This window comes from Mauremys reevesii, linkage group 1 (assembly GCF_016161935.1).
Source record: "Mauremys reevesii isolate NIE-2019 linkage group 1, ASM1616193v1, whole genome shotgun sequence".
Classification (NCBI taxonomy): Eukaryota; Metazoa; Chordata; order Testudines; family Geoemydidae; genus Mauremys; species Mauremys reevesii.
This window is the reverse complement of record NC_052623.1, coordinates 168559827-168631436: the sequence shown is the minus strand read 5'-3', so window position 1 is coordinate 168631436 and position 71610 is coordinate 168559827. Positions and strand designations below refer to the sequence as shown.

General features: G+C 43.9%; 3 protein-coding genes across 8 annotated transcripts in view; all 3 read left to right on the top strand.

Annotated features, from left to right (window-relative positions):
* LOC120395610 (interferon alpha/beta receptor 2-like) overlaps nucleotides 1–7554 on the top strand; it is an 11988-nt gene extending 4434 nt beyond the window's left edge. The window contains exons 5-8 of the mRNA XM_039520146.1: nucleotides 510–670; nucleotides 3688–3853; nucleotides 4196–4313; nucleotides 6943–7554. Of these exons, the coding sequence (XP_039376080.1) occupies nucleotides 510–670; nucleotides 3688–3853; nucleotides 4196–4313; nucleotides 6943–6967 (470 nt within the window). The 3' untranslated portion in view covers nucleotides 6968–7554. The remainder of the gene's footprint in view (nucleotides 1–509; nucleotides 671–3687; nucleotides 3854–4195; nucleotides 4314–6942) is intronic.
* An 11698-nt stretch (nucleotides 7555–19252) lies between these two features.
* Nucleotides 19253–48621, top strand: LOC120379609 (interferon alpha/beta receptor 2-like). 2 transcript variants are annotated; one of them, XM_039497173.1, is made up of 9 exons: nucleotides 19253–19369; nucleotides 25505–25598; nucleotides 32089–32130; nucleotides 32461–32590; nucleotides 34460–34635; nucleotides 37608–37768; nucleotides 40272–40437; nucleotides 40780–40901; nucleotides 47818–48621. In XM_039497173.1, exons 2-9 carry the CDS (start codon nucleotides 25556–25558, stop codon nucleotides 48469–48471), a joined length of 1494 nt encoding a protein of 497 aa, XP_039353107.1. In that variant the 5' UTR covers nucleotides 19253–19369; nucleotides 25505–25555; the 3' UTR covers nucleotides 48472–48621. The 2 variants fall into 2 exon arrangements, with proteins under 2 accessions (XP_039353107.1, XP_039353108.1); XM_039497174.1 differs by lacking the exon at nucleotides 47818–48621 and adding an exon at nucleotides 43164–43792.
* Nucleotides 48622–66291: 17670 nt separating this feature from the next.
* Nucleotides 66292–71610, top strand: part of IL10RB (interleukin 10 receptor subunit beta) — a 23754-nt gene continuing 18435 nt past the window's right edge. For 3 of the 5 annotated variants that reach the window (XM_039495982.1, XM_039495981.1, XM_039495983.1), the window contains exon 1: nucleotides 66292–66767. In XM_039495982.1, coding sequence (XP_039351916.1) covers nucleotides 66307–66767 — 461 coding nt within the window. In that variant the 5' untranslated portion in view covers nucleotides 66292–66306. The remainder of the gene's footprint in view (nucleotides 66768–71610) is intronic. The other 2 variants (XM_039495985.1, XM_039495984.1) reach the window with 1 other exon arrangement.

The following is a 71610-nucleotide window of genomic DNA, read 5'->3' as shown; positions in this document are numbered from 1 at the left end:
CTATGTTCCAAGGGGTATTTGTGTGTGGAGGGGCCACCTGCAGGGATTAATTCGTATGGGTTCTTCAAGTGTTTAACTAGAAGATGCTGCCACGAAAAACAATGTTCACCCCTTCCCCATCAGCCTGTAGTCGCCTCCAAGCCAAACAAACAGAGCCTCAGTTGCACAGAATTCACACAGAAGGGCTTCTGTGGGGCTGGAGAAACAAGGGATGCTGCTGTTTAGTCTCAACTCCCCTCTCTTCCCACCCCCCTCCCCAATCCCCTTTTCTCCCATGGTAGTTTTTGGGTTGTTTTAGGTTTTTCTCTATTTTTATTCCCTCTGCTAAAAAAAAAATTGGAGGAACAATTTTCCCCTGAATCTTTGGTAATTTCAAGCCCTGTTGGACAACTAATTAGTCAATCATCTGGTACATGGGAATTTACTTGATTTTTACAGCTTGTCTAACTGATATTAAATATATAAATGTAGTTATATTTTTGGGGGTTGTTTTCTTTTTCTTTAAACAGCATACCTGGGTCCACCAGCAGTTAATCTTACTGCTTGTCCAACCTGCATAAATGTGACAGTAAAACTTCCAGCCACGTATTTAAAAGGAAGTTCTTTAATTGATATATATCACAAACTTGATTATACGATAACAGTGGAATCATTTGATAGAAAGGAAACGGTGAGTAACTTGTAATGTTAAGATTTAAAGAAAAATGTTCAAAGCATAAAATATAAATTGGCTTGAGCAGTAAGGAAGCTTGCTGAAGATGAGCTCTGTTGTATCTTATCCTAGCTCTTTATATGAATAAGACTATTGTCAGTGGTTTACACTACTTAGGATAAATGTGAGCCTTCTTGAGGCATGAGCTGATGATTTGGGTAGAGGAGGAAATCCTTCTGCCCTTCATTCCACCCCGCAGTGATAAAGTATTCACCAGTAAGTGCAGTGTAGGGGATTCCCTTCATTCCTTTGAAGCATCTGACATTGGCTACTGCTAGAGATAAAATAGCTAATTAGGTAGACCATTGGTTTGTTCTGGTATGTCCGTTCTTATAGTATCACATAGTATTGATAAGAAAAGTAAACTCAGTGCTAGTGAATATCAAAAGTGCCTTTTTTTCCCCGCTCGGAGCTGCCCTATCCCAATTTTAAATTGTAGTGAGCCTTTCCTTCAACTCACTTGAAAAGTAAAGAACACATTTACATTGTCGCTTTCATCCTGAAGGTAATAAGGTAATAATAATAATTGGAGATATACCAATTTCCTAGAACTGGAAGGAATCTTGAAAGGTCATCAAGTCCAGCCCCCTGCCTTAACTAGCAGGACCAATTTTTGCCCCAGATCCCTAAGTGGCTTCCTCAAGGATTGAACTCACAACCCTGGGTTTAGTAGGCCAATGCTCAAACCACTGAGCTATCCCTCCCCCCATTTTAAAGCAAAATTCCCCATTTAATATTGTACAACAGAAGAATAAAACAGAGCAATAAATTCCAGTCACAATTCTTATAAAAAGTTGTCTATTTAGTTTTTCTGTATAAAAACAACCAAGAGAAACCGGACAGGAAATATACAAATCACTTCCTGCATTTTAACACATTTGACAATACATTGTAAGTGATTCTGGTAATGGCCAATAACCTCTTCAGCAGCTGGAAGTGGGAACACATGAAGCATCTTAAAAATTCCAACGATTTTAGACTCGAATGAATTTCCTACCAAACATTCCCCTCTGAAGGATCCCAGAGTGAACTGTATAAGGAGATCACTTCTCCCGCCTCTAAAATGAAGTTGCCTCTAAAATGAATCTTGACAGTTTAAGACATTCTAGGGTATAAGCCAGACCAGTGTGGGGTGGTGTCACCCTTGCCCTGCAATCCTGGGTGCCACACAATGCTTTGCTGCTGTATCTTCCACTTGGGCTGCTCAGAAACAGCCTTGCAGCATGCGGGTAACACCCTGAGTATCTGTGTCTAAGCTGTAGCCTGCCAGTCACATATCAGTCTCACACTCACACCAGCCTTGGTGACCACTTGCAGGGTGACTCCAACACCCTGGATTTTCCCCCAAAACCTGTGTTCTGTACTATATGGCCCTCTCCTGGGCAGTCCAGATATATTAGGTCCATTGCCCCTCTAAGGGAATAAATATACAACAGTCTGCTACCCTAAATGGAGCTACACACACAGTTGATAACAATGGATTACTTTTGACTAAAGAATAAAACAAGTTTATTTAACTACAAGGAAATGGGGCTTAAGTGAGTACAAGTATAAGGCATTAAATTCACAAACGATACAAGAGAAATAAAGATAAAATGCTTCCTAGTACTAAACTTAACAAACTTGATTTGGTTCAAGGTCAAGTCTCTTACCACATGTTTCCAGTAACATTGCTGACCAGGATCTTCTCCAAGAGTCCAAAGGTTGATTCTTTTGTTGTCGTAGGTGAAAGAGAGAGATGGATAGGGAGAGAGAACTTGGAGTGTTTTTGCCCCTCACTTTTATAGTTCAGTCGCCTTCTGAAATGCATTTTCCTGAAAGTTACCCCTCAATAACGTTCATTCTCACTGTGAGGACAGAGACATGGAGTCTGGTGATGAAGAGGGTCCATGCTGTTGTTTGCTAAAATGCAGATTTGTTTGTTCATGCTCCCGCTTCCTTGCCAAAGAATGGCCACTTGGTAGGTGATTGCCCATGAACTTTGATGCCTCCTGGCTAGAGGCATTAGCTTGTCCTTTGTCTTTGAGAAACTGGTTTACCCAGACTTTTCTGGTAAACACATTTCAGATCTAATTTCTACTTATCTTTATAACTTTACATATAATGTTGTTGGTCACATTTCACCTTGATATGATTGACAAGCCAATTATTAATTTCCAAATGATATCTTACAAGGCATATTTTGTACAAAGCTTATTACTATGGTGTGTAGGGTGTGAATACTGGGGTGCATTCGGTCATATGGTTGTTCAATATTACATGACAACAGATTGGGACAGACATTAAATAAGAATTGTCTCCAGATGAAAATGTGGGCTGGGTTCATTACTGATTCATAGAGAAGTGCAAGACTACCTACAGGAAGTATTTCCACAGTGCCGGTCACAGTTGTCTAATCACCAAAATATGAGTGATTCAATTACACTGTTTTCTGCAGCATCTAGGCCCCCTATCTAAGAACTGACCCAGCCCAATTCAGCTAAGCTTGTGAGATCAGATGTAAGGAACAATAATAATCAAAACATTGAAGGGGACTCTTCTAAAAGTCTTTAATAATGCACTGTGAAGACAGATACATTTGAAGAAAGAGAAAAGGAATGTAGATACAAGACAGCTAGCTTTTCTGTTGAACAGCAAAAGTGCCGTTTTATGATGCACCATCTTCTTGCTAATGTAGAACTTGTAAGATTGAGTTATCTGTAATAATATGCTTGTAATAAATTGAATCCAGTGGACAGAAGTGTAGGGTCAGTCCTTGAGCTCTAGTAACTGTTTTCCTTCTCTCAAACTGAAAAAGTGCTATGCTTCCTCCTCACTGTACCCCCACCCCCAACTATACAACTCAGTTGTACTTGCCACTGTACAGCTTCACAGTGGGATATTAAAATAGCTATTATATGCAAGTTTTTTTTAATCAATGTTTAACAACTCCATTTAGACAAACAGGTTTCAATAAGATACTGTTTTCATGGCAGATTCCTATTACGAATGAAACCTCTGAAGAAAGCTTTAGCTATGTTGTTGGAAGCTTGCATTCAAATACAAATTATTGTGTGTCTGTTGCTGTGGCTGCATTATTAAACCATCATTCCATCCCTTCGGCCTTGAAATGTATAATCACCAGGTCCAACACTCAACCAGGTATCACATATTTTAAAGTTTGGTGGGGGAGGGGGTCAGGTTGTCAGTATGGTTGTTTTTTAGTTTTTAATAGTATTTTCAGAAAAGGGTAACTGGTAAATATCCCAGTAAGAGAGAAAGCATCTTTTGATAGACATTTGATTGGACCTATAAATGACATATGAAGTACCTGATATCTTTGGCTAATCCTGCTGGCTGTACAAATAGCTCTTGAATTGTTTTCAGTGATACAGAGTTGTCCTTTTCAATCTTAAATAAGCGTGTAATATAAAATAAGATGAATTGGAAATCTCTCCTGCATCTATCGGGTTTTACTCAGTATGTTTTTTCTTCCATTTGCAGGTTATAGTATAATTCCAATCATAAATGGTGGACTTGTTTCATTGGTAATAGGCATCTTCCTACTAGGATTGTATAAAGGTTTCATTTGCTTAAAAAGTAAACCGTGGCCAAAAGTTTGGTATGTCTTTTTCATATTTAATTTACCTGGTGGGGGAGAGGAAAGGGCTCATAATGTTTATACAGCAAGTAGCAAGATATATTGTTCATTAGATAAAAGTTAAGCAACAAATATTTGCATTGAAGAGTTCCCTTAAAAGTGAATTGCAAATCAACTAGAAATTCCATCCACTTTAGATATAGGCTGCTAAATGCCCTCAAGGTGGTGGGGGGTGGTCTGTAAACGACCTGAACGTTCACTTTTGTACATTTTCATTTTTCCTTTTCTACTCCTATGATTTCTGAAATTGGCTCCCAATTAGATGTCAGCTCTCTGTGCACCATACTGGGGATCCTATGTAGAATAAAATGCTATAAATGTCATGGAACTTCACTGGACCAAAGGAGCAGCTACAGGGAGGGAGAATATATCTGGGGAAATAAAGTATTTTTGTGTTTTCCTAAATATTTTCTATCTTATGGGATTTTTATTTAAAAAAAATAGGTATCTTATCCTTCTGGCCGCCTTATGGTCAAGCTCTGTTCTCTAGAACAGGGGTTCTCCAACTGGGGTTCGGGACCCCTGAGGGGGTCACGAGCTGTCAGCCTCCACCCCAAACCCCGCTTTGCCTCCAGCATTTATAATGGTGTTAAATATATTAAAAGGGTTTTTAATTTATGGGGGGAGGGGTCACACACAGAGGCTTGCTGTGTGAAAGGGGTCACCAGTACAAAAGTTTAAGAACCACTGCTCTAGAAGGTTTTCAAAGGGTGTTGTGGTGTCATCAGCACGGTGAATACCAGAGCATCACAAGAAGCCTGGACATTGTGGAAACTGAAGGGCAGAAAGTGAGAAATTAACTAATGATGTGTCTCCTGCCACTCTCAGCCTGGGAAGTTTAGGACATATTGCTAATGTGGGAAGATATTCATTATTCAATTTGCAGCTTACGTTGGAGTGGGAGGGACAAAATACTTATCTGTAGGTTACTAAATGTTGTAGCTTAAATGCTGTATTTTTATCAACAGTTCTTTGCTAGTTCTGCTACAACGTAGGTGATTTGAAACTAGCATAGTAATTAATGAACTAAAATTAATAAACTAAATTAACAGATTAATAAAAAGGTATGGATTAAAAGTTAAAATCTTCTGCTCATTTCTGACTTTTGTCCTGTTGTAGGGTAAAAGATCACTTATAACTTTATGCTATGATTACTAGATATTCCTGGCACCCTAGCCAACATTGGTTTAATGTCCAAAGCTGCTTGTAAGATATTGCTAAATATATAATTACTGTCATGTTTACCTGTAGACTCAAGGCTTCTCAAATAAATTGTTGATTTACACAGAATTTGGGAATATCTAGAATATGAAAATGACCATATAGGTTCAGGAACATAAGCATGATGTATATGTTTTTGTGTATTATAAAATGATGGTTTCCATAGTACAACTATTGAAGTTATGAATAGCAATGGTTGAAAACTTTCCATGAAAACTGTTTTTGGATAGAAAATTGAGATTTCAACTAAACACTTTTTTTTAAAGCAAATAACTGCTTTCCACTGAAAACTTTTTTTTTCAACAAAAAAACCAATATCCCAAACTAAATATTTGTATATAGCTCTCCTGCCATGGTACCTCGTGGAAGTAATAGTTTGGTTTCCTCATGTCCCCATTCTCTATGCCTTGAGCTGGTCTCCCTGCCCAGATGGTATCTCACTTGATGATCTCACCATGGCCACGGACTCCCATAATGTAACCCCCCCTGGGGGGGATGTAGTCTAACCAGGGAGCCGGCCTGTAGAGAAGAATGTGTATTTCACACCCCCAAACAACATTGCTCATCAGCCACTATGGTAGCAATTCCAAATTAAAATGTTTAGCTTTTTGGACAAAAAGCTCACAAGGAAAAAGCCCATGTTTTAACCAGTGCTAATTAGGAATATTTTTTTAAAAAGGAAAATGTGCACATGTGCTAGACTCTTTCCATCTCTCTTTGCAGCATGCCAGGGTAGCTTCCAATATTTGGGATGTTTTGATCTACCATAGCTTGATGTTGTCCCTGCCTATTTAAGGCTTTAACCATTGTGGTCTGCCTAAGGGCCTGATCCAGCTCCCATTACATTTAGTGAGTCTTTCCATTTACTGCATTGGGAATTGAATCAGGTCCTTAACCTCTGAGGTTTGCTCAGGATTCAAGGGTGCCGCTAAAGTAGATATATAGGCTTTCAGCATGCCAGTAATGGTAAATCAACATATAAGAATGCCGTAGCTTTTTTATTAATTAAAAAAACAAAGAAATGTAAATGATAGCCATTTAATGCTCAAGCTAGACATACCTGTTCTAGGTTTTCCTTCCCCCTATGTAGACTGAGGCAGGTCTAATGCTTTAAAGGAGGCATAGAGAACTTTGGTCCTGTCCATCCTGCAAACTGCCAGATGTTCTACCTCTGCTGGCAGAAGCAGTCCTGGAGGTCCTCTTTCTCTTCCTTATTGATTTTCAGGTTTAACTTGTTCACTTTTACTGTAGTGTAAAACTTCCCTTTCTGATTTCTGTTTTTCTGGGGCATGTTTTGAGAAACTACTGTTCTTTGGGGACCTCTGATGGAAGCATTTCCTGAAAAGCAGGCTCTCTTTCCTCCCCTCAGGCACTCTGTCGTCATACCAGAATAATCCAACATGGCAAAGGCACTCTTCTGTCCTTGAAGCTGTCCTCCAACCAGCTGCTGAAAGAGACCTGTGCCTTCATTGCACCAAGCCCTCTGACTCTTGTAGGAAATGGGGCTCTGAAGTCAGCTGGTGTGGTTCATCTGCCTCTTTATGCTGCAGCCAACCTTTCATTGAGAAAATCTTTGAGACACGCCACCAGGAGCATCACTTAACTCTAGCTCAGAAAATTGCCCCCATTCCACCCATTATTTCTGATTTCCTTCCCCCAGGAAAGGCACAATGAGCAGTACTTTGGGTCACTTTAAGGCTCTACTTCCTTGTGAATCAGAATGCTAACATCCCTTGCCCACTTCTGAAATGGATACTGTGACCTCTCTTGGCTGGGGTTTTCACTTCCTCCACAGAGCATGCTCCTATGGGCTCTCCCCTGAGGTTCTTTCATAGAATCACAGACTATCAGGGTTGGAAGGGACCTTAGGAGGTCATCTAATACAACCCCCTGCTCAAAGCAGGCCCTGTCACAAGGTCTGCACCAGATCTCCACCCTCTCGAGCCTGTACCAGCAGGTTAAATAAAGAGTCCCTTCTTCAGTGCTTCACCATTGTGTCTTTATTTACAGTGCAACAGTGTGTAGTCCCCCTTATTCCCACAACAGCTATCCCCAGTCAGACTCTTCCCAGGGTCTCTTGGCCCTTGAGGCTCCTTGCCTTTGGTGAGGAGACAGAGATGTGAACCTCCTATCTCCTCCCAGGCTAGCCTCCTGACTGAGCTTTCTCCAGAGCTTTTATAGCCCTCCCCTCGCTCAGCCCAGCTGTCTCTACTTAGCTCAAGTCATTGCTGTGAGCTGGCCCTCGTTAGGGCCTGCAGCTGGGCTCTCTGCTGGCTGCCCGGGCCCCTGCACCTGGCTTCCCTGCCAGAAAGCAGGGCTTAGCCAGCATTTTAGCAGGGCATTCTAGGGGTTTACCCTGGCTCTGCCACAAGGACCAATCCCCAAATAAATCATCCCAGCCAGGGCTTTGTCAAGCCTGACCTTGAAAACCTCTAAGGAAGGAGTCAATACACAAGCAGGATATTATGGGAGCTGCCCATGTAAGGAGAGTTTGGCTGCAGTGAGGACAGGTAAGTGCCCTTATTATTCAGTTTTTATTTTTCATTTCCATTGTTTTATTAGTTTTCTAGTGTGAGCTTAACTTCCTAAATGTAAAAATGAATTTGGATGGCTTAGCAGTGTAAATACTTTAAACCTCTAATTTGTAGGGGCTTAGCATTTTATAGGCCAAGCATTTTAAAATTTTATTTTAAAATTGTAGTTTAAAATCTAGTTTGTAAGGGCTTTAGCATTATAAAGGTCGAGCATTATGAAATCTATGGGCATGTCTACACTACAAAATTAAGTCAACTTACGTTAGGTCAACCTACAACCATGACAATAATTAAATTGGCTCTTCATGTCCAGCCCTGGGGTGGCAGGGCTCCGGCTGTCAGCCCCCAGGGTGGCAACAGATGATGTAAGCAACGAGTGCACTGACACTGCATCAACCTAACTACACTGACTTCAGCACAACCCCTCTCACAGAGGTGGAGGTAATAAATCGGTGTAGTGAGCAACTTACATTAGCTTCCTTACGTTGACCTAACTCTGTAATGTAGACCAGGCCTTAGCTTAAAATCTAAAGGTTTACCCCAGGCTGGTCTATGCTAGAAACTTACATTGGCATAGCTATATTCCTCAGGGTTGTGAAAAATCCACACCCCTAAGAGACATAGCTATACCAACTTAACCTGCAATGTAGACAGAAGAATTATTCTGTTGACCTAGCTACCACCTCTCAGGGAGGTAGATTACCTGCACCAATGGAAAAAGCCCTCACATCAACATAGGTAGCATCTACGCTGAAGCACTACAGCAGCACTGTGCCACTGTAATGTGTTAAGTGTAGGCACACACCTCGATCTAAGCCTTAACTTCCAAATGTGGTCAGGGAGGCTGCACTGGTAACTCATCATAGCCCCCTTGGAAGTGCTAGGGCAGGGGTTCTCCAACTGGAGGCTGGGACCCCTGAGGGGGTCGCAAGTTTATTACTTGGGGGGGTCCCAAGCTGTCAGGCTCCATCCCAAACCCCACTTTGCCTCCAGCATTTATAATAGTGTTAAATATATAAATGTTTTTAATTTATAGGGGGGGGGGGGTTTGCACTCAGTAGCTTGCTATGTGAAAGGGGTCACCAGTACAAAAGTTTGAGAACCTCTGTGCTGAGTCAGTCACTCATTAGTGATACTCCTTGATCAGAGGGATAGCCTGTAGAGGCTAGAATCTAAGTAATCAATAGGAGGTGGGAGGGGGTTTGTGGCCTAAGTATAAACCTACAGGCCTCCTGTGAGAGCCCCCTCTCAAACAGAGGGAGCATAGCAACTGAGGCCAAGTCTACACTACAAAATTATATGGACCTAACTTACATCGGCATACAACCACCACAGTCACTAAATTGCTTGTGTGTGTACAAACTTGGTTCCTTGTGTCACATCCTCACCAGGAGCATTTGTATCAATTGTATTGTGGGCATTGTGGGACAGCTCCTGAAAGCCAGTAAGCAATGCAGTGTCTACATTGCCAATGCAGCGTCCTATTTACATTGATGGTGACTCTACACCACTCGCAGAGGTGGTATTAGTAAATCAGCATAAAGAGGCACTTCAGTTGGTGGGAGCCAAATGTAAGTGAAGACACCTCCACAGCTAGGTCAACACCAAGCACTTTACATTGTCCTTACCCTCTAGCATAGACCAGGCCCGAGTGAACCTGCCCAGGTAAGGAGAATCTGGCTGCACTGAGAGTTTGGCTGCGGAGGGAGGAGTCTGAGGGATTATCACAGTTAGAAAAGCACCATGTCCTTCTCCCACAAAAAGTAACTGACAGAATAAAGAAACCTCAATAAACGGAAGACAATTATTGATGTAGGCCTAAGTGGTGCACAGGCTCTGGTGCAAGTATGAATATAGCTGAGCCGCTCGGTAGTAGTGACCATAATGTAATTAAATTAACATCCGTGTAGGGGAAATAATACCAAAAACTCCATCCGGTAGCATTTAACTTGGAAAAGGGAACTACACAAAATTGGGGTGCTTGTTAGCCCTTATAACAGCTCCTTTTAATTTTTCTCTAACTGCTTGCAAACAGCATAGGGACTATTTAAAAACACCATAGTAGAGGCTCAGACTAAATGTATACCCGAAATCAGAAAAGAATACGAGAACCAAAAGAATGTCACCATGGCTAAAGAGCAGAGTAATGAAAGCCATTAAAGACAAAAAGGCATCTTTTAAAATGTGGAAGTCAAAGCCTAGTGAGGATAATAGGAAAGAGCACAAACTCTGGCAGGATAAGTGTAAAAGTATAGTAAAGTAGGTCAAGGAAGTTTTTGCATCTTTAGCAAGTTGCTTCTCAAATTGCAACAGTAAGAATTCTTTAAAGTACATCAGAAGCAGGAAACCTGCCAAACAGGCATTGGAGCTATTACAGGGGTCAGCAACCTTTCAGAAGTGGTGTGCCGAGTCTTCATTTATTCACTCTAATTTAAGGGTTTGCGTGCCGGTAATACATTTTAATGTTTTTAGAAGGTCTCGTTCTATAAGTCTATAATATATAACTAAACTATTGTTGTATGTAAAGTAAATAAGGTTTTTCAAATGTTTAAGAAGCTACATTTAAAATTAAATTAAAATGCAGAGCCCCCCGGACCGGTGGCTAGGACCCAGGCAGCGTGAGTGCCACTGAAATTCAGCTCGCATGCCACCTTTGCACAGGTGCCAAAGGTTACCTACCCCTGGTCTACTAGATGGCCAAGGGGTTAAAGGAGCACTCAAGGAAGAGAAGGCCATTGCAGAAAAGCTAAATGAATTCTTTGCATCAGTCTTCACTGCAGAGGATGTGGGGGAGATAATCACATCTGAGCTAGTCTTTTTTGGTGACAAGTAGGAAGTACTATCCCCAGTGCCAGGTTACAATGGCGCCAGTGGTGCAATGGAGCTGGGCCCATGGTCAGAATGGGCCTCAGCCTGCTCTGCTTGCACTGCGCCCTGAGACCCCCCAGCCTACTGGGTCCTCCTTCTCCCCCCCCCCCTTGCTCCTCTCAGCCTGCCTGCGGGCCGGCCAAGGGCTCCTCTCCACCCTCGGCCCCATCCACCGGCTTCTCTCTGCCCCCTGGCCGGACCTCAATGCACCTCTGGCTCTGGGCAGTCTCTGCTTCCCACCACCTGTGCGGCCCCACCTGTCTCCCTGGAGCTGAGCCACCTGGGACTGGTGCAGAAGCCTGGCCAGTCTCAGCCAGATGGTGGGGGGGAGACAGTCTGGGGGGGCTTGGCTGGGCCCCTCCAGGCAAGTGGGTCCTGAGGGAGCCCGGCCGGGGCAGGCCCTGGCCTGGCTGATCGTGCCACTCCCAAGGGGTCAGAGCAATTCCCGGCCCCGGGACCAGCCCTAGCTGCACTGCTGGCTCCAGGGGCGGCTCTAGGCACCAGCGGGCCAAGCGCCCGCTTGGGGCGGCATCCTGGGGAGGGCAGCATTTGGCTCCGGTGGAGCTCCCGCCGGTATGCCTGCGGCAGGTCCACCGGAGCCCGGGACGAGCGGACCTGCCGCAGGCATGACTGCGGTGGGTCTCGTCTTCCCGCGGCTCCGGTTGAGCTCCCGCAGGCATGACTGCGGCAGGTCCGCTCGTCCGGGGCTCCGGTGGACCTGCCGCAGGCATGCCAGCGGGAGCTCCACCGGAGCCAAATGCCGCCCTCCCCAGGAAGCCGGAGCCGCGGGAAGAGGGGACCCGCCGCGGGACTGGGGAAGGGCGGCGCAGCGCTCCGCGCTGCTTGGGGCAGCCTACTTTGTAGAGCCGCCCCTGGCTGGCTCAGCCTGGCAGATACAGTCGCCTCCCAGCAGGGACAGTGTGGGGAAGTGGATCTCAGGAAGGCCTGAGTGTATGTGTGTGTACTGGGCTGTGACGGGTGTGATGGAGCGATTCTGGCGGGACCCAACTGAGAGTGCCAAATCAGGACCAATTGCTCAAACAGGGCAGTTACAGCCCAAGCTGGGGTTTTTCCACCTCTAAGGCAAACCAAACCAGCCAGACAAAAAGGACTTTGGTCTCACCCCACTGGCTTACCACAAGTCACACAAGCAATTTCCTTAGACACTCCAGTCTCCCAGTATCACCACCAGTGCACTCGTCCTGGGGATAAATGGTTATGAAAACCAACACCCCAATAAAAGAAAAAGGTTCTCTCAATCCCAAAGGACCAAGCCCCAGACCCAGGTCAATATACACATCAGATCTTACCCACAAATCACGCTGTTGCCAATCCTTTAGAATCTAAAATCTAAAGGTTTATTTACAAAGGGAAAAAGGTAGAGAAGAGAGGTAGAATTGGTTAAATGGAATCAATTACATACAGTAATGGCAAAGTTCTTAGTTCAGGCTTGCAGCAGTGCTGGAGTAAACTGCAGGTTTAGATTAAGTCTCTGGAACATCCCCCGCTGGGATGGGTCCTCAGTCCCTGGTGTAGAGCTTCAGTTTGTGGCAAAGTCCCTCCAGAGGTCAGAAGCAGGATTGAAGACAAGATGGAGATGAGGCATTAGGCTTATATAGACTTTTCCAGGTGTAAGAATCCCTTTGTCTTCACTGTGGAATTTTACAGCAAAATGGAGCCTAGAGTCACATGGGCCAGTCCCTGCATACTTTGCTGAGTCACAAGGCGTGTCTGCCTTCTCTCCATGGGTCAATTGTGTAGCCGATGGCCCTTTAATGGGCCATCAATCCAGCTATGCCGGGCTAACATCAGCTTGTCTGGGAGGCTTCCCCCAGAAGCACAGCACAAACTTGAAATACTGACAGCATAGAGCCAACATTCATAACTTCAACTAAAAATGATACAGACATACAGACAGCATAATTATAACCAGCAACCCATAACCTGGTCTTAAACACCTTATATGACCCCCTTTACTTAGGATTTGGTGCCACTACAGGACCTTGGTTGCAACCCATGTTCTATATGGTCCCAATTTATATCAATAACGTCACAACGGGGTTGGGAAAATCTCTGTGTGTTGGGGCACTAGGGAGTGGAGGTTCGGGGGGGGGGGCTGGGCAGGGGTGGTGGTGTGCAGGGCACTGTGCATTTGTGGCATGGTCTGGGGAGGAGGCTGGGCATAGTGGGTCCGGGTGGGGCTCTGGCCTTATGAAATCGGGGGGAGGGGTGTTCTGGTGTTGGGTGGGGGGGTGGCTGTGTGGGGCAGCATTGGCCCACCCCCGAGGGGAAGGAGCATGCTGGTAGCACAGGGCCAGACGGGCCACTGTACGTCTGGCAACTGCCGGCTTGTAAACAGTGCCCTCGCACTGGGCTTGGCGGAGCGGGGCTGCCCCTGCCATGCCCCTGGCCGACTCCCTAGCTCCGGGAGCTGATTCCCTCACGCCATGCTCCATTGCCCCCATGGGGCACCACAAACATGTTTGGGGTGGGGACCACAAAAAGTTAATCCGGTCCTGACTGTCCCACACGGATGTGTTAATAGAAGAGGTTTTAGAACAAATTGATATATTAAAGAGTAATAGGTCACCAGGATCAGAGGTATTCACCTAAGAGTTCTGAAGGCACTCAAATATGAAATTTCAGAACTACTAACTTTGGTATGTAACCTATCGCTGAAATCAGCCTCTGAACCGGATGACCAGAAGGCAGTTTATGTAACGCTGATTTTTGGAAAAGGATCCAGAGGCAATGCTGGCTGTTATAGCCAGGGGCGGCTCTAGGCACCAGCAAACCAAGCTGGTGCCTAGGGCGGCCAAATCTAGGGGGCGGCAGGCTGGGCCGGTGGACCTGCCGCAGTCATGCCTGCGGGAGGTCCACCGGAGCCGCGGACGACCAGACCTGCCGCAGGCATGACTGCGGAGGGGGCGCTCGTCCCGCGGCGCGGCTGGACCTCCCGCAGGCATGACTGCGGCCGCTCAAGCGGAGCCGCCGGACCCGCGACCCGGCCGCAGCCGTGCCCGCGGGAGGTCCGCTGTTCCCGCGGCTCCGGTGGAGCTCCCGCAGTCATGCCTGCGGCAGGTCCGCTCGTCCCGGGGCTCCGGTGGACCTGCCGCGGGAGCTCAACCGGAGCCGCGGGAAGAGGGGACCCACCGCGGGACCGAGGAAGGGCGGCGCAGCACACCGCGCTGCCTGGGGCAGCCTAATTTCTAGAGCCGCCCCTGGTTATAGCCCAGTAAGCCTACCTTCAATACCAGGAAAATTGGTAGAAACTATAGTAAAGAACAGAATGATCAGACGCACAGATGAATGTGATATGTTGGGGAAGAGTCAACACAGCTTTTGTAAAGGGAAGACATGCCTCACCAATCTATTACAACTCTCTGAGTGTCAACAAGCATGTGGATAAGTGTGATCCAATTGATATAATGTACTCAGATTTTCAAAAAAGCCTCTGACAGGATCCTTCAACAATGGCTCTTAAGGAAACTAAGTAGTCATGGGTTAACAGGAGAGGTCTCCTTATGGATCAGTAACTGGTTAAAATATAAAAGACAGGAAATAAAAGACAGGAATAAATGGTCCGTATTCATAAGGGAGAGATGTTGCATCCCTCAAGGAAATGTGCTGGGACCAGTGCTGTGTAACATGTTCATTAAGGATCTGGAAAAGGGAGCAAACAGTGAAGTGGCAAAATCTACAGATGATACAAAATTATTCAAGATAGTTAAGTCCAAAGCAGACTGCAAAGAGTTACAGGCACCCAGTGCTGTATAGGTCAAACTTCAAAAATGAATTTGTATTACAAACAGGTGCATTGAAGGTAGGACTAGGGGCGATCCTTTCTCAATACGTAAATGGAGAAGAACACTGGATAGCATAAATCAGCCAGAAACTCTCACCCCATAAGAAAATATACTCAATGATAGAAAAAGAGTGTTTGGCTGCCAAAAGAGCAATAGAGAGTCTGTGGTACTACCTCTTAGGAAAAAAGTTCATGCTAGTTACTGATCATACACCTGAGCTGTCCAAATGTAATGAAAGAGACAAACCCAAGGGTCAGGAGATGATAGCTGTCACTACAACCATACACCTTTCAGATACTACACCAGACAGGAATTTGCATTGCAAGTTTATCAATTTTCTGTCCAGGGAAGTAGCCTATACCAGTCAAGGCTGGGCCTTGGCCTTGTGGGGAAGGCTACATAAACTCCATAATGAGCATAGACAGAAGAGGTAGGAGAGCTGTTCCTGTTTCTAAGCAAGCAGCTTGACCACAACCCCATGCAGCTGCCAGAGCTGCCAATCATGGAGGCAGGAACCCACAGCTGCAGCCAATAGAGGAAACAAGGCCCACTATAAAGGAGAGAGCACAGAAAAGGAAGAGAAAGCAGAAAGGCCTAGGACAGCAAAGTGGTGATACCCTCAAACCAGAATACCTTGACAAACACTGCCAGCAGACTAAAAGACTCCAAAACATCTGTTAGTCTATAAGGTGCCACAAGACTCTTTGCTGCTTTTACAGATCCAGACTAACATGGCTACCTCTCTCATACTTGATAGCAGACTAAAGCAGACTGCTAGACTTAATTAGAGATAAGGGTCCAACAACTGCCCTGACAGAAGAGAAACAAAGTAGGGCCAGGCAGGAGCAGCAGAGACCCTTCAAAAGACCACCAGGAGCTAGTGACACCAACACAGAACAGGTTTCAGAGTAGCAGCCGTGTTAGTCTGTATCCGCAAAAAGAACAGGAGTACTTGTGGCACCTTAGAGACTAACAAATTTATTTCAGCATAAGCTTTCGTAGGCTACAGCCCACTTCTTCGGATGCATAGAATGGAACACACAGAGAGAAGATATTTATACATACAGACAACATGAAAAGGTGGAAGTAGCCATGCCAACTGTAAGAGGCCAATCAATTGAGATGAGCTATCATCAGCAGGAGAAAAAAAAACCTTTGAAGTGATAATTGAAATGACCCATAAAAGGTGTGAGGAGAATTTAACATGAGGAAATAGATTCAATTAGTGTAATGACCCAACCATTCCCAGTCTCTGTTTAAACCTAAGTTAATTGTATCTAATTTGCATATTAATTCGAGTTCAGCAGTCTCTCTCTGGAGTCTGTTTTTGAAGTTTTTTTGTTGCAAAATTGTCACCCTCAAGTCTGTCACTGAGTGGTTAGTGAGTATGGTGACTCAAAACTAAAACGGTCTTCATTTGAAAGTGCTTTCCTTTGTAAGCATTTGATATGCCTATGTAACCACGAGAGAACTATTCTTGGCCACTTCAAGTAGCCTGAGAACAGATTAAACTGTAACTGGGTGTTGGTTAGGTTCTAGATGGAAAAGCTGCACAAGTTGCCCCAGAGGGTTTCTATATTGATAAACTTTTGGGGCTTTTTTTCCCACTCAAAGTATTTTTCATACTTTATTTCTCCATGTCACTAATGTTGGAGGATATGTCACTTCAAAACACTCTCTCTCTCTCTCTGAGCGATCATACAGCTGGTTGCTAGTAGTAATTATGACTTGTATCTAAGGGTCCTTCCAGTGGTTAATAACCTCATTTGGACTGTAACTATTAGAACCACTATCAGTTCTGTGAGTAGCCTAACTTTAACTTGTTATTTTTCTGAATAATACGATTGTCTTGGGAGCATTCCCACCATATTCTATTCTATATAGGTTCTTATACCATGCTCATCACCATAGAATCTGCACATCTTCCAGTAGTGCATTAAGCAACATGACTACACATCTGTCACATGCTGTTAGTTCTCTCATCCTTTCCAAAAAGGCAGAAGCGTATGCAGTAGACAGAGTATCTTGTTTTGGTAGAGAGAGAGAGTGTGTGTTTCAGTATAAATGTAGCTATTACAATGTGTTTGTTAGAGAAGGCAAAGTAAAAAAAAAAAGTGACTTGGAGTGGAAAACACTGAGTTATGAAATAGTCCTTAGTTCTTGGGGGTGTTTTCTATGGAAAGGTCCCTGTTCTTCCACATCCTCTCCAGCATTTATTACTCCCTTTTTAAATATAGTTTCCTGAGCTTAAATAGAGTGAGTTACCATTGACTAATATACTTTGTAATAATTTTCATTAATGGCTACACAAATAGATGAGATGTTGGCCTTCCTCCAGATACGGTCCTGCTGTTCCGAAGTGGTATCTATTTTAACTAACCTGATGTTAAACATTACTTTGCCTTTAGTGTGGGCGAGGACAGTCATGTTTAAAAATGTTAACTAATCACGGGTAAACTTAGGATCTCCTCCTACACTGATGCCTGATCTAAAGAGCACCTTAGGGTTAACCACAACCAGTTAACATGTTTTTAAATATAGCCTTTTCCCCACTAAGGGAAAAGTAGTATTTACTGTCATGTTAGTTAAAACATGTCAAATTGTGATTAGGACACGGGACTAGGAATCAGAAAATTCTTGAGATTTCCCTTAAATGCTCCATACCTCAGGTTCACCATATGTAAAAAAGGTAGGATATTTTCTTACCTCACAGTGGTACTGTGAGGCTTAATTTATTAATGCTTGTGAGGCACTCAAATATTACAATGACAAACACCAAATTTACTTACTACTAAAAAAACAACTACTGGAATGGGTCCTATGTTAATGACAAAGTTCCCAATTGTGGCTTATGATACTGGTTTCATACAATAATATCTGGAAAGATAAACCAACTGCTTCCTTCCCTACCAAAAAAAAATGAAATTAAAATAAAGAGAGAGAGAGACCACAGACCCTTCCAGCACAATCAAAAGCCCTCAAAACATAGCTCCCTTTACCATAGTATTCCTTCCACCATTAAAAACAACAGAGAATTATGAGTACCTAATATTTTGGCAAAGAGCTCCCATAAAATCCCCCCCCCCTTTCTGGCTTGTCTAAACACAAAAGCTGTACTGTTTTAAATGTACCAGTGTAGTTAAGGTGATACAACCTCCTACTTCCCAGTGTTGACTTAGTTTTATCAGTATAAAGCAGGGGTCAGCAACCTTCCAGAAGTAGTGTGCCGAGTCTTCATTTATTCACTCTAATTTAAGGTTTCGCATGCCAGTAATACATTTTAATGTTTTTAGAAGGTCTCTTTCTATAAGTCTATAATATATAACTAAACTATTGTTGTATGTAAAGTATATAAGGTTTTTAAAATGTTTAAGAAGCTTCATTTAAATTAAAATGCAGAGCTCCCGGGCCGGTGGCCAGGACCCAGGCAGTGAGAGTGCCACTGAAAAGCAGCTTGTGTGCCACCTTTGGCACCCGTGCCATAGGTTACCTACCCTTGGTATAAAGGTACTTATACAAGTACAGCTATACCCCTATGGAAAGGTTCCTTTATATCAATAACTGCACCCAAAGTGGGAATTACATAATTATTTCAGTCAAAATCATGCCCCTAACCAACAGTTTCAGCAGTAAAAAAACTGGGTGTAGACCAGGCCTTAGTCCAAGACAAACCTCCTGTTTTAGGCATGTATGAGTTGAAAAGAGAAGTGAGGGACTAGGGATCAAACAGAACAGTACATTCTCATCATAAAGAAAGAAAGATGCAACGTCAGTATCTTAGCCAAGTTATGTTGCATGCCCTGAGAATTCCTGTTATACTAAATATTTATACCGTGTTTCTGAGAAATACACCAAGTATTGACAGTGCAGCTGAAAGTCTGGCTACATAATGGGGAAGCAGAGTGAAGTGCAGTAGTAGGGGAGATTTGAGGTGGGGCTATGTGTGTGAGGGGGCACTGAGTGTAGTGGGGTGTGTGGTGAAGGGTGTGGTGGGTGTGCTGGGGGTTGGGGGATGCTAATAGCTGAGTGGCAAGGGTTGGGGGGAGTGAGAGGTGTATGGGCCTGTTTGGTGTCATTGGGGGTGTATGGGGATATTGGGCAAGTTGTGGTGTCGGATTAGGGGATTTGTAGGGGCTGCTGGGGGTGGTTTGTGATCAGCAGCTGCAGGGATCTGGCGGGGGGGGGGTTGTGGTGTGCGGTCAGAGGGTCTCCAGGGGAATGTTGGGGGGTAGCGGTGGATTGGCGGGGGGCTGCAAGCATATGCGGTTATGGGGGGAGGGGGCTGTGGCATATGCGGGGCTGGCTCCCCCCGCAGGCTCACGCACCGGTCACGGTTCTCGCTCTTCTCGGGGAAGCGAGTGGCTCCGCAGCAGCATCTGCGGGACCAAGGCAGCGCAGCGCAGCCCGAGAAACTCGCCCCTGGCCCGGGGTGGGGATGTGCAGATACCCGGAGCCCCGCCCCCGTCTCCGCCCCGCAACGCAGATCCCGCCCAGGCGCTTTCGCTTTCGCCCCAGTCCCGGGCCGGCCCGTGTCGCCATGAAACGCTGCCGGGGCGCCCGGCTCCTAGCGGGGCCGCGCTGCTGCCAGGTACGGGGGGCGCTGGGGCCGCAGGCGAGCGGGTTTCCCGGCAGGGAGCAGGGCAGGGGCCGGTCCCGTCTCCCAGGCCCGGCTGCGGGCTCCTCCTCCAGCCCCGGGCGTGTGCTGCGGCCCCCTGCCGCGCTCGGCTGGGGCCCCGGGCCGGAGGCTGCAGCTGGGGCCCCGAGCGCGCCGCTGGCTGCCCCGGGGATGTGGCCGCCCCGGGCGGGGTAGCGCCAGGCTCGGGAACGGGTCGCTGGGGAAAGGCCCCTGATTCCAACCAGAGGCGTGGGAGAGGGGCTGGCCGAGAGGGATTGGTGGGCCTGGCACCGAGCAGAGATTTCCCAAAACCGACCGCCGCCCCCCCTCCGGGTCAACTAGTTACATCGCAGTGTTGCCAATGTGGTCATTGTTTGGACATTTGAATTGGAATTGAAACATTAATACTCACTTTAACAGCCCATGCAGTGTATGATGCAATGCTTGTACCTGAAATCAGGGGCAGCTCTAGGATTTCCGCTGCCCCAAGCAGGGCGGGACCCCGCGGGGGGGGTGGGGGGGGCGGCGCTCTGGTGGTTGCTGATCCCATGGCTCCGGGGGACCTCCTGCAGAGGGTCCGCTGGTCCCGCGGCTCCGGTGGACCTCCCGCAGGCACGCCTGCGGATGCTCCTCCGGAGCCACGGGACTAGCGGACCTTCGCAGGCACCTCTGCGTGAGGTCCACTGGAGCCGCCTGCCGCCCTTCCGCGGGACAGCGCCCTAAGCGTGCGCTTGGCGTGCTGGGGTCTGGAGCCGGCCCTGCCTGAAATAGTATAATGGGTTTGAAAAGTATGAACAAAGACCAGCTTCCTCATACAGCTGTTGATTTTTCTGACAATGTCAGCACATTCGTTTAGGCAATGTTGGCCAACCTTATAATTTCCAGTTATGATTTGAAAGCAAGGTCTGAATGAGCTCTCCCTGACAGCTAGTGATGAGCCAGTGTTGGGTGGAAAGGCTTCAGGACCAGACTGTATTTACATGAACTCACCTACTCTGCCTAGGTATCCAGCAGACAGAGCTCTGTTGCTCAAGTGGTCAATTTTGGCTGGTGATGGGTTACAAATCACTTTAGTATTGAATGTGGGCGTCATGAAATGTTATCCTTATTGTATGAGTAAAGGGCAGCAGAACTAAAAACTTAGCCTGTCCTGATTGAGGGGTTCACCCTCAATGCTTAATTTTGCCAGGGCTGAGCCCCGGCATCTTTAGGCTCGGCAGTTCATAGCCCCAGGACCTCTGTGCTTGCCACATGAGTTATGAAAGTAATGAACTTGCTTGAGCACCTCTTTCATTATAAATTAAGTACTGATCACCCTCAACTGAACTGCACTTGATAAGCAAGGGGTTTGGATGGCAGATCCTGGGCGAGTGGGGCAGGGAGGATATGGGGGGAAAGAGAGAGAGACAGACTGGCAGGGGTTTTGCTTGGTGGTGAGGGCTGTGCCAAAGAGTAACGGGCACTATTTGACTTGCCCCTCTCCCCTCTGTAAAGATAGAACTTATTAGGTGCCAGAGAGAGTCTTTTGTTAAGTGACCACTAGAGCTGAAACACTGGTCTACAATTTTTGAGAAGTCATCTGCTTCAGAGATAAAATGTGCTATTTATTATGTATTTTGATGTGCTGAAGTCAAATATGACAATTAAAACAACTGATTGGCTACTGTTTCTAAGGTATTTAAGTTTTGTAAACCTAGGTCTTCTCATGTGTTTATGGTTGCTTTACATGATAATATTTCACCTGTCCTGTTTATGCAACACTTTAAAAATCAGCAAAAGGGTTATATAACTAAAATTTATTATGAAACAAAAGGCAAAAAACTTATGTACGTAGTTTAATCCTATTCAGTGTCTACTCGGCGCTTCTTTGCTTGTCTCTTGTATTCATTAAATGGAGCATCTCTTGTCACTGTCCAGCAATAGTCTGCAAGCATTGATGGGCTCCATTTGCCCTGATAGCGTTTCTCCATTGTTGCAATGTCCTGGTGAAATCGCTCGCCGTGCTCGTCGCTCACTGCTTCGCAGTTTGGTGGAAAAAAATCTAGATGAGAGTGCAAAAAAATGTATCTTTAGTGACATGTTGCAACCAAGGCTTTTGTATGCCTTGAGGAGGTTTTCTACCAACAACCTGTCTGCGTTATTGTTTCCAAGAAAATTTATTGCCACTAACTGGAAGGCTTTCCATGCCGTCTTTTCCTTGCCACACAGTGCATGGTCAAATGCATCATCTCGAAGAAGTTCACGAATCTGAGGACCAACAAAGACACCTTCCTTTATCTTAGCTTCACTTAACCGTGGAAATTTTCCACGGAGGTACTTGAAAGCTGCTTGTGTTTTGTCAATGGCCTTGACAAAGTTCTTCATCAGACCCAGCTTGATGTGTAAGGGTGGTAACAAAATCTTCCTTGATTCAACAAGTGGTGGATGCTGAACACTTTTCCTCCCAGGCTCCAATGACTGTCGGAGTGGCCAATCTTTCTTGATGTAGTGGGAATCTCTTGCACGACTATCCCATTCGCAGAGAAAAACAACAGTACTTTGTGTATCCAGTCTGCAGACCAAGCAAGAGAGCAACAACCTTCAAATAGCCACAAAGCTGCCACTGATGTTGGTCATAGTTTATGCACCTCGAAAGTTGTTTCATGTTGTCATGGGTTTCCTTCATATGGACTGCATGACCAACTGGAATTGATGGCAAAACATTGCCATTATGCAGTAAAACAGCTTTAAGACTCGTCTTCGATGAATCAATGAACAGTCTCCACTCTTCTGGATCGTGAACGATGTTGAGGGCTGCCATCACACCATTGATGTTGTTGCAGGCTACAAGATCACCTTCCATGAAGAAGAATGTGACAAGATCCTTTTGACGGTCACGGAACATGGAAACCCTAACATCACCTGCCAGGAGATTCCACTGCTGTTGTCTGGAGCCCAACAGCTCTGCCTTACTCTTGGGTAGTTCCAAATCCCTGACAAGGTCATTCAGTTCACCTTGTGTTATGAGGTGTGGTTCAGAGGAGGAGGATGGGAGAAAATGTGGGTCCTGTGACATTGATGGTTCAGGACCAGAAGTTTCAACCTCTTCCTCTTCCTCGTCTGACTCAAGTGAGAGTGATTCTGGTGCATCAGGAACTGGCAGTCCTTCTCCGTGGGGTACTGGGCGTATAGCTGATGGAATGTTTGGATAATGCACAGTCCACTTTTTCTTCTTTGACACACCTTTCCCAACTGGAGGCACTATGCAGAAGTAACAGTTGCTGGTATGATCTGTTGGCTCTCTCCAAATCATTGGCACTGCAAAAGGCATAGATTTCCTTTTCCTGTTCAACCACTGGCGAAGATTTGTTGCACAAGTGTTGCAGCATATGTGTGGGGCCCACCTCTTGTCCTGATCTCCAATTTTGCAGCCAAAATAAAGGTGATAGGCTTTCTTAACCATAGTGGTTATACTGTGCTTTTGTGATGCAAAAGTCACTTCACCACAAACATAGCAGACGTTATCTGCACTGTTCACACAAGTACAAGGCATCTCTGCTCACTTTGGCTAAACAGAAATGTGTCCCTTTGCAAAATCAAACACTGACAAATAAGAGAGCACGACACTGTATGATTTCTAGAGCTGATATAGGGCAATTTGTTCAGCGGAGTGATGTAAGCTTCGTTATGATTGCATCATCCATGACTTCTAGGAATAACATAATGCAATTCATATCATGTATGACACAATACCAGCTTCAGATTGCATCATTCATTGTTTTGCCTAAAAAGCAAGTACTGTCCAAACCCAGTCATAGATTTATTTATAGATCCAGTCAAAGATGTATTTTAGTCATTTCTGGTTTAAATTGAGATCCCTTCCCTTTATAACTCACTTATCCTCCGCTATTCCCAAGTCAAGGGTCATATATACTGACCCAATAGCATATCTTGAAAACTAGAGCCAATCAACAATTTTAAGCATCATTTTCGTTCTCAGTGACCCAGAATTAGTGAAGTTTGACTACATTTATTTCAGAAGCATTTTGTCTGTAGAGCAGTGAAATCAGTAATCATCAGGTCTAAGTGCTCAGATCTGCTGTGGGACAGTATTTCTGTGGAAAAGACAGCCCAGCCTGCACTCACTGTGAGGCTCCCTCACTGAGAGCTGGGTGGAACCTCAAGAGACTGACTCACAGAGGTCACAGTGGCAGGTGGCAGCAGGAGGTGATGGCACAGGGCCATTGGCAATGGAGTGAATAGTGGCATGACAAACAGTGGCCAGCGCAAGTGGCAAGCAAGCAAGGTGCCTTATCCCCCTCCAGGGTGGGAAATGAACTCATGAGAAAACACCTCTGAACTCTGGATCTTCACTGACCAAGGACAACAACTATGAGTGCGGGGCAGTAGAGGGAGAAGGGAGGGGCATGTTAAAGGAACATTTGTTGTACGGCCTTCTGGCTAAGAGGTGAAAACATTATCTGCTATCTGTTCTTATCTGTTTTAGTGACTTTGCTCCAGAATGCTAGATTTGTGACTGAGAAACTTAAATATACATTTTCTAGTAGGCCAAGATTTTTAAAATGCATTATTTGCCAGAGTTCTTAATTTTGTGCATCTTGAATTTCCCCTCTTGTTCCACATCTTTCCAGAAACATTCATTGTGATAACCACAGATTTTAATAGCATTTCACATATAGTCAAACCATTTTTAATGTTCACCTTTTTTATGTTGGATCTAGTGGCATAGTGCTCCCAACTGCCATCTGTCACAGTTCAGGGCATCTGCACCTGTATTTCCCCTCAGTGTTCCAGCAAGGGTACCCACTCTAGGCTCCCAGTTCCCCAGCAGTTCCCCCACTTGGATGGAAGCGTGTTCCTCTCCCCTCTAACTGGGGTATTTCCAGGTTGCATCATTTCCTGCCTACATTGTGTTACCCTCAGCAGAGGCAGGCTGCCCAAACAGAACCTGTTTGCTTTTTTCTTCAGATACCGTTAACAGCGTAATTGCTACAGCCTACTTTATTCTCAGTAAAAAACATTGTTTTAAATGTTCTCAGTAATAAAAGAACCCACACACATGCTAATTAGCTTACCAGAGTTAACTCTTGTTGTTGTCCTTCATTGCCGAAGATGACTCCAGCAGTTATTATGTCTTCTGAGTACAATTGTGGCTAAAAAGGCCAAGGAAAGAGTGGCAGTCCTTTCTGCATGAATTGAATACGTAGTGCGATACCAAGGAAGGGATTACAATCTGTGTCCCCTGTTTACAGCTCAGCCTCTGTGCCTGAAGATCCCTACAGCAGTTAATCTCAAACTGGGTAACCCCATCATTGACTCCTCCTTGCCAGAGTGATCTATCTGTTTCTGATGTCTCTCAGCATTAATGTTGCATTGTTTCAAATTATGCTTCAGTGTGTCCTTGAAGCATGTCTTTTGGTCACTTTGTAGGCGGTTGCCCAATTTCAGTTTGCCATACTGCAACTACTTTGGCATCCTGGTGATGTCCATCCTTCACACTTGACCAGCCCTTGTGATGCAGTAAGCATGGTGTCAATCCCTGTGGAGTAACTACTTCCAGAATCTCATTAATGGCAACTTTTGGAATTAGTAGACACTGGGTTTTTCTCCCCACGATGTAGTTTGAAATTGAAGGATTGGAAGCGGGTCATTTGCATTTACCAGGTACTTCCTAGAATATCCAGTTCACAGGTATTGTTCCAATAAGTCCTTTGAAGTTAGTAAAAGCTTCCAGAGATTAGTCAGTCTCCAAGAGAAGGTACATACATACAGGCCCACAATAACACTGACAGAATTGTGTTTTTAATACAATGCACCCCAAAGATGTTCAACTTAATTTGATAAAATTCATTCAGAATATTGTCAGTCTGTCACACCATTTTCATATAACCCTCAATGAAAATATTTACTCTTTAAACAAATGTTTGCATATGTTTATTTGAAACACTACAAACCCTGCATATCTCATGTTTAAGATACTGTTTCATCCCAGTTCTCACATAACATTAAAGGTGTGATATCAGCTCTTACTACAGAAGCCCTATTGTGCTTTTTATATAAATCAACCAGTAATTATGATGAAGTTGATTTTGCTTGGTATAATTGCAGATCCAGAAATAAAATGAGTACTTCACAATCAATAAGATGTACTTCTAAATCATGATGGCAGTACTGATTGGACCACTGAGTTTTTGTCAACTTGGTAAGTTACTTAATTATGTATACACTACAAAGAAATAGCAGTGCTGATCATGCTAGTGGTCAGTAAAGATTTCATGGCATTTTTTATAATAAGAGGGTGCTCTGAAAGAACTTGTTGCATTCTGCATCCCTAAATTCCCCTGTACTTTCAGATGGATAGAGGATTTTTCATTTCCTGTCCTAAACTTTTGTACACTATTGCTGTATGATTTAAAATCACTGGAATTTAGCAAGGTCAATACCCTAACATTATACAACTAAAAAATCTGGCTCATCTGCCATTTTAACGGGACACTGCTTTGACAGATTCATTTAACTCTGTAGAAAAAGCAACAGAATAAGCAATGAATTTATTTGCCTCGAAGAGTCCCCGTTTAACTTGCAGATCATATCCCTTTGCATCTCATTCCTCCTCCTCTAACCTAAATCAAGATATAGCTTCTTCCAGTCTGTTTCCTCTTTGGCTATCTGAGGCGAGAACTACACACACATTGTGTACCAATATCACTATTCTGGTAAAGAGTGTGATTTTAAAAAATACTGAAATAGCTTTGCTGGTACAATCCCCTGTGTGAATGCAGTTATGCTGGTATAAAAGTGTCTTCTATCACAATAGCTTATTCCTTTTCTAGTATGTGAATAAGCACTTTTATACCAGTGTAACTGCATCCGCATTAGCAGGTTGTACCACTTCAACTGTACCAGTATAGTTGAAGTGGTACAGCTTTGTATCTATTCAGGACCTCAATCATACTGAAGAAAGAGCACTCCATAAAGGAAATTAGTAGCTGAAAGCTGGCACTGTTGCCAAGGTGTAATTTGTAACGCTGTGGGGTTTATTTTTGGTTTTTAAAAAAGGTCAAAAATGGCTATTGTTGGTCAGCAACAGTAATGACTAAACCTGGTGATGGCCTCATCTCATCCATGATTGTAGCTGTTTTGATCACTTCACACTAACTCAACAGATGTTCTAAGCTTCAGAGTGACGTTTGATGTCATTGTGTGTTCTACTTGTGGTGTTGTGTCTGGAGGGTGTTGTGCTGGGATATTTGTGTTGATTTGTGTGTGTGGTGAATGAGGGGCACATACTGTTGTGAAGGGGTCAGTGTGTTTGGCATTATTGTGCATCCTTGTTATATGGGTATGTAACAGGGTGCCCTTACCTCTTCTGAGTGCCCCCTTGGCCAGGTGCATACCTGCACACTCACTTCTCTCTCTCTCTCTCCGATTGTCCCTCCTCTGGAAACAATGTCTTTACCCTCTTGGGGCTTCCTGGCCACAGCTCTCCATCTGGGCCACTATAGTTCAGTTCCCCCTCTGGGGTGCCTCACTGTCTAGGCCACTTCTCCCAGTGGCTAATGGTGGGAAGGGACAGGGGGACCCAGGCCCACCTACTCGGGGTCCCAGCCCAGGGATACTGTAGATAGCAGCTGTCACTGTGTCCCTTTATCTAAGTCACACTGCTGCTGTAATTCCCTGGGCCATTCCCCCATGGCCCTGTGCAGTCTTCACCCTTACCTCGGGGCCTTGTCCTGATGGAGGCCCCACAACCAGCTCAGGGCTCCTTCTTGCTCTCCCTTGCTTCTGGCAGCATTACCTCATCTGAGGTCCTGTAGCTCTGTCAGTCAGCCACACACCATCCACACTCCTACAGCTCCTGCAGAGAACTGAACTCCCTATGGCCCTGCAGTTCTTCTTATACTAGGCTGCTGAGCCCTGATTGGCTGTGTCCCACACAGCCACTCTAGACAGCTTGGAGGACCCTCTCCACTGCCCTTTTTTGGGGTGGTTATGGCAGGGCCACGAGGTCTCCAGCAGGGGGTTTCAGAGGGTCTGGTGTACCCTGTCACAGGGTAATTGTGTTGGTTGGCATCTAGGGAACTGTGCTGGGAGATTTGTATTGACTCGTGTGGATGGTGGTTGGTGCACAGGTATGGTGGTTGGGCCAACTAATCCACCAATGGTGCAGTCTCCCTCATACAACTAATGAAATTGCTGCATGCAAGAATACAGGTATACCACACATGTTTAATTAACAGCAGGGGTCAGCAACCTCTGGCACCTGCCGCGTCGGCAGGTTCAGCCAATCATGGCTCCCACTGGCCACGGTTTGCCGTCCCAGGCCAATGGGGGCTGTAGGAAGCGGCACGGGCGAGGAATGTGCTGGCCGTGGCTTCCTGCCACCCCCGTTGGCCTGGGACAGCGAACCGCAGCCAGTCGGAGACGCGATTGGCCGAACCTGCTGATGCGGCAGGTAAACAAACTGGCCCGCCCTGCCAGGGTGCTTACCCTGGCGAGCTGCATGCCAGAGGTTGCCGACTCCTGATTTACAGTATCTGTACACCACACTGTATAATTTGTAAAGTCAGAATAGCTGAGAACTTAATAATTGGATGGTAAAAGAGTGCAAAACCCAATGATGGTTTAGCCTTGTGATATTCTGAACAAAAAGAATCCTCTACCATTCTTGTGGCTGCTTCCATCACTTCGCATTGGCTCAGCAGACGTTTTAAGTTTCATAGTGACACATAGAGTGACATTCCTGGAATCTTATTATATTGCTGACAAATATGATTTAATGTTAAGGCTTGTCAAGTTTCTGTTGATGTAAGGAAACTCGGTTGTTGAGGGCGATGTGAATTCTCCAGAATAGGAATTACACCCATTGTGCTTGCCAAAGAAGCTATACTTTAAAAAAATATATTAACTGTTGAGGACAGAGACTAAACCTTTTACAAAATTGATACGTTTTATAGCTGTAGTTTGTTACAATTTTTTAAATTAAAGATAATTTGTATCAGCAATAGTGTTTATCTTCTTACAGAAGTGGTAGGGCCTCATCCAACTCCCACTGAAGTCACTTGAAAACTTTCTGTTTATTTTGTTGGAAGCTGGATCAGTATCATAACAAGGCAGTAGTAATATTATTTTATTTGTGTAGTGGAAGCACCCAAAATATCCTAGCTGCTACATGTATGGGAAGAGAGAGTTCCTGCCCGCAAAAGCTTAAAATCTTAACTTATATGTTCTAAAAGTTAAAGCAATTATTTATTTTTAAAGCAATGTTTTACTATTCATCCCACTTGACCAAACTTTATAAAATAGTTGATAATCTAATGCAAGAAATAAATTGTTCTAGTTCTCTTGATTTTTCTACTCTCTTTAACCACAGTTCTATCATGTATTTTTGTTGTGCAGTCATAGGGAGGAGGAAAGAGTATGTCAGGAAGGATGTCTTGTGGTTAAGTCACAGACTCAAACTCAAGAGAAAAGGTTTCTGTTGGGCACCATCACAGATTTCCTGTGTGATTTTGAGCAAATTGCTTAATCTGTGTGTGTGTCAATTCCCAAGGTATTGGGAGGATAAATTTATTATGTGTGAAGCATTTAGTTACGATAATGAAGAACATCACAGAAATGTCTATAAATACATTTGTCTGCAGTTTCAAGGATTCTACACTGGTATCTTATTGTTTAATTTCAGTAATTAAGACACTTCATTTATACTATAATAAGAGCAATTAGGGGGTACTTCCAGGAAATAATTCTTGTATCAGTTTTCTAACATGAGACTCCATGTACAATCAAATGTTATACTGTATTACATGTAGCATTATAAGCATGCATGATTGAGTTAAAAGCTTGTCTTTTCAATTGTAGCAAGTAATTTGCTATTTCAGAAAATATTTTTAGACCTCTGGGGACATTTCACTTTTTATTTTGTATCTTATTTGTCTGCATTGTGATCATGTAGTTTATTTCACTGCTAAGTTGTATATCCCTCCTCTCATAGACTGACACTTTTTTTTAAATTAAAACAAGAATTACTTTCCCTAATAGAATATTCAGACAATTAATACAAAAATGTTACTAGCTTATATCAATGCTGGATAATTCCTTCCAACGTGCCCAAGCTTATTAACCTTCTTTTTAACCTGGGCTGATGTCCCACTAGAATCTTGAACCCACTTTGATTTAAGGTGGGTTTGCCTTAATTTGCAGTTCTCCATTCAGTGTTCATGTGTCTTAAGTTTTGTCCTAAGACTCCTTTCATCCTTTCAAAATCTTCCATGCTGTGACTTTTGTTAAAAGCTTAAAATGGTTATATTATTATTTATTGTAGCATCTAGGAGCCTTAGCCATGGACCAGAACGCCATTGTTCTAGGCGTTGTACAAACAAAATAAAAAGGTTGTCCAAGCCCCAAAGATCTTACAAATTAAGTATAAGATAGGAAGTATAACAGGTAGATACCAACAGGGAGGAGTAAAAAAAAAATTAGCCAGTGTTGGTCAGCATAATAGGCAGTGGTATCAGTGCAACAGTGGCCGACTTGTTGATTTTTTGGAGGCATCACAGTAAATGAGAGTTTTAAGGAAAGATTTGAAGGAGGATGATGAGGTAACTTTGTGGATGTTTATGGGGAGCTCTTCCTAAGTGTGAGGGTCAGGATGGGGGAAGGTACAAAGGTGCTTGTTTGAAAATTTAACAAGTGGGCAATGGAGGCTGGCATTATTGGCCAGTTGGAGGTGCGGGTTGACATCTGAATAGTAAATGCGAGATGGTAGGGAGGGTGGGGATAGACCGTGAAGGTCTTTGAAAGTGAATGCAAGGAACGTACATTCGATGCGATAAAGAAAAGGGAGCCAGAGGGGCGTAACGTGGTCAAAGCAATGGGCTAAGGGAATGATATTTGCAGCAGCATTCTGAGTGGATATGAGTGGGGCAAGATTGCATTTTGTCCAGGCCAGAGTAAAGGATGTTGCAGCAGTTGAGACTCTAGATGAGGGTTTTAGCTGTGTGGATGAAAGGAAAGGGCATATTTTAGAGATGTTTTGCAGAAAGGATCCGCAAAATTTAGACATAGCTGGGACATGGGTACCTAGAGAGAGGTCTGAATTGAAGATGATGCCCAGGTAATAGGCCTGACTGACAGGCAAGATGCTGGTGAGTCCACAGTGATCGAGGAAGGAGGGAGCATGGATGGCTTTTGTGGAAAGATTCAGAGCTCCGTTTCAGCCATGTTGAGCTTCAGCTAACAGCTAGAGCCCTGCACGCATACAAATTTAGATCTGTGGATGCAGATATCCGTGGATATAAAAATGTATCTGCAGAACCACACGGCTCTCCCCAGAACCCGCAGCGGTGAAAGGAGCAGAACGTGGAGCCACTGCTCCCAGGAGCCAGCGCCCCATGCTGGCAGCTCTCCCAGTGCAGCTGTACCACCCTTCAGACCTGCCAACAGGGGTGGGCACCAGGCTCACCAGCAGCTGTCCCTGGTCTCGCTCTTGTGTTCAAGTGGCACGCATGCCCCCAGACAGGAAATGCAGACAGCTGCATGGAAGGGATGGGGGTAGGGCTGGGAACGGGCAGCGGGTGGTACAGCCACACTGGAGGAGCTGCTGGCCTGGGGCACTGGCTCCTGGGAGTGGCAGCCCCACATTCTGCTCCTTTCGCCACTGTGGTTCCCGGGAGAGCCCTGCAGTTCTGCGGATACTGATTTAGATCTGTGGGTATCCGCATCCGCAGAAATATTTTTTTATCTGTTCAGAGCTCTACTAATAGCTAAACATCCACAAGGAGATGCCAGAGAGACAGTTGAGATTTTAGTTTGGAAAAGAGATAGGGATTAAGGTAAATGAAAGCAGTGAATTACATGTTGCAAGTGGTAACAAGCTACAATATTTCAGAAGTCCACACTCCTGACATGTAGCCACCAAGGCACATGTGAACATATCACACCAATATTCCTCATGTGCTACTGGCTCCATATCCCTTTCCAGATATAATTTTTAAGGCCTGGGCACTGGCTTGCCAGGTACTTAATAGGTTGGGGTCTGAGCTACCTCAAAAACCAATTATCCATTCACAACCCTCCATGACAGTGCTCTGAAAGAACTTTTCAACTACGCTGATCCAAGCTAAGATTGTTGGGTCTATGGAGCAGAGTATTTTCAGCAGCAGGAACCTGGCCAAGTAACACCTTACCAGGGGAGATCAAAGTGAGCCTGAGTGACAGTGTACATGGATCTGAATGATCCAGGAAAATGCCATCCCACATTCTGAAAGATTGGAGGAGAGAGAGAAGATGGCAAGATGGGAGGAAGAGTAAGAAAAAAGCGCCCACACATACATACTGGGGTCAAGGGAGGCTGTGAGAACATTTCAATTTACTGGGGCTCTCTCTAATTATTATATAGTGCTTAAATATCACAATGATATGCAATTTAAAAACATCTGAACTATCGCTGATCACCTTCTTAAGGATAGTAATGGAAAAGCATTTGATACAGGAAGGAAATAATTCAAGTGCAGTGTCATCAAGAAAAAATGGTATAATCTGAAAGGAAAATGATGATAGAAATAGAGAACAAGATTAGTGTCACTCATAGTAAATGAATAAGAACTCTAATTTATCATTGACAAATACTGTAGAACACACATGTACCATTTCTCTAATGAATAAATATATATACACATTTTCATTTCCAGTGTACCTCAGCACTTTGACCACTACTTTGTTCAGCTTGCCAGGTAAGAATTTTGATTGTATTTTAAGCACAATCCTTGAAATAGCTCAAAAGATGTGTATACTTCCATCCAGTATCCTTTTGACTTCACTATGCATTTCCATGTAAGAAAGTTATATGGATAATATCCTGCAGAACAGTCCCGTGCACTTGTGCCTCCAATGCAATGAATGTGCAATTTAAAATGACTTCATCTTCAATCTTGTAGTTTTCTTATCTTTTTGGGGGCTGATATTTAACTAATTGGTGAGTAGACTCACCATGTATAATGATATTGCATTTGCTGTCCTTTTCGAATGCTTCTTAATCTTAGCAACTTTTTCTTTTAATCTAGAAGCATCTGTGATAAATCCACCTCAGAATTTAACAATGAACTCTCAGAATTTCGAGCACATTTTATCATGGGAACCAGGAAGTAATACAACTATGCCAACATACTATGATGTGATGTACATAGGTCTCAGGTTTGTTCCTTTCATACTGTACATGAATTTGTACTTTTTCGTACATACTAGTCAAAATATTCTATTGACTATTTTGTTTTCCAAATAGATTTTCTGAAATTTGCCATTCATCAGATACAAGGGAAAGAATTAGGTTTTAGGATATGAGTAGCTATTTGAACAATTTTAAACAAGTACACATTAATTCCTAGAGCAAATTTGTACATGGAAGAAACCTGTATTTATCAAAGGAATGATAACTTCAGCTGTTGTTGATAATTTCTGTTACTTATTCTTTCATCAGTGCAAAGTACTATACCTTAACTGAGAGATTGGGCCACAAGCCCTTTGGAAGTGTGATGGATTGGCTGACTGGTGCTGAGCCATACTATGTTTGATAATGCATGTGTGCAGAGCACACTGAGCTTTAAAGCAAATATTTTTCAAACTGGTGATAACATATATGCTGAGTGCCCCACATAATCTGGGATACTGGGCATATAACAACACCAAACAAGGGTTAGATAACTATAAATAAAAATAAATACATTTAAACTAACTTTTTGGATTTCACTCCAAACTCTCCCTTTCCCCAGCATAACGCTGTCCAGTTCCTGTTTCCCCACCCCACTCCAGAATGCCTCATTCTGTGCCAACACAGGTACCAGGAAATCTGTCAAGCCAACAGACACTGCCAATAAGAGGTTACCTAAATGGTCTTTAAAAAACAAAAAAGACATCCACATTTTTTTAAAAAACAATTTTATAACCTTAAGAATATAAAATAAATTAAACTTTTCAAGAACATACCATGTCATGTTTTAAATGCTGCTTACCTTTGATGTTCCATAATGCAGTGTGGCTTCCTAATATTTTTGTCATAACAGAAATATGATCTGTGTCATCATCACAGAACTGGACACATGGGAAGAGGAACCTGAAATGGGATCCCATCTGGGTGCTCAGTGTTATATGTCAAATGCTGTTCTGTCTCAGGCTGTCTTGAGATAGGCAAACAATTTTCAGGGTTAAACTATTTTTTTTTAAGTAATCCTTTGCAGGTCACATTTAAGTAAAGAGGATTCTCCCCCATTCTATTTATTATTTGTAATACAGTAGCATGTACGGACCCATCTCAGATTGGAGCCCTATTGTGCAACACAGTGTGAAAACACATAATAAGAGAGTCCTTGGCCCAATGAGTTGACATTTTAAATAGAGAAGATGAAGAGTTCAGGAGAAGCGGAGTATGACCTACAAGCAGAGTGAAAAATGTGAGGGGCTGCAAACATTGTTACTTACCAGATTTTGTTGTGGTGGTGGTTTGATTTTGGGTAGGGTTTTGTTGAGAAGAAATTAGTGTGTATATATGTATATAACCTATATGGACCAGGGAAGGAGCCAATATGGTCCTAAAGGAGATTAACCCTAGTAGAGTGAGTAGATGGGGGTAGCCTTTTGAGAAGAGGAGCAAGTGGGGTCCCTCTTCAGGAAGTTTATTTTATGTTGCCGAGGTGAGTGGGAGATCCTGTGCAAAGCTTATAACTGACACTTCTTGTATATCACTTTTGTTTTTATCCCTTAAGCATTCTGGTTAGTTGTGGTTTGAGATTTTGTTTTTCCAGTTTTCTTTGTCCAGTTTTTCTTTGTGGAAGAGAGGCACATGTTAAACATGTGCCTCTCTTCCACTCTTCATGTAGGTACACTCTAAATAAACCATTCAGATTTTACTAGTCTTTGTGGTTTTGATTATTTTTGACACTGTTGAAGGTAAGAGCAGTGATCGCTTCATCCAGTGCATCTCTGAGTTTTCATGTTACTCTCCAGAGGAACAGTCACAAATCAGAAGATCCTTTGAACAACACTGTTTTTTTTTCTTTCAACTTAAAGTGGATCAGAAAACAAATGGAAAATTGCTAAAGAATGTTCAAATACCACACGCCTCTTCTGTAACTTGACAAAGGAGTATGAAGAATGTACTTATACCTACATAGCAATGGTTCAGAGCATCACAGGACATAAAGTATTAAATTCATCTATATTTCAATTCTCTCCATATACCACCAGTAAGTTTTTGCTAACTATTCTATTTTATCTGCTTTTGTTCATTTTCTTCTTTTTATTCTCAGCTATACATAACCAGTGTTTTACTAATGGTACTATAAATAACTCAGAAGTAATTTAGTTGGTGATACACTATTTTATGTAAGATGTTTTGAGCTAACATATCATCTAGTGTATATTTAATGTTTTATAATCAATAGAAAGCTATCTATACATAATACATGGCTTGAATAGTTCTTATGAATAGAAACAAGCAATGGTTTTGAATGAAAAAGCAAATGTTGGAATAGATTTCCTTCCACTGTGCATATATAAGAACCAATTTCTTTTATGTGTATTTATTACAGACTTTTATAAAGGTGGTAGGATCATTTGGGACATTTGAGAGTAGAAATAAAAAAAAATTACTACATTTATAAATTGCATAATCTACCTTTTTGAAGATAGTTAATTGATTAACTGTTGAACGGGCAAAACCAAAAGTTGAGAAGTGAAGGAATATCTGTTTCCATTCTAGCTGTCACCTTGATTTCCCCCTGCCCCCTTTGGTATGTCTCACATAAACACCAGATGCTCATTAGCAATGATGGCCTAATACTGCTAGAGGCTGCTTTTCCCTGGAGTCCTATTAACAATATCGCCCCACTAATTTCTTTTTTTCTCTCTTGAAATAAGGACCATTTATATCAGGGAGCAAGTGGTTAAACTGAACACAGAGACTGCTGTACCTCATGTTAGGTACAAGGTTACAGAAATAGGATCAACTCAGCTCAAAGACTCTGAAATACCCTGGCTTGTTAGCATTAAAATTAAAGTAACATTTTCATGAATGGAAGTTTCTCCATTAGTTTTAAAAATAGTGGTTATGCTATTTTGCATCTCAAATTTGCAGGCCTTCAGGGAATAGTGTAGCCCTTATTGCAACTTCAGGTGACTTATATAGCTTCCCCCACACACACCCTTCTTCCTGTCTTCTTCTGTCCAAACATCAATGCCCATTTAACTGGGGAAGCAGAGAACCCTAAACTTGAAAATAATGTTACACTTTTCCTCAGCTGACTCATCAACATAGTGCCTTACAATGAGATTGTTCTAAAAAATTGGAAATGGTAAATTGTACCTTGTATTCAGACTTCATTGTTCCAAACACCTATTTTTCATAGATACGTATCAGAAAAATAAAAATATTACTCTGTAACAGTGTTCTCCAGCTGTTTCGCATTTATACGTTTGCATGGATGAGGGTGCACTAGCATCTTTCCCATGCCACCTCTGTGTTTGCTGTTTTGTAAACTTACAGAAAAGTATTATCAGTTTACTGAAGAGCCAAGCTCAAATGGTAAATGTTTTAACCAGGGCAACTTATCTCTTTACTTTTTCTTTTTCTTTTTCTTTTCCTGGTGCATATTTAAACCAAGATGGCCCTGAGTAGAAATGCAGGGCTGTTCTGATCCATTACCCTAAAGCAGTGTTTCCCAAACTTGTTTACCTGCCGCGTCCGCAGGTTCAGCCAATCGCGGCTCCCTCTGGCCGCGGTTCACTGCTCCAGGGCAATGGGAGCTGCTGGAAGCGGTGGCCAGTATGTCCCTTGGCCCGCACTGCTTCCAGCAGCTCCCATTGGCCTGGAGCAGCGAACCTTGCCCAGTGGGAGCCACGATCAGCCGAACTTGTGGACGCGGCAAGTAAACAAACCGGCCCAGCCCGCCAGGGGCTTTCCCTACACAAGTGGCATCCCAAGTTTGGGAAACACCGCCCTAAAGCATCTGATTTACTCCTACCCATAAAATAGGAAGGGTTGGAGCCTCTCTGTCCTTGGCAGAATGATCTGAGGCAGAGACAGATGACTCTTGCAGTCAAAAACCATGGGAACAACCACGTTCAGGTGAAAGCTTAGGCTGAGGTTTATTATTGTTTTGCATAAATTAAACAGGCAAGCCACAGGAAGGGGTGGGGAGTAAGATTTGGACAGTATTAAGTGTGTGCATGCCCCTGTTTGGAGCAAGGTCAGAACTCCACCTCTTTAAAATGTTTAATTATTTTACCTATATGATTATAATAATGAACCAGACAAGTAGTTAGCACTTAGATGGCATGTTTTAGATTTTTCAAAGCTCTGTGTAGACAATAACTAATTAGATCAAAACACAGAACTTGCAGAAGGATCAGTGAAGTGCAAAACTTTTGACCTTCAGGCTTTGGAGATTCTGCTATGTTGTGCAGTGGAGAAAATGTCTGCCTAGTTTTTAAACTTAGGGAATTGTCAGGGCTCATGGATCTCCAAATTCCTGGGCGTTCTGAGAAACAGGATCTCCAGATATTGTTTTGAGGGCAAAAGCATTCATGCAGAAGCCCGGCTCAGGATGATATTCCTCAGGTCCTGCCTCACAGTCACCTGCAAGAGTGCATCTCCCTTTGGAGCTCTGTGGCCAGTGGTTCCTGGCCAACAGTTAGTCCCTTTGTCTATGTTCCAAGGGGTATTTGTGTGTGGAGGGGCCACCTGCAGGGATTAATTCGTATGGGTACTTCAAGTGTTTAACTAGAAGATGCTGCCACGGAAAACAATGTTCACCCCTTCCCCATCAGCCTGTAGTCGCCTCCAAGCCAAACAAACAGAGCCTCAGTTGCACAGAATTCACACAGAAGGGCTTCTGTGGGGCTGGAGAAACAAGGGATGCTGCTGTTTAGTCTCAACTCCCCTCTCTTCCCACCCCCCTACCCAATCCCCTTTTCTCCCATGGTAGTTTTTGGGTTGTTTTAGGTTTTTCTCTATTTTTATTCCCTCTGCTAAAAAAAAAAAAAAATTGGAGGAACAATTTTCCCCTGAATCTTTGGTAATTTCAAGCCCTGTTGGACAACTAATTAGTCAATCATCTGGTACATGGGAATTTACTTGATTTTTACAGCTTGTCTAACTGATATTAAATATATAAATGTAGTTATATTTTTGGGGGTTGTTTTCTTTTTCTTTAAACAGCATACCTGGGTCCACCAGCAGTTAATCTTACTGCTTGTCCAACCTGCATAAATGTGACAGTAAAACTTCCAGCCACGTATTTAAAAGGAAGTTCTTTAATTGATATATATCACAAACTTGATTATACGATAACAGTGGAATCATTTGATAGAAAGGAAAAGGTGAGTAACTTGTAATAAGATTTAAAGAAAAATGTTCAAAGCATAAAATATAAATTGGCTTGAGCAGTAAGGAAGCTTGCTGAAGATGAGCTCTGTTGTATCTTATCCTAGCTCTTTATATGAATAAGACTATTGTCAGTGGTTTACACTACTTAGGATAAATGTGAGCCTTCTTGAGGCATGAGCTGATGATTTGGGTAGAGGAGGAAATCCTTCTGCCCTTCATTCCACCCCACAGTGATAAAGTATTCACCAGTAAGTGCAGTGTAGGGGATTCCCTTCATTCCTTTGAAGCATCTGACATTGGCTACTGCTAGAGATAAAATAGCTAATTAGGTAGACCATTGGTTTGTTCTGGTATGTCCGTTCTTATGGTATCACATAGTATTGATAAGAAAAGTAAACTCAGTGCTAGTGAATATCAAAAGTGCCTTTTTTCCCCGCTAGGAGCTCCCCTATCCCAATTTTAAATTGTAGTGAGCCTTTCCTTCAACTCACTTGAAAAGTAAAGAACACATTTACATTGTCGCTTTCATCCTGAAGGATCCCAGAGTGAACTGTATAAGGAGATCACTTCTCCTGCCTCTAAAATGAAGTTGCCTCTAAAATGAATCTTGACAGTTTATAACATTCTAGGGTATAAGCCAGACCAGTGTGGGGTGGTGTCACTCTTGCCCTGCAATCCTGGGTGTCACACAATGCTTTGCTGCTGTATCTTCCACTTGGGCTGCTCAGAAACAGCCTTGCAGCATGCGGGTAACACCCCGAGTATCTGTGTCTAAGCTGTAGCCTGCCAGTCACATATCAGTCTCACACTCACTTACACCAGCCTTGGTGACCACTTGCAGGGTGACTCCAACACCCTGGATTTTCCCCCAAAACCTGTGTTCTGTACTATATGGCCCTCTCCTGGGCAGTCCAGATATATTAGGTCCTTTGCCCCTCTAAGGAAATAAGTATACAATAGTCTGCTACCCTAAATGGAGCTACACCCACAGTTGACAACAATGGATTACTTTTGACTAAAGAATAAAACAAGTTTATTTAACTACAAGGAAATGGAGTTTAAGTGAGTACAAGTATAAGGCATTAAATTCACAAATGATACAAGAGAAATAAAGATAAAATGCTTCCTAGTACCAAACTTAACAAACTTGATTTGGTTCAAGGTGAAGTCTCTTACCACATGTTTCCAGTAACATTGCTGACCAGGATCTTCTCCAAGAGTCCAAAGGTTGATTCTTTTGTTGTCGTAGGTGAAAGAGAGAGATGGATAGTGAGAGAGAACTTGGAGTGTTTTTGCCCCTCACTTTTATAGTTGTCGCCTTCTGAAATGCATTTTCCTGAAAGTTACCCCTCAATAACGTTCATTCTCACTGTGAGGACAGAGACATGGAGTCTGGTGATGAAGAGGGTCCATGCTGTTGTTTGCTAAAATGCAGATGTTTGTTTGTTCATGCTCCCCCTTCCTTGCCAAAGAATGGCCACTTGGTAGGTGATTGCCCACAAACTTTGATGCCTCCTGGCTAGAGGCATTAGCTTGTCCTTTGTCTTTGAGAAACTGGTTTACCCAGGCTTTTCTGGTAAACACATTTCAGATCTAATTTCTACTTATCTTTATAACTCTCCATATAATGTTGTTGGTCACATTTCACCTTGATATGATTGACAAGCCAGTTATTAGTTTTCAAATGATATCTTACAAGGCATATTTTGTACAAAGATTATTACTATGGTATGTAGGGTGTGAATACTGGGGTGCATTCGGTCATATGGTTGTTCAATATTACATGACAACAGATTGGGACAGACATTAAATAAGAATTGTCTCCAGATGAAAATGTGGGCTGGGTTCATTACTGACTCATAGAGAAGTGCAAGACTACCTACAGGAAGTATTTCCACAGTGCCGGTCACAGTTGTCTAATCACCAAAATATGAGTGATTCAATTACACTGTTTTCTGCAGCATCTAGGCCCCCTATCTAAGAACTGACCCAGCCCAATTCAGCTAAGCTTGTGAGATCAGATGTAAGGAACAATAATAATCAAAACATTGAAGGGGACTCTTCTAAAAGTCTTTAATAATCCACTGTGAAGACAGATAAATTTGAAGAAAGAGAAAAGGAATGTAGATACAAGACAGCTAGCTTTTCTGCTGAACAGCAAAAGTGCCGTTTTATGGTGCATCTTCTTGCTAATGTAGAACTTGTAAGATTGAGTTATCTGTAATAATATGCTTGTAATAAATTGAATCCAGTGGACAGAAGTGTAGGGTCAGTCCTTGAGCTCTAGTAACTGTTTTCCTTCTCTCAAACTGAAAAAGTGCTATGCTTCCTCCTCACTCTACCCCCACCCCCAACTATACAACTCAGTTGTACTTGCCACTGTACAGCTTCACAGTGGGATATTAAAATAGCTATTATATGCAAGTTTTTTTTAATCAATGTTTAACAACTCCATTTAGACAAACAGGTTTCAATAAGATATTGTTTTCATGGCAGATTCCTATTAAGAATGAAACCTCTGAAGAAAGCTTTAGCTATGTTGTTGGAAGCTTGCATTCAAATACAAATTATTGTGTGTCTGTTGCTGTGGCTGCATCATTAAACCATCATTCCACCCCTTCGGCCTTGAAATGTATAATCACCAGGTCCAACACTCAACCAGGTATCACATATTTTAAAGTTTGGTGGGGGAGGGGGTCAGGTTGTCAGTATGGTTGTTTTTTAGTTTTTAATAGTATTTTCAGAAAAGGGTAACTGGTAAATATCCCAGTAAGAGAGAAAGCATCTTTTGATAGACATTTGATTGGACCTATAAATGGCATATGAAGTACCTGATATCTTTGGCTAATCCTGCTGGCTGTACAAATAGCTCTTGAATTGTTTTCAGTGATACAGCGTTGTCCTTTTCAATCTTAAATAAGTGTGTAATATAAAATAAGATAAATTGGAAATCTCTCCTGCATCTATCAGGTTTTACTCAGTATGTTTTTTCTTCCATTTGCAGGTTATAGTATAATTCCAATCATAAATGGTGGACTTGTTTCATTGGTAATAGGCATCTTCCTACTAGGATTGTATAAAGGAGGTTTCATTTGCTTAAAAAGTAAACCGTGGCCAAAAGCTTTGGTATGTCTTTTTCATATTTAATTTACCTGGTGGGGGAGAGGAAAGGGCTCATAATGTTTATACAGCAAGTAGCAAGATATAGGTATCTTATCCTTCTGGCCTCCTTATGGGCAAGCTCTGTTCTCTAGAATAGGGGTTCTCCAACTGGGGTTTGGGACCCCTGTGGGGGTCACGAGCTGTCAGCCTCCACCCTAAACCCCACTTTGCCTCCAGCATTTATAATGGTGTTAAATATATAAAAAGGGTTTTTAATTTATGAGGGGGGGGGTCACACACAGAGGCTTGCTGTGTGAAAGGGGTCACCAGTACAAAAGTTTAAGAACCACTGCTCTAGAAGGTTTTCAAAGGGTGTTGTGGTGTCATCAGCATGGTGAATGCCAGAGCATCACAAGAAGTCTGGACATTGTGGAAACTGAAGGGCAGAAAGTGAGAGATTAACTAATGATGTGTCTCCTGCCACTCTCAGCCTGGGAAGTTTAGGACATATTGCTAATGTGGGAAGAATATTCATTATTCAATTTGCAGCTTACCTTGGGGTGGGGGGGACAAAATACTTATCTGAAGGTTACTAAATGTTGTAGCTTAAATTGCTTAAATACTGTATCTTTATCAAAACAGTTCTTTGCTAGTTCTGCTACAACGTAGGTGATTTGAAACTAGCATAGTAATTAATGAACTAAAATTAATAAACTAAATTAACAGATTAATAAAAAGGTATGGATTAAAAGTTAAAATCTTCTGCTCATTTCTGACTTTTGTCCTGTTGTAGGGTAAAAGATCACTTATAACTTTATGCTATGATTACTAGATATTCCTGGCACCCTAGCCAACATTGGTTTAATGTCCAAAGCTGCTTGTAAGATATTGCTAAATATATAATTACTGTCATGTTTACCTGTAGACTCAAGGCTTCTCCAATAAATTGTTGAATTACACAGAATTTGGGAATATCTAGAATATGAAAATGACCATATAGGTTCAGGAACATAAGCATGATCTATATGTTTTTGTGTATTATAAAATGATGGTTTCCATAGTACAGCTATTGAAGTTATGAATAGCAATGGTTGAAAACTTTCCATGAAAACTGTTTTTGGATAGAAAATTGAGATTTCAACTAAACACATTTTTTTTAAGCAAATAACTGCTTTCCACTGAACTTTTTTTTTTCAACAAAAAAACCAATATCCCAAACTAAAAAACTGAAATATTTGTATATAGCTATCCTGCCATGGTACCTCGTGGAAGTAAGAGTTTGGTTTCCTCATGTCCCCATTCTCTATGCCTTGAGCTGGTCCCCCTGCCCAGATGGTATCTCACTTGATGATCTCACTATAGCTCACCATGGCCACGGACTCCCATAATGTAACCCCCCCTGGGGGGGGATGTAGTCTAACTAGGGAGCCGGCCTGTAGAGAAGAATGGGGGTGTGAAATACACAAACAACATTGCTCATCACCCACTACAGTAGCAATTCCAAATTAAAATGTTTTGGTTTTTGGACAAAAAACTCACAAGGAAAAAGCCCATGTTTTAACCAGTGCTAATTAGGAATATTTTTTTAAAAAGGAAAATGTGCACATGTGCTAGACTCTTTCCATCTCTCTTTGCAGCATGCCAGGGTAGCTTCCAATATTTGGGATGTTTTGATCTGCCCATAGCTTGATGTTGTCCCTGCCTATTTAAGGCTTTAACCATTGTGGTCTGCCTAAGGGCCTGATCCAGCTCCCATTACATTTAGTGAGTCTTTCCATTTACTGCATTGGGAATTGAATCAGGTCCTTAACCTCTGAGGTTTGCTCAGGATTCAAGGGTGCCGCTAAAGTAGATATATAGGCTTTCAGCATGCCAGTAATGGTAAATCAACATATAAGAAATGCCATAGCTTTTTTCTTAATTAAAAAAAAAAGGAAATATAAATGATAGCCATTTAATGCTCAAGCTAGACATACCTGTTCTAGGTTTTCCTTCCCCCTATGTAGACTGAGGCAGGTCTAATGCTTTAAAGGAGGCATAGAGAACTTTTGGTCCTGTCCATCCTGCAAACTGCCAGATGTTCTACCTCTGCTGGCAGAAGCAGTCCTGGAGGTCCTCTTTCTCTTCCTTATTGATTTTCAGGTTTAACTTGTTCACTTTTACTGTAGTGTAAAACTTCCCTTTCTGATTTCTGTTTTTCTGGGGCATGTTTTGAGAAACTACTGTTCTTTGGGGACCTCTGATGGAAGCATTTCCTGAAAAGCAGGCTCTCTTTCCTCCCCTCAGGCACTCTGTCGTCATACCAGAATAATCCAACATGGCAAAGGCACTCTTCTGTCTTTGAAGCTGTCCTCCAACCAGCTGCTGAAAGAGACCTGTGCCTTCATTGCACCAAGCCCTCTGACTCTTGTAGGAAATGGGGCTCTGAAGTCAGCTGGTGTGGTTCATCTGCCTCTTTATGCTGCAGCCAACCTTCAATGAGAAAATCTTTGAGACACGCCACCAGGAGCATCACTTTTAACTCTAGCTCAGAAAATTGCCCCCATTCCACCCATTATTTCTGATTTCCTTCCCCCAGGAAAGGCACAATGAGCAGTGTTTTGGGTCACTTTAAGGCTCTACTTCCTTGTGAATCAGAATGCTAACATCCCTTGCCCACTTCTGAAATGGATACTGTGACCTCTCTTGGCTGGGGTTTTCACTTCCTCCACAGAGCATGCTCCTATGGGCTCTCCCCTGAGGTTCTTTCATAGAATCACAGACTATCAGGTTTGGAAGGGACCTTAGGAGGTCATCTAGTCCAACCCCCTGCTCAAAGCAGGCCCTGTCACAAGGTCCACACCAGATCTCCACCCTCTCGAGCCTGTGCCAGCAGGTTAAATAAAGAGTCCCCATGCCTTCTTCAGTGCTTCACCATTGTGTCTTTATTTACAGTGCAACAGTGTGTAGTCCCCCTTATTCCCACAACAGCTATCCCCAGTCAGACCCTTCCTAGGGTCTCCTGGCCCTTGAGGCTCCTTGCCTTTGGTGAGGAGACAGAGATGTGAACCTCCTATCTCCTCCCAGGTTAGCCTCCTGACTGAGCTTTCTCCAGAGCTTTTATAGCCCTCCCCTCTCTCAGCCCAGCTGTCTCTACTTAGCTCAAGTCATTGCTGTGAGCTGGCCCTCGTTAAGGCCTGCAGCTGGGCTCTCTGCTGGCTGCCCTACCAGAAAGCAGGGCTTAGCCAGCATTTTAGCAGGGCATTCTAGGGGTTTACCCCGGTCCTGCCACAAGGACCAATCCCCAACTAAATCATCCCAGCCAGGGCTTTGTCAAACCTGACCTTTAAAACCTCTAAGGAAGGAGATTCCACCACCTCCCTAGGTAACCCATTCCAGTGCTTCACCACCCTACTAGTGAAAAAGTTTTTCCTAATATCCAACCTAAACCTCCCCTACTGAAACTTGAGACCATTACTCCTTGTTCTGTCATCAGGTACCACTAAAAACAGTCTAGATCCATCCTCTTTGAAACCCCCTTTCAGGTAGTTGAAAGCAGCTATCAAATCCCCCCCTCACTCTTCTCTTCTGCAGACTAAATAATCCCAGTTCCTTCAGCCTCTCCTCATAAGTCATGTGCTCCAGCCCCCTAATCATTTTTGTTGCCCTCCGCTGGACTCTGTCCAATTTTCCACATCCTTCTTGTAGCGTAGGGCCCAAAACTGGACACAGTACTTCAGATGAGGCCTCACTAATGCCGAATAGAGGGGAATGATCATGTCCCTCGATCTGATGGAAATGCTCCTACTTATACAGCCCAAAATGCCATTAGCCTTCTTGGCAACAAGGGCACACTGTTGACTCATACCCAACTTCTCGTCCACTGTAACCCGTAGGTCCTTTTCTGCAAAACTGCTGCCTAGCCACTCGGTCCCTAGTCTATAGCAGTGCATGGGATTCTTCCATCGTAAGTGCAGGACTCTGCACTTGTCCTTGTTGAACCTCATCAGATTTCTTTTGGCCCAATCCTCTAATTTGTCTAAGTCCCTCTGTATCCTATCCCTACCCTCCAGCATATCTATCACTCCTCCCAGTTTAGTGTCATCTACAGACTTGCTGAGAGTGCAGTCTATGCCATCCTCCAGATCATTAATGAAGATATTGAACAAAACCAGCCCCAGGACCGACCCTTGGGCCACTCCACTTGATACTGGCTGCCAACTAGACATGGAGCCATTGATCGCTACCCATTGAGCCGGATGATCCAGCCAGCTTTCTGTCTATCTTGTAGTCCATTCATCCACCCCATACTTCATTAACTTGCTGGCAGATGGTATCAAAAGCCTTCCCCTGACTTAGACTGTAATCTAAGGGGGAGGGGTGTGAACCCTGTTAACAGATGCAGAGCACTTCCTGAGAAAAGAGTTTGAAGCATCGGCTGCCCTGAAAGTGGCTCTGTTTTCTGCTGGTTTGGCTAGAGCCTTTATGGCATGATGTCACAATTTAAAATCTATGGACACCTTGAAGATCTTACACTCTAAATAGACAAGGTACATAAAGATGTGGAGGAAAAACAGACAGAGAGAGGGGAAGTAAAAAAATAGAACACAGCTTTTCTCGGTCCCAATCTGATGCCCACCCATTAGAGAATGGTGCCTCTCTAGTACAGTATGGAAATGCTCTAGAATTTCATACCAACCTATGATGTCCTAGGCCCCAAAGTTCAGCAGTCAGGAAAGACAATGCTAATTATGCAGGAAATCTCTTCCCTTGTCATTCTGGAGGGCCAACACCAGAACAATTCCTAGAGCTGTTCTTATTTTTTATTGTCCACAAGAGGACAGGAGACCAAGAGGTGCTAAAAATTCAGCACCTTCATACGAAAAAAAGAAAACTCTGGATGAAATGTGGAAACGAGCTCTTACAATTGATCTATCACACACTGAATAAAAGCCCAGTATTTTACTTATGTCATTACACCCAGGGTGTGAAGGAGACAAGTCATGAAGGGCTTCTTTGGTCAGGTGGATAAGATGTTGCTTTGAGGAAGCATACAAGTCTTCAGGGTATGTCATTTCCTGAGGAAGCCTGGACTTGCTCTACAATGTCATCAGCAGTCTCCCATGCAAAGAACATCTTTGCTGAAATACATATACGTAGAAGAAGTCTGGCCTTCAGATTCCTTGTATATCAGATGTTATAAACTGGATCTGCAATCATCCCCACGAGTGTGCTCTAACTAGTGGTTCCAAAATAGATATGCCACAGGATTCGGGATTTCTCTCTTACCCCTTGGTCTCTCTTTCATCATTTTTTAGTGTATTCTTATATCAGTGAGGATTAGGGGAGAGTTTATGCTAGAGAATGGAATGGAAATTTCACTAGAAGAAAAGAAATAAGCATGTTAGTATTCTAGAATTGCCATTTTCTCATGGCCAACTACAAATGTATGACCAAATCTGTAATAACTACTATTAACTGTCAAAGCTGGAAAACACTTAAGAACTTATAGGTTTAGAACAGGGGTGGGCAAACTACGGCCCCTCAGGGCTTTGGATCCAGCCTGCGGCCCTTGGTGGGGGAGAGGGCACAGGGCTCCATGCGATGCCTTTGCCTCCAGGCCACCCCGGAGCCGCTTGAGGGAAGCAGGGCTGGAGCCCTAACCCCTCCTGTACCCCACCCCCCAACTCCCTGCCCTAAGCCCCCTGTCTGTACCTCGCACCCCTCCTGCACCCCAACTCCCTGCCCTGAGCCCCTTCATAAACCCCGCACCCCTCCTGCACCCCAGCTCCCTGCCCTGAGCTCCCTGCCGCATCCTGCACCCCTGTGCACCCCTGCCCTGAGCCCCATCTCAGTCTGCACCCCTGCCCTGAGCCCCTTCCTGCACTCCATACCCTTCCTGCACCCCAACCCCCTTCCCTTAGCCCCCTCATACTCTCCGCACTCCTCCTCTGCCCCAATCCCTTGTCCTGAGCCCCTTCCCTCCCACACCTCAACCCCCTGCCCCGGCCCGGCATACTATTTCCCCACCCAGATGTGGCCTTCAGCCCAGAAAGTTTGCCCACCCCTGGTTTAGAATAACTCTTCTGGTGGTTGGCCAGGTAGGCAGGGCCAACATCCCCTGCATGGGTTTTAAAGTAAATGTCTCCAGTCATTGTACAGATGAAGACAAAATCCATGATTGAGGATTAATGGTAAGACTAGTAGCAAAAAGGAAATTTAACTGGTGAAATACATTTTACCTTGTTTTAGTCAAAATATGTGGGGCAATCTTTCTCAGGTTTGTTATATGAGAGAATGTCTCTTAGGGAATTCATACAGCTAGGATGTTATACATACATATAAGATTTTGTACAGGTGGCAAATATTAAAAGGGCTTTAAAAGTTGATCCTTAGCTTCCAAGAAGGAAATATAAAGTGTTAGTTAATCAGTGTACTGAAGAGTTTCAGGACTACCTCCTGAACCCATTTTCTTTTCAAAGATGAGCTTTCAGTCCTGGAAATTTGTCTCTGCAAAGAGAGCCAGAAACTTTTCTTTTCCCTCCCCTTTTCCTTGTTCTTCAAAACCTCGCCACAAACTATATTTGACACTCCCACAAAAAATACATCTTGAAATCTGGGGTTTTCTTTGGCCAAAAGCATAAGGTCATTTCTGATCTTATTTAGAACCAATATGCAATTGCAGAGCCTATCCAGTTCTCTGTGTTTCTGTTTTGGAGCAGGATGCCATTCTTTTTTGAGTGCAGGAGAGGGAAGACTTCTGAATTCTCAGAGCTTTGAAGATAATGCCAAAACATTTATATTGGGGTGACCCATTGACTTCTGAACACTTTTGCCTGTGTACTAGTATAAGTGCAAAGTGATGAGGCAGTTGTTAAAGTAAATAACAAGATTACTTTCTTATACTCTTATCGGTGTGTAATTTTTGTGTGTGTGTTTTTGTTTTGTTTTGTTTTTTTAGGAAACCACAAATAAATTACATTGCTCAGTGCATGAACCTGATCCTGAAAATGTGTGCTCTGTACAAATCATATATAAGGAGATGGAAAAAAAGGAGTGGGAATACAGTTCTGATGATGATAGCGAAAGTGATAGTGAAAATTCTGGTGACTATACCAGACGTGTCATCTTGGGCAGAGACCCAAGTTCCCATGCCAAATCAAACACCTTCGTGCACCAGACTATAGACTGTACATCTGCAGAGAGTAGCAGTCAAGCAACTGAACTTCTGAGTTCTGACGCAGAAAATTCTGAAGAGCATCAATCTGTCATTAGAGAAAATGAAAGCATAAGTAGAGTATTCTTTCATCCTTCATCTGAAGTAAACAGTTCCTCAACTTCTGAGTTAAGTAACAGTGCTTGCTTTAACATAAACTTAAATACTGTGATGCTGGGAGACCCTGACAAGACCTGGGATGATTCTGCAACATTAATCTCCCACCAAAAGGATGCAGTTGACTTGCAAGATTCTAGTGCTTCTGATGCACTTGAATCAAAAAATTTTACTAACACAGATGTTAAGAAGCCAGATTATCATAACATCTCACATGAATGGCAAAAACCTAGTGTCTCGGATGAAAGTGATGCATCAGATTCTGAATACATAAGGAGATGAATCGGTGAAAGCAAGAACCACTTTATAAAACATGAATAAACAATTGGTCATGTTTCAGAGTATCTCTTTCTGGTTTGAACATACAATTCAGCTTCTGATGAACTCTGCATTTTTTATATTCTAAATATATGCCTGTACATTATAAAAGCATGCAGGACTCGTGTATTAATGAACAGTGTTTTGGTAGCTTAGGGCTTCTCTACACAAGGGGTTTAGTCCAGTCTAGCTCGAGTTAGTGCAGATTGAAAATACCTATGTACACATGAGGGAAATCGTAACTCTTATCTTGGTGCAGATTCTGGAGTCCTCCTTCGAAGTGTACTAAGTTCAGTGAAAATTGAGTTAGTGCAGACTATCGCTCATGTCTACACAATGGTGCTACCTGGTACTTTAGCACGCCTCCAGCATCTGTCCCACACTGCTTTGTGGGGTCAAATGATAAGCATGTGGACCCCATCAGTTGCCCCAATACAATTCAGGAAACCCTTGCATGCATAGCCATCAATAATCTCCTGAGCATTACCAAGATATATAACCTGGTGCAACAGTACCTTCTGCATGCCAGCACACACCTGCGTGACAGTGCCTCCAACAGGCGATTGCGCCACATCAAATTGGTTGGCTATGGACCAGTAACAGTTGGGGTGGCCAACTTCCAGATGGTGATGGAAACCCATTTCTCAGTGGGTTATGGGACTTTACATGTTGGTATGGTGCCACTGTAGCTAATTCAGCACAGATCTCGGAAAAGATTGCCTTCTCTCTCCTGAAATTCTGTTGCCACTGCTGGTCATCCCAGATCTTCAGAACAATCCTATCCCACCAATCAGTGCTGGTTTCCTGAGCCCAGAAATGGCACAGCACCAAGAGAAGCTGCTCCAGGAAGAGTACAGTAGCAGTTGCTCGATATCCTCGTTCCTCTGCTACTGCTGCTGGGTAGCCACAGAAACTTCTTGTTGATTGGAGGCCAAAGCCACCCAGCACTCTGAGCTCAAATAAAGTCCAGACAGCCTCTGCGTATACTCATAGTGGCCAGAATCACGGTGTGGATCATTGTTGCCTCCATGCTGGCCAACAGCAGTTCAAAAATGGTGCTAGCCTTCCCAGATAGAGAGGAATCGAATCAGGGTAGACGGAGCAAAATCATGGAATTCTGAATTTTACCTCAAGTCCCAGAATTCCACTGGTTTCTGCAATGCATTTCACAGTGTGCAGCGAGAGAAATCCCAGAATGCACACAGCTCAACAGCAAAGCAAAGGACCATCAGATACTCACCCAAAATGCCACACGCTTAGTACACACAAAGCCTCCCAGCATGTGTATGAAATGATGCAAATTGAAAGAAGACACAGCTGTCCCATATGCATGCTGTTAGAGCAAGTTATGTTTTGGGCACCAAGTGGTATGCATCAGCTGAGAACAAACTAACCCCGTTGTGCAGACAAGCTTTTAATGTACAATACGAGCTGTATTTCACACACATAAAAGCGAAGTACAGATCTGAAGGTAAATATATCTAGCAATAGTATATGCCAGTAATTAAACTTTGTGAATTCTTACATGTTGTGGTCCACAGAGAAGTCCGCTTTAAATGTTAATAAGTAGTAAACCTTTACCAAAAATTCACCATGAGAAACAGAAATAATGATGTTACCATATGGGTGGTCTCACCACAAAGTAATCTCCACGAGCGGTCTCTGGAAGGCCTGCTCTATATGGGGGGTTACTTTGCAATATGTTTTAACTACTGCAAACAATAGAGTAATGCTGCATTCCTGTAAATGAATTAATCCTACACAGAAGCTGATTATTCAGAGAAAGCTGATCAAGTGAAAACCATGGGAAAAGAATGAAAATTGACATTGTTCATGAACCTTATCTCCTATATTGATAAGGTTTAAACAGATTCAGCATTTACTTCAATCTATAGTGAAACAGAGACCAACCAGCTAGTAGATGGTCACAGCACATTTGGTGGGTTCAGATCCAGAAAGTGCACTCTCTTTTAAAAGTATGAAGTATAAAATAAAGCATTATTATTTTTCCACAAAGCATATTTCATTGCAAAACACTGAAGGTGAAATGTTGGTCCTATTTAAGGTCTGGTCTACACTACAGAGTTATGTTGACACAAAGCAGCTTACATCGACACCTAGCTATGGAAGTGTCTAGACTTACATTTCTCTCCCACCGACATAATTGCACTGCTATGCCGACTTCATAACTCCACCTCCATGAGTGGCATAGAGTCAAGATTGATGTAGTTAGGTTAACAAAGAATCACTGTAGACTCTACATTGCTTATGCTGACTATTACTGGCATTCAGGAGCCATTTTAAAATGCCCCACACTTACAGTACAATTGATACAAGTGTTCCTGGTGAGGATGCGCACTACGACCCAAGGAACAAAGTGGGCATGCACAAGCAGTGTAATTATTGTGACAGCTGTTTGCCGACATAAGTCAATGGGACTTTTGTCATATGTTTCATTGGAGCCAGGATTTCACTTCATGATTAAAGCAGTTTAAAATAGTATAAGGTATTAAGAGATACTACCGAACATATTTAGACTTGTACCATAGATACAAAATCTCTATCAGAAATTTCAGTGTGAACTTCTAATGCAATGTATGATGCTGCATGGAAATATTCCTTTTTGTAATGACATAACCAAAAACTGTATGGCCGGAAAGTATGTAATGAAACCAGGAAACACGCAATATTTTATGAGCACAGTTCAAGCTGCTAAATTAGTGCAACTGGTCATTCCTAACTGATACTGGAAGTGGATGTCTTTGTGGGTTTTTTTAATTTTAATTACCTTATTACTTTTTATATATATATTTTTTTTACATTTTTGTAAAATTATCAACTACTACATTATATTTTTGAGGTGTTGTGAATGTCTTTTTAAAATAAAGTTTTTGAAAATGTGTAACTATTGCTCTGGAATATTTAGTGATACTACATATATGCTCCATCTAATCTTGTGGATAGGTTTAAGAATGAAGATAAACTGTTTTGAGTCAGATTCTCTGTTTCATTCTGGCCCCTTTGTGCCACTGGAAAGCCACCAGCTCTTAGCAGATGAGAATTTCCTCAGGATAGGGAAGCTTTTAGCTGATGTAGAGCTGACATACCCAGCTGCTGTTCCAGTCTGGCTCTGGCATAGGGGACAAGGAGGTGCCATGGCCATGTGCACTGTGTTCCAGTTATAACTATGGTCCCTTGGCAACCCTTGCCAGCCAGTCTTGGGATGAGAGGGAAGGTCCTCTCTTGGATCAGTAACTGGTTAAAAGACAGTCAACTGTAGCCCATAGAACTACCTTAGCCTTTTATGTAACGCAAGGAACCTACAGAATTGTATCCCGTAAGACATTGGCTTAAGCAAGTTATCATAAGTAGGCCTAGGAATAGCTTGGTCAAGAGAGAGAGTTGGTCCATAACAATACCAAGCAACTGCAGGAACACTGAACTGGTACTAGGTTTGGATATTTCAGGATAGAATTGCTGGCAGATGTTTAATCACATACGTGCTTTAGCAATAGGTGATGTATATGATAGAGCAGCGTTTCTCAAACGCTTTGCAACAGGGGCTGCTAACAGGGAGTTTCGCAAAGGAGTTTGGAAGGGGAGTGGGAAGGGGGCAAGGTTCACTTGCTGTCCTTTAAAACCTGTAAACTAAACTACATTCAAAACTTCTTGCTTTAAACAAAACCCTTTCATTAACTAGGCAGCTGCAGGAGACAATGCAGGCAGAAACCCAGCAGGAGAGTGGGGGCTATCCAGTTTATTGCATTGAGTGCAGCATGTATGATTACTTGCCCTGTAGGCGGGTGGCATATGTGTGCATTCAGTGCAAGGATCTCCTGGCCCTCAGAGATCGCATACGGGCTTTGGAGGCCAGGGTGGCAGAACTGGAGGAGCTAAGGGAGGCAGAGAGGTATGTTGATGAGGCTTTCCGGGACACGGTAGAATTGTCCCCCCTCTGGTCAGACAGCCCCTGCACTGTTGAGGAGGATGAAGGGTCAACGGGAGCAGAGGGAAACCTTCCCATAGTTGGGACCCTCCTTCCAGATGGTGTTAGGGTATCCTCTCACACTGATCCCTTGGGGGAGGGAACTCCAGTCACTAGGAAAAGGCAAGTGTTAGTAATGGGAGATTCGATCATTAGAAACATAGATACTTGGGTTTGTGATGACCGGGAGAACTGTATGGTGACTTGCCCAGGGCTGCCCAGAGGATTCAAGGGACCTGGGGTCTTCAGCGGCGGGGAGCCCCCGCTTCGGCAGCAATTTGGCGGCGGGGGGTTCTGCTCCGGGACCCACCGCCAAAGTGCCCCGAAGACCCACAGTGGGGGCCCCCCACCGCCGAATTACTGCCGAAGACCCGGCACTTTGGCGGCGGGTCCCACTTCGGCAGTAATTCGGTGGCAGGGGGTCCTGCCCCGGAACAGAAGGACCCCCCACCGCCGAAGACCCAGAGCAGAAGAAGCTCCGGGGGCCCCAGAACGAGTGAAGGACCCTGCTCCAAGGGCCCTGAAAAACTCTTGTGGGGGCCCCTGCGGGGCCTGGGGCAAATTTCCCCACTTCCCCCCCTCCCCCCAGATGGCCCTGGACTTGCCTGCCTGGAGCGAAGGTTGCGGGTCTCTCGCATGTGGATAGACTTATGTGTAGTGCTGGGGAGGAGCCAGTGGTAGGTGCCAATAGGGAAGGGTAGGAGAAACGTCCTGGAGGCCAAATTTAGGCTGCTAGGGAAGAGACTAAAATCCGTGACCTCTATGGTGGCATTCTCAGAAATGCTGCCAGTTCCACGCGCAGGGCCAGGTAAGCAGGCAGAGCTTCAGAGTCTCAATGCATGGATGAGAAGATGGTCTAGAGAGGAGGGGTTTAGATTAATTAGGAACTGGGAAAACGTTGGGGATGGGGGGAGCCTATACAGGAGAGATGGGTTCCACCTAAACCAAAGTGGAACCAGACTGCTGGCACTTAACATTAAAAAGGTTGCAGAGCAGTTTTTAAACTAGGAGATGGGAGAAAGCCGACTGCTGCAGAGGAGCATGTGGATCGGACAGAAACTTCTCTTAGAGGAGAGTCTATTAGTAGAGATTCTCTAGGTTATAGTCAGGAGCAGAGGATGGAAAAGGATAATGTAAGGGCCAGAACAGATGAGAAACATTCACATAAAAAATCGGACACATCAAAAAAGGGCAGACAAATAAACAGAAACATTTTTAAAGTGCTTGTACACAAGTGCTAGAAGTCTAAATAATAAGATAGGTGAACTAGAGTGCCTCATAATAAAGGAAAATATTGATATAATAGGCATCACAGAAACCTGGTGGACTGAGGACAATCAATGGGACATAATCTTTCTGGGGTACAAAATATATCGGAAAGAGAACAGGTCGTGCTGGGGGGGGGGAGAGCAGTGGCACTGTATGTGAAAGAAAATGTAGAATCAAATGAAGTAAAAATCTTAAGTGAATCCACAGGTTCCATAGAATCTCTATGGATAGTAAGTCCATGTTCTAATAAGAATATAACATTAGGGATCTCTTATCGACCACCTGACCAGGATAGTGATAGTGATGATGAAATGCTAAGGGAAATTAGAGAGGCTATCAAAATTAAGAACTCAATAATAGTGGGAGATTTCAATTATCCCCATATTGACTGGGAACATGTCACCTCAGGATGAAATGCAGAGACAAAATTTCTCGATACTTTAAATGACTGCTTCTTGGAGCAGCTGGTACAGGAACCCACAAGGGAAGAGGAAACTCTCGATTTAGTCCTGAGTGGAGCGCAGGAGCTGGTCCAAGAGATAACTATAACAAGACCGCTTGAAAATAGTGACCATAATATAATAACATTTAACATCCCTGTGGTGGGAAGAACATCTCAACAGCCCAATGCTGTGGCATTTAATTTCAAAAAAAGGGAACTATGCAAAAATGAGGGGGTTAGTTAAACAGAAATTAAAAGGTACAGTGACTAAAGTGAAATACCTGCAAGCTGCATGGACGCTTTTTAAAGACACCATAATAGAGGCCCAACTTAAATATATACCCCAAATTAAGAAACACAGTAAAAGAACTAAAAAAGAGACACTGTGGCTTAACAACCATGTAAAAGAGGCAGTGAGAGATAAAAAGGCATCTTTTAAAAAGTGGAAGTCAAATCCTAGTGAGGTAAATAGAAAGGAGCATGAACACTGACAACTTAAGTGTAAAAATGTAATAAGAAAAGCCAAAGAGGAGTTTGAAGAACGGCTAGCCAAAAACTCCAAAGGTAACAACAAAATGTTTTTTAAGTACATCAGAAGCAGAAAGCCTGCTAAACAACCAGTGGGACCCATGGATGATCGAGATAGAAAAGGAGCGCTTAAAGACGATAAAGTCATTGTGGAGAAACTAAATGGATTCTTTGCTTCAGTCTTCATGGCTGAAGATGGTAGGGAGATTCCTAAACCTGAGCCAGCTTTTGTAGGTGACAAATCTGAGTAACTGTCACAGATTGAAGTGTCACTAGAGGAGGTTTTGGAATTAATTTATAAACTTAACAGTAACAAGTCACTGGGACCAGATGGCATTCGCCCAAGAGTTCTGAAAACTCAAATGTGAAGTTGTGGAACTATTAACTAGGGTTTGTAACCTGTCCTTTAAGTCGGCTTCTGTACCCAATGACTGGAAGATAGCTAATGTAACACCAATATTTTAAAAGGGCGGTAGAGGTGATCCCAGCAATTACAGAACAGTAAGTCTAACATCAGTACCGGGCAAATTAGTTGAAACAATAGTAAAGAATAAAATTGTCAGACACCTAGAAGAACATAAATTGTTGGGCAAAAGTCAACATGGTTTCTGTAAAGGGAAATCGTGTCTTACTAATCTATTAGAGTTCTTTGAAGGGGTCAACAAACATGTGGACAAGGGGGATCCAGTGGACATAGTGTACTTAGATTTCCAGAAAGCCTTTGACAAGGTCCCTCACCAAAGGCTCTTTTGTAAATTAAGTTGGCATGGGATAAAAAGGAAGGTCCTTTCATGGATTGAGAACTGGTTAAAAGACAGGGAACAAAGGGTAGGAATAAATGGTAAATTCTCAGAGTGGAGAGGGGTAACTAGTGGTGTTCCCCAAGGGTCTGTCCTAGGACCAATCCTATTCAATTTGTTCATAAATAATCTGGAGAAAGGGGTAAAAAGTGAGGTGGCAAAGTTTGCAGATGATACTAAACAGCTCAAGATAGTTAAGATTAAAGCAGACTGTGAAGAACTTCAAAAAGATCTCACAAAACTAAGTGATTGGGCAACAAAATGGCAAATGAAATTTAATGTGGATAAATGTAAAGTAATGCACATTGGAAAAAATAATCCCAACTATACTTACAATATGATGGAGGCTAATTTAGCTACCACAAATCAGGAAAAAGATCTTGGAGTCATTGTGGATAGTTCTCTGAAGATGTCCACACTGTGCAGAGGCGGTCAAAAAAGCAAACAGGATGTTAGGAATCATTAAAAAGGGGATAGAGAATAAGACAGAGAATATATTATTACCCTTATATATATCGATGGTACACCCACATTTTGAATACTGTGTACAGATGTGATCTCCTCATCTCAAAAAAGATATACTGGCACTAGAAAAGGTTCAGAGAAGGGCAACTAAAATGATTAGGGGTTTGGAACGGGTTTCATATGAGGAGAGATTAAAGAGGCTAGGACTTTTCAGCTTGGAAAAGAGGAGACTAAGGGGGGATATGATAGAGATATGAAATCATGAGTGATGTGGAGAAAATAGATAAGTAAAACTTATTTACTTATTCCCATAAAACAAGAACTAAGGGCCACCAAATGAAATTAATGGGCAGCAGGTTTAAAACACATAAAAGGAAGTTCTTCTTCACACTGTGCACAGTCAACTCCTTGCCTGAGGAGGTTGTGAAGGCTAGGACTATAACAGTGTTTAAAAGAGAACTGGATAAATCCATGGAGGTTAAGTCCATTAATGGCTATTAGCCAGGATGGGTAAGAAATGGTGTCCCTAGCCTCTGTTTGTCAGAGGGTGGGGATGGATGGCATAAGAGAAATCACTTGATCATTACCTGTTAGGTTCACTCCCTCTGGGGCACCTGGCATTGGCCACTGTCGGTAGATAGGATACTGGGCTAGATGGATCATTGGTCTGACCCAGTACAGCCGTTCTTATGTTCAAACTGGGGTCTACAGACCCCTGGGGGTCTGTCAGCCCCACTGATCATCTCCTCCCTCGCCCTCCCTCAACTCCTACCCCTCCATCTCAGCACCTCTTGCATACTGGGAAACAGCTGTTGCCCATCGTACAGGAGGCACTGGGAGGAAGGGGAAGGAGCAGGGATGGGGCACACTCGGGAGAGGGGGCAGGAAGAGGTGGGGTGAAGCAGGGACGGGAAGAGATGGGGCAGGTATGGGGTCTTTGTGGAATGGGTGGAGTGGGGCGAGGCTGAATGGGGGGAGGGGTATGTAGCTATATTCCTGAAAAATGCTACTTTAAGCAAAATGATGTTTAGTGAATCCAATTTCCCCATAATTAACAGAAATGGGGGAGGGGGTTAGGTTCCAGGGATATATTTTTTGCCAGACAAAAGACTATATTATAATATAATATATACACACACAGAGTATAAGTTTTAAACAAACAATTTAGTACTGTACACAGCAATGATCAGTTAGATTCTGAGCATATGAGTAAGAACCAGACAGCCAAGCACCTGAGAGAGAGAATGGTCAATGGCACCTCAGAGCCTGACCCTCCCTATCCAATATCCCATTTCCAGCCATGGCCACGCCTGATGCTTCAGAGGAAGGAGATTTTAAATACAAAACATAATACATGGGGGGGGGGAATCCTTCCTGTAGGAATGTTACACTTCTTAAGCGGTTGAAGTGGTTCCCACACCCCCACACTCAATCAGGAGACTCATAGATAAAGCGCCGACCAGGTGCATATTTTTGGAGTACACAGGGATAAAGCACCAATCAGGGGAGGGGGCGAAGTAGTTGGATTATGTTAGCACATGCGCATAACAGAATGATTTATGTAACCATTATAATAAAAGACGTGGAAAACCCCCGCTTGAGGCGCTCCACTGGAATAGACTGACGGACTTGGCTTGATTCATTACTACATCTGGTGACCCCGACGTGATACCCCCTGCTCACCGGCTGGAATAGCCCCCGATGCATCGACCCTCGCTGAATAGCCCCATTTCGTGAGTATGGGGGGGGAATTGTCAGCTCAGCAGAAGTTTCATGCACAAGAGCTGCAAAATATTATTCAACAAACTGGCAGGCCAGTTTCCCTGGGTCAGTTAGAAAAGCTATTAATTGAAATCAATCGCCAATGTCCTTGGTACCCGGATCACGGGTCACTGTCAGTAGAAGATTGGATAAAGATAGGGGCAACACTGCACGCAGAGCCTAGAGCTGCGGTGCAATGGCTCCTGCTTTGGCAGCGATGTACAGAGGCTCTGGATTCAATCAGAGTTGGAGCGTTATCCAGGGCTATCCTTCTCACCCCCGCGCCTTCGGCCCCCCCTCCTTACCCTCGGATCTTGCCTCCCAAGCCGCTTGAGGCGGTACCCGAATGCCATGATGCATGTCCGGGTACGGATGGCTCTTCACGGCCAAATTTTTGGCTGTCCCCTTTTCAGGCAATGATACACAGGGAGGAGATGGGAGAATTGAGCAGCGAGGGAGAATTGAACAGCGAGGGAGAATCAAGTAGCGAAGAGATAAGGGAGCTACTGGCTGCCTTCCCAGTGACACATCGCCCAGGCAATGCAGAGGGGGAGGTGGAAGTGGAAATCACAGCCCTCCCCTATTCTGTTCTGCGAGAAGCGAGACGAGCAGTTACTGAGTCTGGATTGGAATCCACCTTTACCCGAGGCATGTTAGAAGAAATTAATCATCACAAGAAAGAAATACAGCGGCTGCAGAAAGAAATCGAACGCCATGAGAAGGCATTGGGGGGAGGCCTACACTCCCGAGCAATTGTATGGAGCAGGACAGTTCGCCGCTATACGAGAGCAGGCAGATAATCCTGATGCCCTGTGGGAATTAATGAGGAAACTCGCTTATCGGTATCCTCCTTGAGGGACTGGCGGATACTGGAGCTGACGTTACAGTCCTCTCCGCTTGGCAGTGGCCATTCACCTGGGACAGGTTTGAAGTGCCAGCCATTTGGGGAGTGGGCAGATTGCAGGCTGTTCAACAAAGCACCCGATGGATTGCTATAACTTTGAGAGAAGGGGGAAAGGAGATTCTCCTTAAACCCTATATCATGGATATTGCTGTATCCCTATGGGGAAGAGACTTGTTAAGCAAATTTGGATTGCATTTTATTGTTTATGATTGAGGCCAGTGCTGTTAGTGCCTGGCCAAGTTTTGCCGCTTGTGGTTGGGTGTAGTTAAGCCCCCCTTTCTCTTGGCTGTTCGCCAAGTTTTGGTAGCTAGTGATGTTTTTGATTGAGGCCAGAAATTTATTTTTAGCCTTTTTTAGTTAATTTATTTTGTTCACATTTTACCATTCATGATTGAATTTATTGCCCTTTCCCTTGTATGGCTAACCAGTACCCCTGTGTGGGTGGAATAGTGGCCACTGCCCCAGGAGAAGTTTTTTTGCATTGTATCACTTATGTGAGGAATAATACCAGGCGGGCCATGTGGAAGAATCCACTAGCCCCTGGAATTCGCCAGTTTTTGTTATTAAGAAAAGATCTGGTAAATGGCGAATGCTCCATGATTTTAGAGCGATTAATGTATGTATTTAATCCATGGGACCCCTGCAGTGTGGAACCCCAAATCCCAATTTTATTTTAATTTTATTCCATATGATTATTAGCTTATGATAATAGGTTTTAAAGATTTTTTTAATGATTTTTCCTTGTTTTAAAGATAGGGAGCTTATTTTTCCCAGGGAGGTGGTGGTGGTTTTTATTTGATTTTTTGGACCCCTGCCCCCGGGCATGATGGGGCTAATCCTCCCTCGTTCCCATGCCGGAAAATATGGCATTTAGATAGTTCCCAGGGTAATAGATAGTGATTATGTGGGAAGAATTTATGTTTAAATTTGGGCTTTTATGCCAAAACAGCTGCACCAAGGGGTCTCATGGGCCCAGATGGTGGTTTTTCCCTTTCCTTTTGGCCAATATATTTTGCTATTGCCCGGCCAAGTCCTGCCGTTTTCATTGCAGCTTTTCTTGGCTGTTTGCCAAGTTCCCCTTCTTCTTGGCTGTCCGCCAAGTTTCAGTTGCAAGGAGGTGTCCTTGACTGAAGTTAATGTTTACTTTTGGATTTTTTTTGGTTAACCCATTCTGTTCCTTTTGGATCCCATTGATAGTCATGCATTTTTTTATTAAAATGCTAAATTTTTAGTGAAGCATTTTAATGATCCCTTTAATTCAAGCTCAATGTATTGTTTAAATCTGTAATCATTGTGCAAATTTTTATTATTGCCCCGAATTGGGTGTTAATCCCTGCGGCCTTTTATTTAATCAAATTTGGCAAAATGGATGTCACGCTTTATTCCCCCTTTTTTTTCCTGGAAATATTTACGTTACCATTGATATCTACTTTCATTATATTTGGGCCACCCCCCAACGGGGCGAATAGGCCAAACATGTAATTAATTACATTTTTGCTGTGGTGGCCGTAATGGGCTGCCCCCCCGATAGATAAAAACCGATAATGGCCCCGCCTACATTTTTTATAGATTTTCAGATTTCTGCACGCAGTGGCAAATTAACCACGTTTTTGGTATTTTGTATAATTCCACAGGTCAAGCCATTGTGGAATGGATCTATTATACACTTAAAGAGTACCTACAAAAAGCAAAATAAAACAGTGGGGGATGATGGGCCAACCATGGGAGCCAAGCAAAATTAATTAGTGATAGTATTGTTTACCCTAAATATTTTAAATATTTTTCAGAATTTTACAGCCACTGAATGACATTTAAGACGGAAACCCCGCTCCCATGCCCATCTGTTAGATATAGGCAGAGCCCAGACCCTAATTGGTATGGCCCCGTTCCATTGATAACCTGGGGACGAGGGCATGCCGCTGTGCTTACTCCCACAGGTCCGTTGTGGGTCCCTGCCAAGAATGTGCGACCGTGGCACAATGACGTGGCATCAAAGCCTCAAGAACCCGATACCCAACTTCAATCTGACCCTAACCGAGACCTTTCCAGTGTGCCGAGCCACAAAGACGGCACCAGAGGTTACCTGGGGGCAGGTGAAACGACTGGCGCAGCAGGCTCAGCAAACGCTGGAGAATAACAAGGCCAAGCCTACCCCCGAGAATTTTACTGCTGTTATCTTTGCTTGTTTGATTGCTAATTTTTTTACCATATTGTTGTGTTGTTTTTGTGTGTTACAGGCTAGGGCCAAACCCAAATTGCATAGCCGTATGTGTTATAATATATGGGCTTGATTTGTGATCCTTGCCAATTGATTTTCCTTTTGTTTACAGCAGGCCCCTGAGATGCATGGCCTGTTGGGCACCTGCCTGGTCCCAGTATGTAAGGCACCAGGCGATGCTGCACATGTAACGGGGATGTTTAATTTTATAAATGTTACCAAGGTTCAATATTTTTAATGAGCCTATGGGGCCAAGCCACTTATGTGAAATTTGCAAGTGCCTTGCCCCTTTTTACCCCATGAGTAGCCAATCACCAATAGCTTAGTTGATTGGCATGTGCCTTAGTGAAAAATATTAATTATATGTCTGCCGCCTTGGCTTTGCTGAATTAAGTATAGGAGGAGCTTTGTAATGCCATGTTAGATAATAGAGTGGTAATTGATTACCTGCTATTGCTTAGCCATGTGGGATGTGAGGAGGTATATGGCATGTGTTGTTTTAATCTGACAGACAATTTTAAACGGATTTAAGCACACATAGATAACCTCCAAGAATTGGCACAACACATTTAGCAGGACAGGAACCCATCATGGTGGGATGACCTTTGGGCGTGGCTGCCATCCATGGGATGGGTCCGAACTGTTTTGCAATATGCTTTGATTGTTATCGCCTGCTTGATTGGTTTTTGTTGCTTTGCTCAGTGTATTCCTAATATAATTAGGATGTGGTTTACACCCTGTCGGCGCAAACCCCTGCCTATATTCCAAGCCGTCATGTATGCCCATAGAATCATGAAACATGCGGACCAGGCACGGGTCGACAAAACAGAAAAGGAGGGGATGTAGGAATGTTACACTTCTTAAGCGGTTGAAGTGGTTCCCACACCCCCACACTCAATCAGGAGACTCATAGATAAAGCGCCGACCAGGTGCATATTTTTGGAGTACACAGGGATAAAGCACCAATCAGGGGAGGGGGCGAAGTAGTTGGATTATGTTAGCACATGCGCATAACAGAATGATTTATGTAACCATTATAATAAAAGACGTGGAAAACCCCCGCTTGAGGCGCTCCACTGGAATAGACTGACGGACTTGGCTTGATTCATTACTACACCTTCCAGACCCCAGCAAGTAGCCAGATGAAACCAGGAAGCATGAGCTTTTTGACATAAATGGGAAGTGAGCCTCATAGCTGCTGAGCCCTGCCCCCCACCATCACAAGCAACCCTGTCATAAAGCTCCAGTCATAAATTTGTCCAGCTCTCTCTCATAATTAATTGAGTTGTTTGCTCCCACAACTCCTATTGGGATGCTGTCCCAAAACCTCACCCCTTTGATGGTTAGAAATAAATGTTCCTAGCCAGTTTACATCCATTGATTCTTGTACCAAAATTGTTCTTTAGCTTAAATAGCTCTTCACCCTCTATGGTATTTATTCCCCTAATGTATTTAAAGAGATCAATCATATCCCCTCCCAGCCTTCTTTTTGCTAGACTAAACAAGCCAAGCTCTTGCAGTGTCCTCTCGTAAGAGGCCCTCTATTCCCCTGAACATCCCTGTAGCTCTTCTTTACAGTTTCAATTAATCATTCTTCAACATGGATGATCAGAACTGTGCACAGTATTCCAAATGAAGTCTTACCAGTGCGCTGTACAATGGGCATTAATACCTCTCTTTCTCTACTAGAAATGCCTCGCTTGATACGTCCTGGGATCACATTTGCCTTTTTCACAGTCACATTGGTGGCTCATAATCTTCCTGTGATGGACCCACATACCCAGTTCTCTCTCCTCCTCTGTCACTTCCAGCTGATGAACCCCCAGCCTGTAGCAGTATTATTACTACTGATTATTAGATGCTAAATGGATGACTTTGCACTATTGAATTTCATCCCATTACTGTCACTACCCAGTCTCCAAGGTCATCCAGATCTTCCTGTGTAATATCCCGATCCTCCTCTATACTGACAATGCCTCCCAACTTTGTATCATCAGCACATTTCATTAGCCCTCTGCTGCTTTTTGTGCCAAGGTCATTAATAAAAATATCAAATAAGATTGGTCCCAAGACCCATCCTTGAGCAACTCCACAAGTAACTTCCCTTCAGTCCAATAATTCATGCTTCTGCACAAACCATTGTCTTTTCCCCATTAGCCCATTCCTTTATTCACCTTACAGTTCTTGTACTGATCCCCCATCTTCCCTAATTTAACTAATAATTACCTATATAAAAAACTGTCTGGGGATTTGTCCTGTTTTGAGCAGAGGGTTCGAGTAGATGATCTCCTGAGGTCTTTTCCAACCCTGACAGTCTATGATTCTATATGCTACCATCTCAAATACTTTCTTGAAGTCCAAGTATATTAGATCTACTGCACTTCCTTTATCTATAAAATCAGTTATTTTCTCAGAGGAAATCAAGTTAGTTTAGTGTGATCTACCTTTGGTAAATCCATGTTACATTACATTCCTTTTACCATTTACCTCCATTAATGTAATTATTTTTTCCTTTATAATTTGTTCTAAAGCCTTGCATACTACTAAGGTCAGAGTAACAAGTTTGTAATTACCTGGATCACTTTTTTTCCTTTTTAAAATATAGGTATTAGATAAGCTATTCTCCAGTCATATGGTACTACCCCATAGTAGATAGATTTATTAAAAGTCATTACTATCAAACTAGCAATCTTGTGTGCCAGTTCTTTCAGTATTCTGGGATGGAATTTATCCAATCTCCCTGATTTCAGCTCTGTAGGATTTTCTTCCACCTCAAATGTGGTAATTTCCATTTCTAGACACTCATTTCCATCAGCCATACTCTCTTCATGCACATCCTTACTGAAAACCAAGACAAAGTATTCATTTACTTTTGGGGCCATACATGGATTATCTTTAAACTCCTCCTCATCCACGCATCCTAACAGCCCAACCTCATCCTTCCTTATTCTCTTTTTATATAACTAAAAAACCTCTCATTATTTATTTTAATTTCCTTGGCAAGAGCTAATTCAGCTTGACTTTTAGCAATTCTCACTTTATTTCTACATTTTCTAACCTCCACAATGTAGCTTTCTTTGCTAATCAACCCCTCTCTGCTTACTCCTAATAATCTTTTTAAATGGTTATTCATCCAGCTGGGGCTGGAGCCTTTCTCTACAAGTTTTTTCGCCTTTCTTGGGATGCAAATTTCTCTCCTATGTACTGACAACAGGCATGGAGATTTCATGAATCTCTCCCAATCTTCCCCCTTTCATAGAATCATAGGGTGAGAAGGGACCGCAAGAGTCATGCAGTCTATCCCCCTGCCAAGATGCAGAATTTGTTGTGTCTAAACCATCCAAGACAGATCAGGCCAAAAGAACTCTGATGAAGTTCAACAAGGACAAGTGCAGAGTCCTGCACTTAGGATGGTAGAATCTCATGTGCTGCTACAGGCTGGGGACAGACCGGCTAAGCAGTTCTGCAGAAAAGAACCTGGGGATTACAGTGGATGAGAAGCTGGATATGAGTGAGCAGTTTGCCCTTGTTGCCAAGAAGGCTAACAGCATATTGGGATGCATTAGTAGGAGCATTGCCAGCAGATCGAGGGAAGTGATTATTCCCCTCTATTCGGCACTGGTGAGGCCACATCTGGAGTATTGCATCCAGTTTTGGGCCTCCCACTACAGAAAGGATGTGAACAAATTGGAGAGAGTCCAGTGGAGGGCAACGAAAATGATCAAGGGGCTGGGGCACATGACTTACAAGGAGAGGCTGAGGGAACTTGGCTTGTTTAGTCTACAGAAGAGAAGATTGAGGGGGGATTTGATAGCAGCCTTCAACTACCTGAAGGGGGGTTTCAAAGAGGATGGAGCTTGGCTATTCTGAGTGGTGGCAGATGACAGAACAAGGAGCAATGGTCTCAAGTTGCAGTAGGGGCGGTTTAGGTTGGATATTAGGAAACACTATTTCACTAGGACGGTGGTGAAGCACTGGAATGGGTTACCTAGGGAGGTGGTGGAATCTCCTTCCTTAGAGGTTTTTAAGGCCCAGCCTGACAAAGCCCTGGCTGGGATGATTTAGTTGGTGTTGGTCCTGCTTTGAGCAGGGGGTTCGACTAGATGACCTCCTGAGGTTTCTTCCAACCCTAATCTTCTATGATTCTATGATAGATCCAGCTTTCTTTTGAAAACCTCCAGCAAAGGAGCTTCCACAACTTCCTGAGGCAATTGGTTCCATTGTCCTACTGTAAGAATTTCTCCAGCCGACATAGGTTTCACACCTCAGAGTGATGTAGTTATACCAAAGTAAATGTGTAGTGTAGACCTGGCCTGAGAAGACTGAAGTGATGGGACTACTTACATCTAATCAGGCCCTTAATGTCCCTGTACTTCTGTTCCTCCTCTGTCAAGTGGGGATAATATTTCTCTAGATCGCTGGGGTGCTGTGAAGATGATCTAAAGTTTGCAAGGCACTTGGGTACTATAGTGATGGGGAATATCTAGATCAGTGGTTCTCAACCCTTCAAGACTACTGTGCCCCTTTCAGACATCTGATTGGTCTTGCATACCCGCAAGTTTCACCTCACTTAAAAACTACTTGCTTACAAAATCATATATAAAATACAAAAAAGTGTCACAGCACACTATTACTGAAAAATTGCTTATGTTCTAATTTTTACCATATAATTATAAAATAAATCAATTGAAATATAAATATTGTACATAGTCTATAGAGCAGTATAAACAAGTCATTGTATGAAATTTTAGTTTGTACTGGCTTTGCTAGTGCTTTTTATGTAGCTTGTTGTAAAACTAGGCAAATTATCTTGATGAGTTGATAAAGCCTCTGGAAGACCTCTATGTCCCCTATGGGTACAGGTACCCCTGCTTGAGAATCACTGAGCTAGATGTATACTTGTGTATGTGCTGAGCACTGTTAACTCTATTGATTTCAATGGCAGCTGAAGATGCTCTGTACCTAAACAAGGTCTGACCCATTGGGAATAGCTACAAATGTATGACTGTTAAGAGATTTTTATATGTATGTGGAGTAGGTAAGATTGTCATAGTAAATATATATAAAAATCCCAAAGAGGACAGATGGTCCCAGAAAAATATACTATATTCATAAAGAGAATTATATTTCCCTTTTTATTAGCAACCAACGGCTTTTGCCCCGGCATGATTTGTTCCAGGGGTGGATAAATGGAAGGGATCGTTTCTCTTTGATACTGTGGTGGTTGATACAACAGATAGTAACAAAGTAAGAGTAACAAAGCTGCAGTATTGAACGGCGCCTTTTTCTTGTAAACTCCCGCCCGCCAGCTTTGCTACAATACAAGAAGAAGGCAGGACAAGAGCTCCACACCAGGAGAACGAGCTCGTGGGTGGATAAGAAGGGGAGAGCCAAAAAGATCGATTTACACCCAGTCGGGGGACTCGAATGATCTCGGCGCTGGGTCTGTCCCTCCCGGGGCCTGGGCGCTCTGTCCGCCTGCAGCTGGCGGGATACAGGGAGCTGCCACCAAACGCCTCCGCCCCGCCCCAGCTTGAGCCCCGCCGCTTCTGCTCTGCAAGGCGCAGGGCCCGGCTGCTGCGGGGGCGGTTGCGAGCGCTGGCGGCGCGTTTCCTCCCGGCGCGCCGCGCAGGGGACGGAGTTCACCTGCAGGAAGGAGAGCAGGGCAGGGCCGGGGACGGTCCCAGACGGGGCGGGCCGGGGAGCGCTCGCCCAGCGCGGAGGCGGGACCAGGTGCCGGGCTGGGAAAGCGCTGTGGGGCGGCGAGCTGGGGGCCTCCGCTGGGCAGCAGCCAGGCGGGCGCTCCTGCCGCAGCCAGGGGGACCCCGAGCCCCTGGCCATGGCCCGGCGTTTCCTGGCGCTGGTGGCCGGCTGCCTTCTCTGCTCGGGTGAGTGCCGGGGCCGCTCCGGCCGGGGGCGGTAGGGAGGCCGGGGGGGGGTCGCCTGGCTACTTCCCGCGGGTCCGGGGCCACGCGTAGCACAGCGGGGGCTCCGGCACCGTCCCAAGGGAGCCCCCGGAGCGCAGGCGGCGGCGCCTCCCCGCAGTGGCTGGGCCGCGGAACGAGCCGTGGCGCAGGAGCGCTGGGCGCACGCAGAGCAGAGCAGAGCCGGGCCCTGCCCCGGAGAGCGGCCAGCCCCAGCCTGGGGCCGGGCTGCAGAGCCCCAGGGCAGGCTGGGAGGGGCTTGGCCCCCAGGCGGGCTGTGTGCCAGCAGCCAAACCCTTCGCACCTGGTCTGTAGGCAGCCCCACAAAGAGAGCTGGGAGGAGGGGTTTGAGGGAACATAATTAGGTCGGTTTAGATCCAGGGGAGAACTTAGTGCAATCCTGCCTCCCTCCCCTCTTCTCCCCCCTCCCCATCACAAAACTCCCATCGACTTCAAGGGGGCTGGGGGGTTGCCCTTAAACGTGGATGTTTGGCCAACACCATCTCAGGTTTTCCCCTCTCCACAGCCGTAGGCCAAGCCTGACTTTCCTTCCAGCTTAGCCGGCCACTTGAGGCAGGCATGTTTTCTTCCTGTCCCCATAGCTCCCAACAAAGGGCGTGGTGCTGAAATACATCCATGGCACCGGACAGTGACCGATGTCCCCAGTTTGCCTCCTGGCACTATGGGAGTTGAGAGGGGTTGATTGGGTAGTTCTCCAAGGGGACTGATTATAGAACCATAGAAGTGTAGGACTGGAAGGGACCTCAACAGGTCAACTAGTCCAGTCCTGTGCACTTGCGGCTAAGTAATAACTAGACCATTCCTGACAGGTGTTTGTCTAACCTGCTCTAATGAGTCCACAGCCTCCCTAGGCAATTTATTCCAGGGCTTAACCACCCTGACAGGAAGTTTTTCCTAATGTCCAACTTAAAGCGCCCTTACTGCAATTTAAGCCCATTGCTGCTTCTCCTGTCCTCAGATGGTAAGAACAACAGTTTTTCACTCTCCTCCCAGGAGCGGTGGAAGCTCCCTAAAAATAGGGGGCCATCAGTGCCTGAACCATGGCTCCACCCCCACACCACCTCATCCTCCTAAGAACCCGGCCCCTACTCGCTCCTATCCACCTCTTCCCCCCCCCCCACGTTCATCCTTATGGCCCATAAAAAGGGGGAGGGCATAGCCTCCCACTTTTAAAAGTGATGGGGCCATGGGCCCCTGGCCTGCCTCCTCTTTGTAACAACCTTTTATGTACTTGAAAACTCATATCAGGCCCCCCCCTCAGTCTTCTCTTTTCCAGACTAAACTCAGGTTTTTTTCAATGTTTCTTCATAGGTCATGTTTTCTAGACTTTTAATCATTTTTGTTGCTCTCCTCCAGACTTTCTCCAATTTGTCCACTTTCCTGAAATGAGGTGCCCAGGACTGGACCCATTACTCCAGCTGAGGCCTTATCAGGAAGAATTACTTATCATGTCTTGCTTACTCCTGCCATACCTCTGACCCTCTGCTCAGTGCTACCAATTGAAAAAAGCAGACAATGGTCAGAAAAAACAATCGTGCCTATGTTGTATGCATCGGCTTTTGCAGCGGGATCAGGAGTTGACTGATTCTTGCAATTAAGTGTAAAGTTGTTTTCATTCCTGACCTCCCCAGAACTCTGCTGAGTTGCTTGATTCTCAGGACTTCCCAAAGGCCCAGATCTGAGAAATCCCCTATCTTTAAAACCCTTGTGCTGGGGCCACTTGGCCAATTCAGAACCTTTTCATTTTCAAAATATCAGTCTAGTGTACATTTACTCTAGAGTTTAAATATTGCTGCAGTCTAATATCTTGTTTATAAGATGTATGATTAGGGAAAGAGAATGGTCTTTGGCTGATCTTTGGTATTAATTAAATATTAAGAGTCAGATTTTCCTCTCAGTTGCATGGGTATAATTCTATTGAAATCAAAAGACTATGAACAAGGAGAATTTGACCCTCCAGATCAGGGGTGGGCAAACTTTTTGGCCTGAGGGCCACATCTGGGTATGGAAATTGTGTGGTGAGCCATGAATGCTCACAAAATTGGGGGTTGGGTTTTGGGAGGGGGTGAGGGCTCTGGCTGGAGGTGTGGGCTCTGGGGTGGTCCCAGTGATGAGGGGTTTGGGGTGTAGGAGGGGGGCTGGGGTGGAGCAGAGGGGTTCAGGGTATGGGAGGGGACAGTGGGTTGGGTGTGGGAGGGGCTCTGGGCTGGGGGTGTGGGTTCCAGGGTGAGGCCAGAAATGAGGCAGGGGAGGGGACTCCAGGCTAGGGCTAAGTGGTTAGGAATGCAGGAGGGGGCTCCGGGCAGGGGGTTGGGGCAGGGGGAGGGTGGGCTCCGGCTGGGGGGGGAGGCTCTGGGGTGGGGCTGGGGATGAGGGGTTTGGGGTGCAAGAGGGTGTGCCGGGCTGGAACAGAAGGGTTCAAAGGGTGGGAGTGCAATCAGGGCAGGGGGTTGGGGCACGGGAGGAGGTCAGGGGTGCAGACTCGGGGTGCTGCTTACCTTAACCAGCTCTCGGAAGCAGCAGCATGTCCCCGCTTCAGCTCTTATGCGGAGGCACGGCCAGGTGGCTCTGTGTGCTGCCCCATCTGCAGGCGCCACACCTGAAGGTCCCATTGGAGTGCCAGCACTTGGGGTGGGGGCAGCGTGTGGAACCCCCTGGCTGCCCCTACACATAGGAGCCGGAGGGGGAGCATACCGTGGCTTCTGGGAGCTGCACGAAGCCACAGCATGCGTGGAGCGAGGCAAACTCCTCACCCCGCTCCCTAGCAGGACCTCGAGGGCCATATTTAAAGGTCTGATGAGCTGGACGTGCCTCACAGGCTGTTGTTTGCCCACCCCTGCAGATCTAAGTGCATCAATATTTGTGTAGGGGGAATATGTCTGTATAACTGAAACACCTCAGATTCCATGCAGCAACTGAAGAAAATAGCAAGTACTGAAGCTGATATTTATATTTTAAATGAAATTTGAACAATAAACATTTTAACACAACATTTATACTATGGCCAGATAGAGCTACTGCAGTTTACAACAGCTGAAAATCTGGGCCTGCGCTTATAGCAAAAGACTATCATATAAAGTCTTAAAAGTGATCTGAAAAGAAGTTTCTTTTTAAATGGATCTGAGCCTGAAACTTTGGGGATAGTTTGGGAGGACCATTTTATTTTACAAATTAAATTATCTGTTTGTTTCCTAATTGTTTTTACATTGCAAATAACAAGCTTGTCAAGTTTTTCCTTTTATGGTTTTGCTGGAGGACATTTGTGAAGATGCTTATTGTAAGCTCTCCCATCTTAGATGAAGATGGGGGTGATGAAATTTTAATGAAGGGCTCATTTGGTAGTTGAGTCAAATAGATGATAAAAATTAAAACTTAAAATAGTCTAAAATCCCTGTTCTTCTGAATTGCAGAGAGCTGAGGCTCTTGCCTCCTTTGATGTTGTTTTTTAATTAGTTCACCAGTCGGACAGACCAGATCTGATTTTTAGCAGAGGTGGGGAAAGCACCAAGCAGAACTATTTTTAAACAAAAATCTTACACACCTCTTTATACATCATAAATAAATGAAAAGGGGCACAAATCCACTTCCTTTTCCAGGTCACTTTTATTTATGTTGTGTTGAAATTGTGAGTGTGGAGAGTTGTGTAGCCCCTTTGGAGAAAATGAGGTACAATGGAAGCTGCTTGAGCCAGCCAGAAGGCTGCTTTTCCAAAACAATGTTGCCTCATGTTCTCTGCAACCGATTATTTTCTTAGATTATTTTCTACACTAGGAAATTGGACATTTCTTTCCAGTTTTTCAGCAATGGTGTAGAACTCTGAAAATGAAATGGGGTGAAAAACAATTGTCTATACTGGACCTTATGCCCTTTGGAAGCATTGATGCAGCTGCACCATTGCTGAAAAATTAGTAACCAATGTCCTAGTTCAACAAGGCCCTAGCGTAGATGGCCCCATAGGGGACTGGATGTGACTTCATTTGGAGCCAGTCAGTGGCACTCTTGAGTTGGCCACAGAGGATGTTCTAGAGTGTATGGGAGTCCATACCTTCCTATTTCCAGTGGTTGAGTATAACACCTCTACAGCACTGCTAACCTGGGGCAGAGAGACAGAGTTTTGAACTTGGTCCATTTACAGTAGCTTCATCTTGATTTACATTGAAAAGTTATGTTGGCATAGCTACATTGTTCAGGGGTGTGAAAATTCACACCCCTGACCAACATAGGTAAAAAACCCGGCAGTATAGACACAACAAGACTGCTTCCATGAACACAGCTAATGTCTTCCAAGTAGGTGGTGTTCCTACACTGACAGAAAAACTCTTTCTGTTGGTGTGGACTGCATCTGCAATATGGATCTATGCCGGTATAGTCTCCATAGCATAAACATATCCTCAGTATGAAGATCAGGAAACATCTTGATGGCCATAGATGAAATCCTGTTCTCACTGATATCAATGGGACTTCCTCCATTGACTTTAATTAGGCCAGGATTTTACCTCACAAGCTCATTTGGCAAGGAGGAAAGTGAAATGCCAGAATTTCTTTAAATCAAAAATTCTAGGTCCAAATCATGTATATGTCACATTCTCTTCTAATTTAATGGATATTCTGACTGAAATTTTATGGGTACAGGAAGAGGTCACATTTGAGGAAGTAAACTCTGTACTTGAAATGGAGTTCCTGTGTTTAAAATTTAGTTTCTGTCTTGTGCAGGTGCATGGAGTGTACTTCTCACACATTAGTGTCATGCATCTTTACATCTAAAATATGCACATAAAATTGCTAA

Coding starts and splice junctions, on each gene's coding strand:
- LOC120379609 (XM_039497173.1), top strand. CDS start 25,556: ATGATGGCAGTACTGATTGGACCACTGAGTTTTTGTCAACTTG. Junction 32,591..34,459: donor GTGATGTACATAGGTCTCAG/GTTTGTTCCTTT, acceptor TTCAACTTAAAG/TGGATCAGAAAACAAATGGA. Junction 37,769..40,271: donor CATTTGATAGAAAGGAAAAG/GTGAGTAACTTG, acceptor TTTTCATGGCAG/ATTCCTATTAAGAATGAAAC.